The sequence below is a fragment of the Carassius auratus genome, chromosome 21 (genome assembly GCF_003368295.1).
Source record: "Carassius auratus strain Wakin chromosome 21, ASM336829v1, whole genome shotgun sequence".
Lineage (NCBI taxonomy): Eukaryota > Metazoa > Chordata > Actinopteri > Cypriniformes > Cyprinidae > Carassius > Carassius auratus.
In genome coordinates, this window is record NC_039263.1 from 1509056 (window position 1) to 1581144 (window position 72089).

The 72089-nt window shown below is 36.6% G+C and overlaps 4 protein-coding genes across 5 annotated transcripts in view; 3 read left to right on the top strand and 1 right to left on the bottom strand.

The window, feature by feature from the left end:
• The first annotated feature begins 2920 nt into the window (after positions 1-2920).
• On the top strand, positions 2921-38589 carry LOC113038180 (clathrin interactor 1-like). Its single transcript, XM_026195428.1, has 12 exons — positions 2921-3107; positions 21201-21305; positions 21969-22065; positions 24303-24411; positions 25309-25479; positions 28091-28271; positions 28378-28618; positions 29960-30041; positions 32246-32323; positions 34777-35042; positions 36451-36625; positions 36782-38589. The coding sequence occupies exons 1-12, from the start codon at positions 3067-3069 to the stop codon at positions 37114-37116; spliced, it is 1881 nt and encodes a 626-aa protein (XP_026051213.1). The 5' UTR covers positions 2921-3066; the 3' UTR covers positions 37117-38589.
• A 1367-nt stretch (positions 38590-39956) lies between these two features.
• LOC113039161 (uncharacterized) lies at positions 39957-42789 on the top strand. Its single transcript, XM_026197057.1, has 5 exons — positions 39957-40590; positions 40889-41125; positions 41222-41395; positions 42144-42270; positions 42414-42789. Exons 1-5 carry the CDS (start codon positions 40023-40025, stop codon positions 42529-42531), a joined length of 1224 nt encoding a protein of 407 aa, XP_026052842.1. The 5' UTR covers positions 39957-40022; the 3' UTR covers positions 42532-42789.
• A 9069-nt stretch (positions 42790-51858) lies between these two features.
• Positions 51859-70321, top strand: LOC113038181 (transcription elongation regulator 1-like). The gene is made up of 20 exons (XM_026195430.1): positions 51859-51984; positions 57510-57720; positions 57831-57983; positions 60553-60817; positions 60957-61208; positions 61614-61814; positions 61919-62019; positions 62105-62193; positions 62286-62446; positions 62545-62620; positions 63550-63685; positions 65826-65915; positions 65999-66117; positions 66197-66347; positions 66438-66602; positions 66694-66876; positions 66963-67142; positions 67901-67984; positions 69406-69506; positions 69681-70321. The coding sequence occupies exons 1-20, from the start codon at positions 51938-51940 to the stop codon at positions 69880-69882; spliced, it is 2967 nt and encodes a 988-aa protein (XP_026051215.1). The 5' UTR covers positions 51859-51937; the 3' UTR covers positions 69883-70321.
• A 73-nt stretch (positions 70322-70394) lies between these two features.
• Positions 70395-72089, bottom strand: part of LOC113038183 (serine/threonine-protein phosphatase 2A 55 kDa regulatory subunit B beta isoform-like) — a gene marked incomplete in the record, with an annotated part of 66463 nt that continues 64768 nt past the window's right edge. For both annotated transcript variants that reach the window (XM_026195431.1, XM_026195432.1), the window contains 1 exon segment: positions 70395-71770. In XM_026195431.1, the coding sequence (XP_026051216.1) occupies positions 71491-71770 (280 nt within the window).

Genomic DNA, 72089 nt, shown 5'->3' on the forward strand with positions numbered 1-72089 from the left:
GACATCTCTTACTTTCACTGTTCCCTATTATAGTCCAAAGAATGAGTAAATGATGACCAGAATAAATTTGGATTTGGAGTGTGCCAGCAGTTTGCTCACAGTGCACAGAGGTATTTTCTAGAGGATGCCAGTTTAGAGTACATCAGTTATATACTGTAGAGGGCATTAGAAGCAACGCGAGTTACCTAATCAGATTACTTTTTTTAAGTAACTAGTACAGCAACGCATTACTTTTTAATTTAGAAGGAAATAGCCAAGTTATTTTTTCAAATAAGTAACTCCAGTTCCTTTGTTTCCCATGTCTTGACTGATAGCTCTCGTGTTGTGAGTGTGAACATAATGTTAATGTAGTTCTAGACTAAATGTCAACATGCATTTTTCCATCTCATCTGCAAAAAAACAGATTCAGTATTCCTCAAAATTAATAAAAACTCAGGATATGATGTAAACCTGCAATAATTAAATATTTTAAATGTACTTTATGTATTTAAACCCATTTTATTAACCAGTGTCTTTGCGGCTGGCCTTCAATGATCTAATTCAACCATGCTAGTAAGCAAAAATAACTTAAGATAAACAACAACTTTTGTTTTTTTTTAATTGCTGAAGAGTGTCCTGCATTCTGCTGCCTGAGGGCTATTCATTTCACTTTTGGTGTGAAGGGGCTTTTACTTCTGCAAAACAGAACTTTATATATTAAAAACAAGCAAGCAAGCCCTGCCCAGATTAAAAAAGGGGCAAAAGTAACATAACAAATTACTTTCCATAAAAGGTAACTAAGTAATGTAATTAGTTATTTTTATATGGAGTAATACAATATTTTAATGCATTCATTTTAAAAGTAACTTTCCACAACATTGGTTATTTACTCCTTAAAGAGTGCATTTTAAATATTCACCATGGTTTCAGACATCATTACAAATGGCTGCCCCTCAAACAGTGAATTATGTAAGAGCGATTTACATTTAATCATTTAACTGACGCTTTTATCCAAAGCGTCTTACAAATGAAGAGGATGGAAGCAATCGAAACCAACAAAAGAGCAATTATATGCAAGTGCTAAGTGCTTTTATTATATAACGAATAAAAAGAAAACAGATAGAATAGAAAAAGAATAGAGCAAGCTAGTGTTAGAGGCCCTTTTTTGCTTTTTGTTAACTGTATGATAAATAAAAAGAAAACAGATAGAATACAAAAAGTTTAGAGAAGTTGGTGTTAGTTTTTTTTTTTTAAGAAAACAGGCAATAAATGATTAGAGTGCAAGTCTAAAAGTGACATGGTCTTTTTAAAGAATAGAATTAGAATAGAGACTGCTAGAGTTAGAGGTTCAAATAAAGATAGAGGAGATGTGTTTTTAGACGATTCTTGAAGATGGCTAATGACTCTTTGGGATTTTGAGCCTCTTTGGGATGAACAATCAAGCTATGTTCACTCACAGAACGCAAGCTTCTAGAGGGCACACAAGTCTGAAGTTATGAATTTAGGTAAAAGGGTGCAAAGCAAGTAGTGGTTTTATAGGCAAACATTAATGATAGTAAATCACTTGTTTTGTTACTGAATGAATGAATGCATGTTATTTGGAACTATAGTCAAATAAATCATTAATTGACTCATTAAGACGGTCACGTGCTGCCTACCTGCGTAACAATGTAACATGCCGAAAAAGTATGTGAAATTTCTCCACCACTAATACAGATTGAGAGTCTGTTTGGAACATGGAAACACTGACAAGTGGAATGTTTAATAATGTTGATTTAAATAAAAAGAAGCATGCAGCAGTAAAAGAAGTAGTAAAAGAAAAAAAAAAAAAAAAAAAAATGTTCATCTGCTTACCCCCATGCAGGGCATCCAAGATGTAGGTGACTGTTTCACCAGTAGAACACAAACTGCGATTTTTAACTCAAACCATTGCAGTCTGTCAGTCTTATAATGGAAGTGAATGGAAATCACAGCTAAAACATACAATAAAACAAACAAAAGAACCATACACAAACAAAACCAAATTAAACCCTGCGGCTCGTGATGATACATATGTGTTTAAAGACACAAAACAATCGGTCTGTGCAGGAAACTGAACAGTATTTATATCTTCTTTTTATTTTATTTTTTTACCTCTGATTCACGTAATGTCCAAACTATTAGAACTTTCCTGAGCACGCAGGGTTTAATTTGGTTTTGTTTGTGTATGCTATTTATTTATTTTATTTTTTTATATTTTAGCCATGAATCCCATCCACTTCCATTATAAGACTGACAGACTGTGTTAAAAATCTCAGTTTGTGTTCAGCTGAAGATACAAAGTCACCCATCATTCCCTGGGTGTAAGCAGATAAACATCAAATTTTCATTTCTACCATGGCGTTTTGAACATGTTCCATGGTAGACCCATGATAGTTCTTGAATTACCAAGAAGTACAATATAAATACTATGAATATTGCAATCCAAATTCAATACCATGGTAGATTAAATCTTTATAAGGCTGTTTCATACCATATTTGGCCAGCACTATAATAAAAGAATAATGGCAAAGCCTTCTGAGGCTGTTGAAAACAGTGTGCTACAAATGATCTTCATGTTAATCTTCTTTTCTTTCCTGATGCAACTTTTAAACTGGTTCAGTTTGTCAGCAATATATTAGCAAACTGGGATGAGGTAATATTAACTTGTATAGCCAATTATTCATTTTAACTGAAAGCAAGAGGCCTACATTTGTATTTATGTGACAATCTTAAAAGTACAATTAATAACCATATAGCTCAGTCTAAGGTTTTCTAATTCAAATGCAGATGACTAATACACAATTTGTAACATATTTCTGTCAAGTGCTGTAATATATGTCATTTACACTACATTTCCCATGATGCCTGCACACGACGTCATGCCGGCGTCCGCTCCCTCTTGACGCACAATACGCGTCACCGTAGTAACTGACGATTAGCGCTAGAGTGGCGGAAGGGGCTGAGGGATTCTGTTATTATCGGTAACAGACATCCGAGTCCACCTGTGTTTTAGTGCTGACTGGGCGACGCGATATTGAGGCGGAGAGCCCCTGCTAAAGCGCCGAGATGTTGAATATGTGGAAAGTCAGGGAGCTGGTGGATAAAGCGTGAGTATGCCCGGGCTTTTGCTTTCTACAGAGCTTGTGTGTCGATGCAGAGGCCCGTTACTTAAAAAGGTGCGGATCCCGTGACGTCACACGCCCTCAGCTGATCACGAGAGCCACACGATTAATATGACATTATAATCTATTTCATTTCACTATTTTCAATCTCTTTATAAACCCTTCCCGATCATGTGCGTTCTTCTATTAAATTTACGCAATCCCATGCTGTTCTGCACGCGTGTTTTTTTTTCTGGGCTGTGTTTCAAACCCCAGTGAGTTGTCTATCTAGGCAGCATCTTTGAGTAACGTTACAACTGGAGCGTGCAGCAATTTTGGGGCATAATAGGCGCGTTTCCCTTGCCTATAATCATCTCAAAATGTTGGCTAGGCAGACAGCTCACCACGTTTACATATATAATCTTCTTAACCATACCGGTTAATTCTTCTTGTCAATAATGTTATCCTGCTGAAACATCTTAGTCGTCAGCAGCACACGATCTTGAACGGTCTCTGACAGCATTTCTCTTTATCTAATGTACAGTCACGTGTTTTATTTGTGTGTATAATGTTGAAGAATGTGTTGTTAAAATGGTAAACAGTTAACCGGTTACAGGCCCGTTATACATGCTAGCTAATTAGCCTATTAGCTCAGCTGAAGTCACCATTATAAATTCGTATGGGGAATAGATAACGGTATCGCTCAGCCTTAACGTTTACCAACACAGACTTTGACGTCATCCCTAAAATTACGACGCCAAAATGACCTTAGTAGTACCTGTGGGCCTTGTTTTTCTCCTTCACGTTAACGTTAGGTGGTCTTCACCTGAAAAAATGAAATTTTCAGGTAAAGTTTCTGTCAGTTGAATCCATCATCTGTTTACTTTGTGATGCAAATTGATGAGAAACATCAATATTACAATATTTGATTTTAAAACTAAACGTGATCTTATTAGGATGAGAACTGTATTAAAAAAAATAATAATAAAACACTTGGTTTCTTTTTACAGAAAGTTTTCAAAAAAAAGTTAGGGCATGGCTGTGCTTTATTCTTGGTCACAAATGGTTTAAACAGTAGAGAAACTATTTATTTATATATAACGTTTAAGTAGCAGGTTATAAAGGGAAGATGAAAATGGTTAGCAGTGATGCATGCTTTTTTTCATTTGCTTTAGTTCACAAAGTGGATACTTGGAAATATGTGCAATTTCATTATGCAAATCAATCCTTTTTCACAATATTTAAACAGAAATTATCCACCAACAAGCTGTTGATTGACTAACCAGCTATAGAATGGTTCACTAAATCTGCAAAATAGGCACAATTATTGGCCAAAGTGATAATCTCAAAATGGTCAACAACCATTCATTCATTCATTTACTTATTCATTATACACTGTCTCAAAATGAGTCATAGTGACTATTTGTCTGTTTATAGCTTTAATATATCATCCAAAGAACAAAAATCAGCTTTAATTTTTAAAGGTTCATTACTTATCCATTAAAATGGCTAATTGGTGAATTGTTACAGACCTTTCATATCCTTCATAGCAAGTTGGAAAAAAAATCTTTGCTGTTACATTCCCATAAAACAGTGATTTGATTGTGTAAACTTGAGTATAAGTGTAAAACTGAAGTAGTTGGTGAAAACTAACCATACATTTTCCCAGTTGTCAGTTTGCCATTCAGTGGAGCATTTCCATTTCTTATTAACCTTTCACCTTTCACTTTCTGTGGAGAAAAAGCATAAAAGGCCATATGGCTATACATTTTCAAGACAAGAGTTTTGTGTAATAGGCATAGCTGTAAAATACAAAAGTCTATCTATTCAAATAATATATATCTTGAGTGACATTTTTCAATCAGAGCAGAGGAACTATCAACTGGACAGTCATTGTTGCAGTTAGTGTTGTCAAAAGACCCGGTACTTTGGTACCAAGTCGGTACAATTGTTTTTTTAAATGTGACGGTACGTGGTTTCTTTAAGTACCATTTGTACCGAGTACCCCGTCAACCCGGTTCCTGACGCATACAGCACTATGATTTCCGCGAAGCAGAAAACGCAGACGGAATCTCAAAATCCAGTCATGAAAATGAAACTTACATTTTAATATGGACAGTCACGGAATTTGTCAAAGTTAGCATAAATTAATCAAATCAAATCTCCATATGGACCAGTATCTGTAAATGTTAAGCCGCAAAAGTTGGTTGAAATATGAATCCTGCATGTTGCGCGTTGATGATGCAAGTCTCTGTGTGAATGAATGAATGGCAGAGACGTGCGGGTTTGTTTACTACAGAGAGTCTCAATGAGGACATAAATATATAAACTACATCACCAGAAATGTTCTGAGTCACTTCACAAGCATTCTACCGTTTAATTTGAGTAAAACAAGTGTCAATTTAAAGGTATTCATGGTAGCCCGTCAAAATAAAAGTTCATTTTTACATCGAAGGCGATTCATCTGCGATAATGCGTAGCTTGTCAGTGCTCTACAGCTCTATTAAGTGCCGCTCCATTTGAAAGCAGGTGATTTAGCGCTAATCACGGAACCAGATTTACTGACTAGATGCGCATTATCATATCATTAGATATATCGCCCAGCCCTACGTGACAATATTAGTTGCAGTGTTAATTTCAATGGTGTAATGCAATTAAGATACAGTTTTCATAATATAAAAATTAAGTAATTTTAGTAATATGAGTAATAATATTTTTTCCCAAAACATGTAAAAATACACTTTTGAGTTGATGTTCAAGTGATTTATTAAAGTGGACAGTTTTCAGATAGTATGAAATATTATGTTTATATTCATGCTCTCAGTTCGGACTCATTTTTTTTTTTTCTGTGTATCTGTTGCACAAACAAGTCCTGCAGTCAAGTTACTGTAATGGATGCCACAGCTGAAGGCATCTTTTAAGCATGCATGGATTCAGCTGAAAGGAGGTGGATATTGATATAGCTGTCCTTTTCATTGTGCAATGTTGGGTTAGGCTTCTTTGTTTTTCCTTGCAGTGCCACCTACGATAAATAAAAGAATCATCAAGTTTTATCATGCTTGGTGAAGGCTGCATTTGTTCCATTCAGCGTGATTGTTTGTGGTGTAACATATAATGTGGTGCAGCACGGAGATGTTTCTAATGCATTTAGGACTGGATGTAATGTACTGCTAGCTTATCAACGGTTGACTTTAACTCAAAAAGCTTGTGAATGTAATCCCCTGGTCTAGAAAATTATTTTTGAATGTGTTGTGTTACGAATTAAGGATTGACACAAGCATGCATTGAATCTTCACTATTGCCGCAAATATAGTGGCATTTGTGTAATCTGTTTTCTACAGTCATTTTGCTCTTTCTGGTCATTGCTGTAAATGTTTGCCTCTCGTTCTGCACTGCAAAGCCAAAAATTGTTAATCCTTCTCTTAGACTGTATCTTTGCTAAAGAGGAAAAGATATTTTGAAAATGTAATCGGACAAAAGCAAGGAAGTTAATGTTTTTGGTTTTTGTATGGCAGGATGTAGTGTTGTCACAGATCCAAAATTTCAGTATTCGGTGCCGATACCAGTGAAAATCCACGGTTCTCGGTACCAATTTCAGTACCAAAGCAAAACACAAAAATATTCTAATAAAAAAAAAACTAAACTTTTTATCACTAAAAATAAAAAACAATGCCATTCTTTATACTTATTTACAATTGTGTTTACATTTTTTCTACATGTAATATAATTATGAAAAACAGTAAACAAGTTTCACCCTAATTTAATTTGTTTAATGAAATGTAAAAACATTTTATTTTTTGTTAAATAAAAGGGATTTGCTATTAAAATTAAAACATTGAAATATTGAGTGATTTTTATTTTATTTTATTTCTTTAAAAAATAAAGTTTTATAAATTTCTTCAACAGTAGTAGAAGTATCACATACAGTCTTCTAAATAATAGTAATATATCTAGCACAATGCATTTAAGTAAAAATGAACTTTTACTTTTACAGGCTACTTTTATTTTGACACTGGTTTTACTCAAATGAAACGGTAAAACAGTTCTGGTGATGTCGTTTATGTATTGATGCCCTCATTACTGCAAGCATCATGCGCTTCAGTCTATGTAGTAAACAAACCATTCATTCATTCACACAGAGACTCGCGCAACATGCAGGATTCATATTTCAACCAACTTTTGCGGCTTAACATTTAAAGATACTGTTCCATATGGAGATTTGATATGATTAATTTATGCTAACTTTGACAAATTCCGTGACTGTCCATATTAAAATGTAAGTTTAATTTTTATGACTGGATTTTGAGATTCCGTCTGCTTTCTTGCTTAACGGAAATCATAGGGCTGTATGCGTCAAGAACAGAGTTGACGGGGTACTCGGTACCAACGGTACTTAAAGGAACACTCCACCGTTTTTTGAAATAGGGCTTATTCACATTATTTCCTACATTTAGATAGGTGGGCAAATGCATTTTTGTGTCAGTGCATGCATTGTTTTAGTTTGACTGGGTCGGCGTTAGCTTAGCTTAGCACAATGAATGGAATCCTTTGTTGCCAGCTAGCATGGCCTGAGTAAAAGTGATAAAAAAAAAAAAAAAACCCCACCTAATTACTTCTTGTGGCCTGCGTATTCACAGCGAGTACAAATAGCGATCCAGATTAAAACTAGGCGATTTTCTAGGCAGATATTGACTTGGGACTATATTATGGGGAAGCACAGGCGAAGCACTGCTGCTTAGGCGAAGCACTGCTACTTCGGCGCAGAGAATCACGCAACACATGAAATCCCACGACTTCCGTCAACACACCGGCGTGAATAGTAGCTGCCAGGCTATTTTCCTTACAGTACACGAATGGCGATGAACATGGCTGATTTTGAGAGAGATGAAGAGGGTGACTTCTCAGACAGTCAAGAACCAGAACCATACCTATTTGAACCAGAGTTTACAGAAGACGAGCTGCGTGCTTTGGAAATAGAACGACAGGAGGAGGAGGTTGCGTTCGCTCAACAGCCTGAGGACGTGAGGATGAGAGCCAACATGAACTGGTGGTCTGAATGTGGGGGAATATGCCAATCTATAACCGACGGAAATAGTGTCTGTGCTGTAGAGAGTGGGACATGTTTTTGCCATTGATGACCAGGCTCAACACGTCAGATCAAGATGAGCGTGCCCGAAGTTGTGTCACATCTACAGAGGATTTCACGGCGCTGATCCATTCTGCAGTACTCTATTTTTTTCCGGTGTGACAAAGTGAACTGGAAAAAACGCCCCACGCCGAATGGACCAAATGGACAGCTGTCCACAGAGTAAGTGATTATTTTAATCATCACGCATGTATAGATCGACCCATATTATACCTGTATTCACATAGAGTTGATGTTTTCATGTGTTGCGTGATTCTCTGCGCCGAAGTAGCAGTGCTTCACCTGTGCTTCGCCTGTGCTTCCCCATAATATAGTCCCAAGTCAATATCTGCCTAGGAAATCGCCTAGTTTTAATCTGGATCGCTATTTGTACTCGCTGTGAATACGCAGGCCACAAGAAGTAATTAGGTGGGGTTTTTTTTTTTTTTTTATCACTTTTACTCAGGCCATGCTAGCTGGCAACAAAGGATTCCATTCATTGTGCTAAGCTAAGCTAACGCCGACCCAGTCAAACTAAAACAATGCATGCACTGACACAAAAATGCATTTGCCCACCTATCTAAATGTAGGAAATAATGTGAATAAGCCCTATTTCAAAAAACGGTGGAGTGTTCCTTTAAAGAAACTTGGTACTGTGACATTTAAATTTTTTTAGTACCGGGTCTTTTGACAACACTGGCAGGAAGGCGTCCAGGAGGCATCCGGAACAGATGCTCAAGCCACCTCAGCTGGCGGCTCTACTCTGAGCTCCTCCCGAGTGGCGGAGCTCCTTACCCTATCTCTTAGGGAGCGCCCAGCCACCCTGCAGAGAAAGCTCATTTCGGCCACCTGTATCCCGGATCTTGTCCTTTCAGTCATGACCCACAGCTCATGACCATAGGTGAGAGTAGGAACGTAGATTGACCGGTAAATCGAGAGCTTCACCTTGCAGCTGAGCTCCTTCTTCACCATAACAGACAGGTACATCGAGCGCATCACTGCAGAAGCTGCACCTATCCGCCTGTCAATCGAACTGAAAGAAGCATTTATTGTAGCCTCAAACTCAAGAATCTGACGTGTCTGGAGTTCCACATCGTGCTTTATCTCGTCCATTTCAATCCTCTGACATACGCGCTCTCGCGCCACATTAGTTTCTTATGGAGTGAAAAAAATCACAGAGCAGAGAGCATGCGTTATTGTCATGACAGGTGTCACATGCACTCTTGCATCGTCTCAGTTCAAGCGAGGAGTGGATTCTTTAATTGGCATGAAATGAACACTGAATGCACATCCAATTCACGTTAAAAGATACACTACAACTTAATGTACACTGAAATGTTCGTAAAAATACAGCACAATGTACTGTAATAATTATCAGATTTTTAACAGTTGTTTTTCCTTATTTTTTTTTATTAAACTTTGCATTGTGGGAACAAGGAAGCTCAGTCCATTATCGGCGCAAAAACGGTGTTAGAGGAGGCACCATTACTCACGGAGATAGTCAGGATTTCAGGTTTGGGGAATCATTTTTACTCTTCCGTGGTAAATAATTTTTAAATGCAGCACAAACTGTAACTTAGTTGAAGCATGAATCTTTTTTCCATATTTTCAATTGTTTTACAAGAAAATATTTTTGCAGAACCATTTACCTGTAGTTTAACACTACGATAATTTAGCATGAATTAAAGGTTAGTAATCTAACTTAAAGGGTTAGTTCACCCAAAATATTATATGAAAAATCTTGTTTCAATCCTGTGAGACATTTGTTCATTTTTGAAACACTAATGAATATCCTTTTTAATGAAATCTGACAGCTATACCTTATTGAACCTTTAATTAGTAGTAGCATAGGCTGTCAGTGGAGGGACAGAAAGTGCAGAGATTTTATTAAAAATACTCATTTCATTTGTGTTCAAAAGTCTAACGGGTTTGGAATGGTATAAGGGTGAGTAACTGATGACAGAATTCACAATTTTTGGTGAACTGTCCTTTTAAATAATATTGTTTTCTATTATAGGAAAATGGTATCAACACTAGAACATTTCACTTGACTATTGGCTACAATTCTAGCAATTAATGACAGCCCTGTCTTTTGTATATATAAAAAATTCCCATGTATTTAAAAATGCTTTGAATCTGGACTGATTTTTTATTGTATTTTATATATATATATATATTAGGGGTGTAACGATACGCGTATTCGTATTGAACCGTTCGGTACGACGCTTTCGGTTCGGTACGCGGTACGCATTATGTATACCGAACGGTTCGTTGGAGTAATTAATTATATTTGGAAAAAAAAAAAAAAAAAAAAAAGAGAGAGATAGAAATATAATGATATGCGTTCAACAAGGTAGCCCAATAACCCAAACAACGTAACAGGCAACGCCCCTGACACTCCCGAAGAAGAAAAAAACACCATCTTATATGTTTATGTTAGGCTACTCAGCAGGCGCTCGCTCACTCAGTACGCGCTGAAGGCTCGTTGCAAAATAGCCAATGCGTTCAATTTCTCCTCCTTTCCAAAGCGCTCGGGCAGAAGCGCTCATGAGGCGTCTGTCTTTGCTAAGCAACAATGACGTGCTCTCTCCATGAGACGCGGAAATTTCAGCGAAGGATAAATGGATTTGCAGCTCTAAAAATCGCTTGCAGTAGCTCTGCTACTAAATTTATTTCAAAATTGCAATCCATATACAACTATGATCAGCTGTTCCTTCATCTTGGCTGAGCTCTCAACCTTGTTACGGGAAAGGATGAAGCTGATTGGTTGGTTCTTGTCACATGACCCGCGGTGCGCTTGCGGCATTCTGAAAAGTTGAGATGTTTTTACATTTTGCTGTATCTAAAACGTATCGAACCGAACCGAACCGAACCGTGACATCAGTGTATCGTATCGAACCGAACCGTGAATTTTGTGAACCGTTACACCCCTAATATATATATATATATATATATATATATATATATATATATATATATATATATATATAATGTGTGTGTTTTCTTAATCTTTTTGATTGTCCTGAGATTATTTTATTGTATCGGCTGAATATACTACAAAATTTCTGCAAAATAAAGTTTTGTCCCAATTTGCAGTGTGAATGATTTGACCGTAGTTCCCCAAAGTCAGAGCCAGACTGCAGATTTTGGGCAGTCAGAGACTGAGAGCAGACAGAATGACTAAAGTTTTATAGTGTGTGATTATTGGTATTAAGTCATGTAGTGTATTCCAATTCGCATGACACTAAAATGTTGTTTAGTGAGTTCTCCTGTGCTTTTATGGACCTACAGAGATTTATATAGTTTTTGGAAGTTCTAGTTATTGGTTATGATGTTGTGTATTTTGCCAAACCAGAGCCAGTTTTATGTGTTTGGCAAAACTCAGTTGACCAGTTTTTTGGCCGCTGGGAGATAGTAATCACAATGACTTATTTTGGTAATCCACCAACATTTCAACAACCTACAGATGAGAATCATAAATTAAGCTTCAATCCACCCCAAACTAAACTGTCCAGCATATTTCCAACTGGAAACAGTGTCATGCTGTGTTGATGCCAACTTTATGATAACTGTACTTTTATATGATTTGATATTTTAACAGAAAATATCTGATCACTCCAACTTTTGTCTTTGGTAATATTGTGTTCACCTGTGGTGTCTCAAGAAGGTAGGGCTAGTAGTACACTAAACTGCCAGCAAGCTTGTGGTTTGGCACACACAACAGTATAAACCATTCTGCTCATTGAAAAAAGGACTTTGTCCAAACCCTATTTTGAAGTTATTTGCTCAGTTGAATTTCAACAAGATTGGTTACAGAAGTTATCTTACACTTATTTAATGTGTCAGCAACAGAGCTTCCAAGAAAGTTAAAGTTGCTCCCCTGTTTAAGCCAAAGGTGGGAGATTTGGTATTTGGATTAATTTCTTCTTATTTACAGTTGCCCAGTATATTTTATCCTCATGTATGGTTTTGTTTCTTCTTGTAACTTTTAAAAAATACATATAGTCTAATGGTCTATTCTTGAAATATTCGAAATGTGATGTTGTAATAACTTGGTGTAGAAGCGGGTAGATGTCAGGCCATACGACTAAATCTTTTGAGATTGACATGCAAATGTCTCCGTGTGTCTACTTCAAATGTGTTCTGAATACTAAAATACTTTTGTCATCGATGTGTCTATCACTGGAATGTGTTTATCACTGCTGAATGCACATAATCAATGGCAGCTGGACGATTTCACTGAATTATAAGTAAGATTAATCAACAGTTTCTCCCCTTTATCCCAACCATTATACAAATGAGTAAAGTCAATTATTTGAATCATTTTTAGGCTCTTGATGCTGATCTGCATGAGGTGCAACTACAAAACTGTATTGTGATTTGAGTTGGAATGTCTCAGAGGTCAAAGTCTGCTGGTTTGAAAGCATTTTAGATTGTTTTTTTAGAACATTTGGTCAAGTTCTTAAGATACAGTCTTAACATGGTGGCTTACCCCTGTTTCACACCGCAAGCTTGAGTGGTGACAACTACATCGTCACTGTAGCAGCAGACTCTCGCGAGTATTCACACTGGAAGCATAAGTACAGCATCACAGCTGCGGCTGCAAAGCGTGTTCGGCGGACAGTATAACCATCTCAAACAATTGGTATAATTCTTTCAACATTTGTTTTTATAACAATAAACCATACTTTCACCCAAAACGATTTATTAAAAAGTTTAAATGGGTAAATACATATGTTATACTTAATTTTCTTTTCTGCCATAATTGTTTAAACACTAGACATGGTCATTGTTGTTAAAACTCTTGACATGCTTATTCTGTGCATTTTGAGCACGTTTTGTGTTAAATCACATTTATTTTGTCCATCAAAAGTGTGCTTTCACTTTAATTGAGCTCCTAAACTGCTGTTCACGCGACGCTCCTGCTTGATGCTCACGCGCTGCTCCTGGTCCCGGTGTGAATGCACTCATTGATTAACATGGACGCCGAAACGGGTTAGTTAAAGCAACTGGTTTTTCAAGTTTTGTATAGTATTTTCTTTACTCTTTACTTCAAACACTATGTCTAAAAAGGTAATATTTAGTATTTGAGGTCTGAGATGTGGGAAAAGGTGAAGAGAAAGATGGCAAACTTTAGCATTTTAAGTCAGCATTCCTGTCTAATCATCCAATATTGTCTAAAATAGCCTGCATAGTAGGGCTCCACGATATTGGGAAAAAATGACATTGCGATATTTTATTTTTATATTTATATATGAAATCTACAAAAATGGGGTGAGCACACTTACATTCTCATTTAAAATTATTTAAACATCGACACCATCATGTCAATTGATATGTGCGAGGGAGAGAGAGCAAGACGGCGCTCGTATTGTTTGAAGACGGTGAGCGTGCGGCCGTGGCTCGCTCGCTCACTCTCTCTCCCTCTGTCTCTCTCGCGCTCTCCGCGAATCACATTCGTCAAGGGCCGGGAGCAGGCCTGTACAGTTAATGAATAACCGCTCAACTACGACAGCCTACATCGCACTTCCTGCGATGTGACTATCGTGGATTCGTAAATCACGATATCGATGCTTAAAAGACACATCGTGCAGCCCTACTTCATAGCACTTCATCTTTTATAACATGGAATTTTGAACAAATATATTCTTGTCTTGATTTTTGTAAAACTTCGTGTGGACTGGAGCATTCCACCAATCCACGCAATGTTCTCACCTTTTGCATCTTTCTATTTGGTACATACAACTTATGTATGATGATGATGATTATTTTAAGTTATTTGTATTCATCAAAATTGGTATAGTTTTATGAAAAACTTTTTTGCCCTTCTTTGTATTTATAAAAATGTGATTTGTATTCAAATCTGTATTTGTACTCCAATCTATTACTCTTTGAGCTGTAATCAAATTCAGTCATACAAGAAAGGTCAGCAGCTACTAAATATATGCTGTTTTTAAAGATGCCTTTTTTGCCTAAATGTGTATTTATGGCAATCTCACAATGCACTGCATGGGAAATAAAATAAAAAAGGAAAGCAAACTTCTGTATTGTATTGAGAACTGTCAATTTGAAAAAAGTTCCATTATAGATTTAAAATGAAATATTTCATCTATATATATACACACACACACACACACACACGTTTGTTTGTTGTTGAGCCCAAAACCCAGTGGTAGCCCTAACTCAGAATCACCCATCTCCATATTTCACATCTTTTGGGACTTCTTTCCTTAGCAAACTTTCCCTTGTCCAGGTATCACTCCTTTCTTCTCTTAGCTGCTGCTTTCGTTCTCTCTCCGTCATGCTTATTATAATCCGCCACCATCCTCATCTACATCATAAAGTTTTATCCAGACCTTTGCTTCCTTCTGAAGCTCTAGGTAGTCTTTTTAGTCTGAGGTGGCGGAGCAGGAAAGCTGAAACCACTCAGAGAGCTTTCATGTGAGGCGTCTTGAGTTTGTTGTGGGTTTTTCGCAGACCATAGCTCCACAGTGAATGTGTAAGTACACACATTCATTCTAGCGAAGAACAGCGAAGGAGAGAATAAAAGTAGTGGAGAGTAAATCTCGGCAGGCCCATAGAACAAAGAAGCTGCGGATGCAAAGGATGGCAAGACGCCCCTACGCCTGTCTGTGCCCCCTTCTCTTTGTGCAAAAGAAAGCCTGCCTCTTTTGCTTTTGTCTTTCCTGCATATTGAATATTCCAGTGGAATATGTGCAGCATAGTACACAGCAGCATGCGTGTGTCTGGAATGTATTTATTATGTGTGTGTGACTGCTCTGCAGGCCGCTTGCTTGCATAAACCGTCATCATTCATAATTCAGTTCCCTGAGACTTTCCTTGTAATCTTAGGCCAACTATGTAGCACTCTTTCTACGTGCTTGAATCACAGAGATTGCCAATCCCAATCCCAACTCTTGCTTGACACTGAAACCAAAACAATAGACTCCGCTCCGTAATGCTGTGCAAGTTTGTGGTCAAGCCAGTAAAAGTACAACTTTTGTGCCTGATTGATGATTTGAATGTAAAAGTTTGCCTTTATGAAGTTGTATAAGTCTCTTAAATTAAAAGTAACAATAATAATATAATATTAGAATTTATTAGAAGTATTTCTGAAGGATCATGTGAAACCAAAGACTGGAGCAATGGTTATTGAAAATTCAGCCTTGCATTTTGGGAATAAATAAAAAAAACACGTATTTCGCAATTATAGAGAGTACCACATTGCATGGATGTGCGTTTTTTTGTTTTGTTTTCATTGCATGCAAAAAGTATTCTCATAGCTGGACCTAGGAACATTTCAGTTGCATTGCTCTCTATTGAGGGTTAGAGAGCTGCTGGATTTCATCAAAAATATCTTAAGTTGTGTTCCAAAGATGAATGAAGGTCTTACAGGTTTTGGGTAAACCATCCCTTTAATCTGTTTTAAGGCCCGTTCACACCAAGAATGATAACTATAAAGATAACTATAAAGATAACGATATTAGCGTCCACACCAGCGAACGATATTGTTTGTGTATTCTAAGTGGATGCGCGTTTGCTGCTTTAAATTCTCGAGCTCATTACAGCAGGATTGATTTTGATTGGTTGCCAATGTTTTTATCATTCATCAGAAGAAAAAAAATCGTTCTGAAAGTGATTCCCACAATATCGTTTCTCTTTGCCTTTATCGTTATAGTTGTGGTGTGGACTCCGCTATTCTTTAATATTGAGAATGATTTTTAGAACTATTTCTTTATCGTTATCTTTATAGTTATCGTGCTTGGTGTGAACGGGCCTTTTCTCATAAAATACGAGCAGAGTAAGTAAATTGTGCATAACATTGGTATGTAAATTATATAATTCGAATGTGACAATTTACCTGATAATGGATTTTTGATCAGTTTACACATTGATTCTGCTTGCTCAACATACAAATGCATGATGTAATGAAGCTGTTAGATGAATGTCAGTGTGGCTTTTTATGAATAGTGCTGGTTAAGCAACTTAACATCCGTCCTTGCCAGCTGCCACACAATTAGTTCCATCTTTCAGTCATCAAGACCATATGTGCAGCATTGGCCTCCATCTGAATTGCCTGAATTACTTGAGGAATTTTGAGGTTTTGTTTTGGAAAGTGTTTACAGATTGAATTAGCTCTGCCATTAAGTAAAACTGATCCATTGGAAAGACCACGCCACCCCCGAAGCCTGAAAGTGACGCAGATGAATGGGATCAATGTCTTTGTTGCCAGTTTTTGCTAAAGTCATTGATTTGGTTCAGATGTGATTTTGGCTCTCTGACTCTTCTTCAGAGATCAAATGATTGCAAATCAACTGCGTTGTCTTTCCAGACCACCTGATTCCATGTTCCAGCAAGATGCATGTTGCCCACCTGCCAGCATTCCTGTTTTTACTACACATCATCCAGCACCACTAAACTCTCTGTAATAACTTCCAGAAGTTCATTTTCACCCTCCCAACCTCTCTGCCCTTTGGGATTGTGAGAGTGAGGCGGAAAAAGACATATTTTCACATTAGTAATGATTATGGAAAGCGTTTGCAGCTGTTTTGAGAGTTAGCATGATAAACATCCGCCGAGCACCGCCTCTGCAGTGCTGTTGTGCGTGTGGTTCTGGTCATTTTCAGATGATGTTGCACTGATCTATGATTTACAGACTTTGCCTGTGTTGATTGTCTATTAGTAGGATGCACCGTTTAGTCTGCTCTAAAGGCCATGCCAAAATAAGCCATTGTCAGGACATCATTGAACATCTGTTAGCCTGGGTTTTGGATGGTGTTCCACTCTGTTGGCATTAGCTGGACCTTCATGTGCAGGTTTTTGACCAGTCGAGCTTGTTGAATGGCTCAACTGGTCAAAAGAGATCAATCTGATTGGCTGTTTAGCTTGAAAGTAACGAAAGCAAACAAACAAGGAATGCATTTCTTTTTAGACTTGGGCTATGTTATGAGTTGAAAATGGTAAGCAAGCACTACTTTGGTTATGTTTTGTAAATCCACAATCCTAGCTCTACCGATTTCCCATTTGAAATGAAGGCTACTGCCACCTGCTGGTATGGAGAGTTATTTCCTCTCATGCAGAGGCTAGAATATATGTGCTAGTTAGCTGATTACTGATGGTCTTTGCATTGTGTTCAAGTGCAGCTTTTTGGCTCAGATGTAGGCAACATGGTAGTTTCTTGATATTGCTTTGGTGTTTCTGGGCCTTAATAGTGGAGATAAAAGTCGTGCTTACTATAGGCCGTACACAAATTATAAGGTTTGTCTAAAGTTGTGTTGAATGTTGATCTCACAAGATGCTCTGAAAACCGTTTTGATCTGTCACCCAACTCATGGTTTCTTTTTATTGTGGAGCACAGAAGCGGCTATTTTATGTCTATATTATGTCTACACTGCTATTTTTATTTGTAGTAAAAGTTAATTGTATACCGGAAAACTCCAAGATGGAATGCAAGATGTTTGATGTTAGAGCTGTCAAACCTGGTCTGACACATCTTGATAAGATTTACTTTTGATTTAGATTAACTAAGAGAGAGATTTTTGCTTCAGAAGATTCGGAATATATCATATTAGTTGCATGGACCACTTTTATGTCTTTTTTTGAGCTGCCGGGCTGGGCGATAAACAAAATCAAGATTGTGATAAAATGTATTGTTAACAGTGATAAGCGCTTGACACATTTACTCTATAGATCAATCTGACAGCAGAAATAAATGTGACAATAGGCAGTCTGTGCATGTATGTCTAGTAAGTCTACATGTTCTGCGTGTCTCTGAGTGGAAAAACCTTATTTCCAGTTGGCGCAATATTTAATTTTTGTTTTTGGAAAATGACACTTAACTTAAATTAGACACTTAACATTGAATAAAGCACACAATCAGTACGACAAACCACCAAAAAAAAATAGTGTTTAACCCAGACGTTGCGTTAGACTTGAACATTGTCCGTCATTTTGACAGACAGAATCGAGAAAATTCTGTTGTAATCTATTATTACCTGTCATTTAAATTTTGATATTTTAATTATAATAACATTTAATTGCTTGTATTTTTGTTCACATTTTTATTTAGCGCATATGGGCTTATACATTTATTACGTCAATTGTCATGGTCAACACCAAAACAACAAAATATGCTGGGGCTGGGTAAAACAAATACATTTCTCGATTTTAATAGATTCTAATTTTTAGGGATGGATCGGTTCACCGGCCATAAATCGGTTTTTGGTCTTTTTCCGGCCGATTTTTCCGACTACATTGTAATCGTTCGCTATATCATTTGTGTGGAAGTATTTCGAAATCTGTGCGCAGGACACAGGCAGCCGATCAGTACTGGAAGTGCAGAGCTTCATGTCTGAGGCACAGATAGCTGGAAGCGATCAGCCGTTGGTGTACTGGCGCACAAATAAGAGCCTTTCCTGCGCACAGAAGCTGCGCGAGCGTATACTGTACCGGTACCGTTGTTCAGATCAACTTCTCACGTGTTGGATGAGAAACGAAACGGACTAAACTGTGACAAAACTGAAATTTTTTTTTTTTTTTTATTATTAGAACTTGAATACACATTTGAAAAGCCAGAAATAAATGTCAGTTCTGCATTAGGATGATTATTTTTATTTTACCTTAAAATTACATAGACTTTATTTGATTTAAAAATCACCTGCTGTAGCACACTGACAAAGTGTTTCATTCATCCAATTAAAACATTTTAGGTTAATGATTCACATCTATATTTTTTTAGTTGAGACAATAGGTTATTTATTTTTCATTGGCTCAAGTTAAAATATAGATGTGAATTCATTATCCTATTTTTTTTTATTATTGGATGAAAAACACTTTGCATCTTTTTTTTATTCGCACAAACATTATTTGGTTTTTAACATTTTGGAAAATGTATTTATATAGCATACTTTTATTTAGTCTCACTGGTAAAGACCCTTTTTTATTTAAAACCAAATTTAAAAACTAAAATACTGAATGATGATTAAGAAACATGTTATTGAATGTGTGTTGATTGTGTTTGGATTATAGAACTATGCAGTTGTTGCCTTTAATTTCACATGGTTACAGTTAATCTTTTAATTAATGCCAGTTCAATGTAGTTTCAACCCAATTCAAAAACAAAAGCAATTTTGGCCTATTAAATACCAAATATCTTGTTTATGCACACTTTCCTTCTTTCTTGTTTGTTGCTTAAAAGATAAAAAAAAAAGAAATCGGTATCGGAATCGGCCAGTTTGCTTGTAAAAAATAGGTATCGGAATCGGCCATGAAAAATCATGATCGGTGCATCCCTACTAATTTTTATGAACCAATATCAATTTTTAAATCCCAATCGATTCCGTTTTGATGAATGAACCATACATACCTCCTATCCAATAAATCGCAATAGACTAAACATTGTATATAGTTACTTTTGGTATGAAACAAAGTCTCAGATTTCAAATTCTGTCCATTTTTATTAGGAAATTCAAGCAATGAATAGCGTTTAATGTGGCGTGATAGATCGTTGTAGACACATCTTATCAATTGAAGCAGCAGCGCACGTGAACTGATCATCTTTTTCACTTTACTAGAGGGTACTCACTTCTGCATAATCAAGAGCATAGCAAGTTTTATTTTTATTCTGGAGGCGCTCTGCTGCCACACTGGAGTGTATTCTCCACCAACTGGACGGGGTGGGATTTACAGCTATAAATTACAATAGATCACCCTCAGTGTCATCTGTCAAAGTGACCTTCACTGCTGAAACAAAATTCTGTAACTGACTGAATTTTGGTTAACTCTTGTTTAACCTAAAGATATTGTGGTAGAAATTGTTGTTGTTGTTGTTGTTTTTAAACGTACTTCTCAAAGCTGCTCTGTGGAGTTTAACTGTGATCAAATGGGTTGTGTTTACATTCATTAAAGGTTTAGCAAACATGTGGAAAGCATTTCCTTTCCCATTAATGTTAAATTAATATTGTGATAAATATTGATTATTGTATGATTTGGGGAAATATATGTATTGTGATGATATTTTTGGCCAAATTGGACAGGCCTTTTGTTGAATGGAAATAGTTGCTAGGCCATTCTGTTAAATATCTCCATAGTTAACATTGAAATGTTATTGCATTAACCCTCTTCCAACCCTGTTAAACAGTAATTGGTATGTTTTTGTGATACTGTCATCATCTGAAGTGAATTGCCAGTTTGGCCTGGTCAACTGGAGTTAACTAGCTATATGTGCTAGTGTACTATGTGTAAAACTGAAAAGAGTGGTGTGTGTGTTTTAATTACTTACTTTCTTCATTTGACTTTTAAGTAGCATTTATGAGCACCAGGACTTCACTTTTATTTTCAATCCCGAATAAAGGCATATCATTTCATTGTCATGTCCTCCTGCGCTTCCTGACTTCTGAAGTTTTGTGGAAAACAGACAAGTTTGACATGCACTCTCCCAATTTCCTCCTTTTTCATTACCTTTCTGGTAGCAAGTTAAAAACTGAAAAGAGTGGTCTTCAAGTTGAGCCATATCTTGAATCTTTAAGGCTGAGAAATAAAATTATTATTCTCTGATAGGTCACACAAGTGTGGCTAGTTTAGAATCTCTTGTTAGGACTCTGAAAGGCAGATTATATACAATATGTGAATCATACATTTCATTAGTAGAGAAGATATTGTGGCCTCTTAATTCCACCATTCAGAATTGTAATACTACTATTTTTTTTTCTTCCATAGAATGAAGGGTTAATCTATGACAATCTCAACAAATCGGTTAAGTCACATGAATGCTCGGTAGATTTAACACTAAACAGAGCTGTCAGTACAGTTTTTCATCTGAACCCATTTAAACTTTTGGCAGCATGTTTTCTTCTATCAGTCCAAAATACACACCAGTCGACCAAAGCTGACCGGCTCATGTGTAACAATAAATGGACTTGTGTGTGGTTGCCTGGTGTTTATTTGTGGTTCTTTGTTTTTCCTCTGTTTCCCAGCACCAATGTTGTGATGAACTACTCCGAAATAGAGTCCAAGGTTCGAGAAGCCACCAATGATGACCCTTGGGGCCCATCGGGTCAGCTCATGGGTGAGATTGCCAAGTAAGTGCTCAGCCTGCTGGGTGGTAAGAGGACTACGTGCTGCCTTTCTTCAGGCATTCACTGACTCTACGCTCAACAACCGCAGAACATTTGTGCAGGGCAATTACTTCAGAATTATCTCATCATTGATAGCTGATGAGTTCAGTTGCTTTGCATGATGCCTTAGACTTGAGATCATCTGAAAGTTTAGTCATTACATCCTCATGTCGTTTTTTAGAGTTGTTTTTTTGTTTAGTTTTTTTTACATGAATTTAGTGTCCTGTGCTAAATTACTGTATATATATTTAAAAAATCTGGGTTAGGCAGTATTTTAATATGCTGAACCCTTATAGAAACCCTGTGTTAGTACTATCAACACATATTTCATAAGAAGCACAAAATAACCAAAAAAAACAACTACAAATTGTTGGAAAATATACAAATATCTTTAAAGCTGTTAGTTTGTAAGTGATATTAATTCCATTTTTTTTGACCGGATGAAAAACATGCCATATTATACAACTGGTTACAAAACATTATATTCTATTTGAAAGTAGTTTTTGTGTTCTGATTGTGAATGCATTCCTAAAGTGTTAAATCAGTTAGCATAATACAAGGTTGAAAAACATTATCCATTTAGTATCAAGCCATTGTACATAATGTGAGTAATCTACCTTCCTGCAGATCCACATTTATGTACGAGCAGTTCCCTGAAGTTATGAACATGCTTTGGACTAGAATGCTGAAAGACAACAAGAAGAATTGGAGAAGAGTTTACAAGGTACAGTGCACTGTTCATCTTGCATCATATTTTCACCTTCAAATGAGACGATTGCTGAAATTGAGTGTACGCTTCATTTACACACTTTTTTGTCAAAGTTCAAATATTGGCCAATGCATTGGATGTTCTTCTATACAGCAGGTAAAATAAGTAATGTTCATTTTTCTCAGCTCAGTTAATGTCTTTCTAAAGATGCTGTTGACATGAAATGTTCACTAGATGTTGATAACAGCCCAAGTCATCCATGTATACTAATAAAAAAAAACAAATAAGTTCAGAATTCATTTGTGTGTAATAAAATGGAATGACACAGGGGGAAAGTATTGAACTACTGAAATGTATTTAATAGTTTGTACAAAAGCCTTTGTTGGTAATGCCAGCTTCAAGATGCCTCCTGTAGGACAAACTATTCGCATGCATTGCTCAGGTGTGATTTTTGCCCATTCTTCCACACAGCTCTATTTTCTTTTCCTGAAAACCACTTGAATTTCCTTGGGTGTGTTTGGGATCATTGTGTTGCTGAAATGTCCACCCTTGTTACATCTTCATCATCCTGATACTGTAGGTGTTGGGACTGAACCAGCTAATATTAATTTCCACTGACTGGGGCAGGATTGGTTTCCAATTACTGATCTGTTTCAGCTGGTGTCTTGGCTTTCCATGCCTTTTTGCACCTCCCTTTCTTCATGTGTTCAGTTCTTTCCCCCTGTGTCATTCCAGTTTAATACACAAATTAATTTCTGAACCTATTTGTTTTGTTCTCTTTGTATGTATGGATCACATGGGTTGTTATCAACATCTGGTGAAAAATTCATGTCAACAGCACCTTTAGAAATATATTTTCTGAGAAAAATGGTGACGTGTTCAATATTTATTTTCCCCACTGTATCGGACTATTGGTAATGGACTACTTGAACTCATCCTCGTGACGCACTTCCATTTTGAAATAATACTGGTTATTTATGGTTATGTATATTTTTTTATGTTCTGTAATTATCCAGTTGACATAAAGGGGTCATATGATGCTAATTTTAGTTTTTCCTTTCTCTTTGGAGTGTTACAAGCTGTTCGTCAATAGATAAGATCCCTAAAGTTGCAAAGACTAATGTCCCAAATCCAAAGAGATATTCTTTATAAAAGTTAAAACTCGTCCACGCTCTCCTAAAACGCCTCGTTTAAACACACCCCTACATCTCTACATCACTGTGTGAGACGATTTGTGTAACACCGGCCAAATGTTGACGCAAAGAAAGAAGGCGTAACTTTGATTCTCACTCTAGTATTGTTGCTGCCACCATCGTGTTGTGGAGACGTTGCATTTTGTTGTGAAAGCAAAACTACTTTGTTTGACCTTTAAAAGAGGACACAACTAGAAATCAGTGATTAAGTTGTATTAACAACAGTGTTCCAGAACAGTTCAAACCAATTATTTGTATTCAGCGCATTTAACCTTCAACCTAAAATGCTGGATGTTCTGACCCACAACCTGTACGTTTTGAGCAGTGTAGAGTCACTCTTGTTGTTTGTCGTTTCTCCGAAAACAAATGCAGACAAATGGCTATGTTTACACAGCGCGATACGCAACGCATAAAAAGACAGTATAAGTCATTATAATCCATAATTATGTCCCCACTGGATGCAACTAATGCTTTGTAATTTGTTTTATTATTTTTGTATCATCGCGCTGGGACATGGCATCACAGTATGGCAACAGGCATAACATTTCCATCACACGCTTGAGGTATTCTGCCATTCACAACGCACTGGATAGCTGGCCAATCAGAGCACACCGCACTTTTCAGAACGATGAGCTTTGTAAAAATTGGCACTTTTTTTTTTTTAATTAAGCATCGTAATAGTCTGTATTCTTATTAAAATCAGTCTGTATGTTGGTAAGCTAAACACCAACTGAAAACTCCTGAGCTGTAATAAGTAGAACGTGGAAGTAGTTGTCGAAGTAGTCCATTTTCATTCATTTCTTCACACAAAGTTATGTGTGGTTTTAAATGTGCTTCATAATTTTAAATAGTCCAGCTGAGTCCAGTTAGTGTAATAGAATAATTAAGGTTATTATTGATGTGCTGTCCATGTGCTCCATCTGTAGCACATAGACAATAATTTTGACTTGTTCCCTTCAGTGTATTAAAGAGATTACATATTTACCCAGAATCCTGCATTAAACTCTTGTAGCTGTGTTCATTTTGGAAATATCCATAATCCATCTTTTATGTGTGCAGGCCTTATTACTATTAGCGTACCTCATCAGAAATGGTTCAGAGCGGGTGGTCACCAGCACCAGAGAACATATCTACGATCTGCGCTCTTTGGAAAATTATCATTTTTTAGGTAAGTTTATAGAGATAAAAATGTTAAAAGCTTTTAAAAATCATTGTTCAAGCAATGTGCAAAAGGGCAAATATAAGCAAACAAGTATTTTTATTCTGTTGCAGAGTGATGTGAAGAAATTACATTTGAGATTTTTGGCCAAAACATTGATTTATCAAAACTTAAATATACCCAAGTAACACTTTCCCAGGTGTCAAGCATATTAGAAATAGCCTCATGCTCTTGGGTTACTCTCTGGCAGGAAGATCCCTTGAGGGCTTGTTTGCACAAGATAAATGTTAATATTTCATTATGGGGAAACAGTAACTTTTTGTTTCTTAGAATTTGGAGATGTAACAAAAAGTGTTCGTTAACAAACACTGTATTTTTAAGATACATTTGTGTGATAAGTGAAGAATAGAGCAGGAACAATAAGTATAGAACATCATCATCGTCAGTGCAAGAGGTGTTGGTGCGGTTTCCTTTTTGTAGCTATTTAAAGCTCTGTGCCTTGTTCTAAATATGTTTCAAAGAAACTTTGAGTTTTCAAACGAGACATATTTTAAGTCATCTACTGAGACATGAACATTAGCTTTAGCACAATAGTCGCTTTGGTTTCGTTTCGGTATTCAACTCAAAAGATTTGCTGAATTTTTGTTCAATAAATATTTAATTAGGAGAAATAATTTACTACATCCTTGCGGTAAATCTTAATAGCAAAGTTCTGGCATTACAACATAGAAAGTTGACTATGGCATCATCTTATCTGATAAAATTTGACCTACTGAACTTTTTGTGCAGAGTCACATTCCAGCTTTTTATATTTTTCTTTCTGTATCCAATGGTTGTTTGCAGAAACCAGATTAAATGGGCCAAACAGTTCCTTATGACTTGACATTCTCTCTTCTATTTTGCTAGATGAAAATGGTAAGGACCAGGGCATTAATGTACGGCAGAAGGTGAAAGAAATGGTAGAGTTTGTTCAGGATGATGACCGGTTACGTGAGGAGAGGAAGAAAGCAAAGAAGAATAAAGACAAATACATTGGAGTATCTTCTGACAGCATGGGAGGCTTCAAACAGAGTAACTGTAAGTGATCAAATGTAGCAAATTTGAGTGTTTCTAAATTTGAAAGTGGATGATTTCTATAGTGCCTCTAAATGGAACGGCGACTGTTTATCAGACATTTTTCAAACGGGTTTTGCAGACATTTTGCTGTCTGCTGTCGGTAGGGTGACCACCTGCTAATAAGCCCAAGGGGGGACAAGGGGTAAGTTTCTGAGGGACAATGTGGGACACTGCTTTGTGCGGTGGTGCCCCCACCCCATGGGCAGACTCACTGATAGTGGTTTACCCATTTCTAGCACATACTGTACCACCTTACATGGTATATTAATAATGCCCTATTCTCCTAAGCATGTGTAATTGCTGATGTACTGTATGCTTATGACAGAATCGACAAATGCATTTCCACTTACGATTTACTTCAGCTATTTAATTTTATTTATTTTTCATTACAATTTATTAACTTTAAGAATAAATTACTGCTCATATACAGCATTCGCGTTGAAAAAGAGTGAATGATTTGTCCAGGTTTTTTTTTTCTCTCTCTCATGTTTTTGTAATGTCTGGGAAACCAGAATGTGCATGCATCAACAGAAACGTTTTTTTTTTTTTTTTAAGCGAACCGTGCCATCCCTATTACCTCAATAATCAATCAATTACAGGCCTAAAACAATCATCCCCGGGCAGACGGATATTAGTACATCTCATCACACTGGCACCCACGTCTAAATCAGTTGTATGGTCTGGTTTTCAGTCTAAAACAGTTGTGTCAAGTATAAATGTCTCGTCTGTTTCGGGAGGTGCGAGCGCAGTCAGCGGAGGCACGCACCTGTTTTTCTCAGATTTTGAAAAATCTTCGCAATCAACTTAAAATGCTTCCAAGATCGACTTGTCGACCGCGATCAATGGGTTGATGACTCCAGATATAGATGAGCGACCAACTTTTTTTGAGCAAGCATTGATTATGCGTGACACAATCTCAATTTGTGGGACGCATGAATTGGGCTTCAAACGCTGCACGCGCTACGCGGGACAGGTGGTCACCCTAGCTGTCGGTTGGACAAACAAATTGTTGTGCCCCAAACTTGTGCAAACCTAAAAAAAAAACATGATAAATGTTATATGCGGCATTCCTGGAATATGTGCAAAAAGTCTGTCTGTCGGTCAAACTGGTTATGCCTGCATCATTCATGACTTAACAGTCCGACAACTTCTTACACCGGTATACTTTTGTGCAAATGCAAACCAAAATAATCTGCTCTAAATTAATATCCGTAAACTAATATTTCCCAAGCAAACAATTTTGACACTGTAAAGCATGTCATGTAGAGACTGAATGTTAACCAATAAAGAGAGAGAGAGAGAGAGAGAGAGAGAGAGAGAGTTGATGCGCTCAGGAGTTGTTCATATAATAGTCAATTTTTCGTCAGGTGCTTTTTTTGTTTTGTTTTCTAATTTTATTGTGATGTTGTTGTGATTGTTCCAGTGGGTTACTTTGTAATCAAATAAACCAAGAAATTCCCTTTCGTCACAGGTCATTTTGAGGCATAATTTTCATCTCTTGAAACTGTGATTGACCCCAAAAGTGAGCAGCTATGTCTGTATACTGTAGATGTCCCACAGGGATTTGTTTTAGGCCCTTAGAAGTTTTTTCGCATAGTGAGGAAAATTCCCACTGGATTCCCTTCTTCCCACAACTGATCTTTTGATTAGAGCTGTTTTGATTTCAGGGCTATTACTTTTTCCTACTTTGCTCACTGTATCATTTGGTGATGTTTTTGATCAGGTTAGAAGAAATAAGCAGATCTCTGCTTTTTGTTATACATGTTTTCTCTTAGAGCTGTCTAATCAAGTCAAGATGCCACGTTCCTTGTCATGCCATTAGGGATGTTACCTGTGTGGAAAAAGTAAAAAATGTTTGCTTGACTTTAGCTTTGATTTGCTGCTCTGTTATCTCTCTTTATTAGCTGTACTACACTTTCAAATTGCCAATTTATGATGGCATAATGATGGCAAATACTGCAGGGTCAGAGGGGGGGTAGACGGCTTGATTTTAAGTTATACTTTGAGTTTGTCAAGTTTTTAGTCAGGTGTATTTTCCATGCTTTTCAAAGTTTGAAGTGCATTTGTTGAACAAGTTAATCAAGCGGGCAAAAAATGTCTTAAATTCAATTTTATCATGTTTGAGGTAATTTAAAATTGTCTTAAATATACTTAAATATCTTCATGTGCTTTTATGTGCTTCATGTGCAGTAAATGCTTAGTCTTACTTAAAATGACCCATTCACACCAAGAATGATAACTATAAAGATAAATTCATTAGCTCCCACAGACCCTCACCTACACACAAAAACTGTATTCGAAGCATGCTGCAATAATGTCATCTACTGCTTTAAGTGCTCAAGCTTTGTGAAGCAGAATGGATTTTAATTTATTGTCACTGTTTTTATCATTCATCAGCTGGAAGAATCGTTTCGGAAGTGCTGTTGTTATTATAGATGGACCTTGTTATTTTCATTATGATGATTATAGTTATCTTCGCTGGTGCAATCTGGCATTTTGTGAATTTCAATCTGAAGCTTTAAATATCTGAAACCAATTCAGCACCTAACTAATTCTATATCCACGTTTTCAGCCGGAGAGCAGTTTGACCCTGAATCTAAAAGCAAATGGGAGGAGGACTGGGAAAAAAACAAGAGCAGCTTCCCATTCAGTGAAAAACTTGGGGAGATAAGTGACAAAATTGGAAGCACCATAGATGACACCATCAACAAATTCCGCAAGAAGGAGAGGGATGACTCGCCAGATCGTATCAGGTACATGATAAAGTTTGCATTTGCCATAGAATGAAAAGCTATGAAACTGAAGCAGCGGTAGCTACTATATTATTAGTTTTTGTCTCACTGTTGCCTCTTCCTGCAGTGACAATGAAGAGGACAGAGTTTCACAGAACGGTCGTCCTGCAAAGTCGGAGTTTAAGGATGACGAGGAGATCGTAACAACCAAGAGCGTCCAGATCACACAGAACACAGATGCAATCACCTCCACCAACACCAACTCCTCTACACGCAAACGTGGCGGGGTCCCATCCAAAACGGTGGACCTGGGCGCAGCCGCTCATTACACTGGCAGCAAAAGCAGTCCAGGTGCTGAAAACAACAAGGTAAAATATACTGCCTTCATCCAAATTCATCCTGCTGTAAATGGTGCATTATCAAATGGATGGCTGCGGTGCAAAAATAGGCAGGATAATATTTGCCAATAACTGCAGTAATGTCAGTTCCACCATCTAATTGAAGCTTCAACATATTTAACATAAATACATAAATATATCAAATGTTGAAATATTGTGAAATAGGAGTTAATTTATTTTTAATCATTTTAAGCATGTATATATCATTGGCCATCATTTAATCATTTAATATGTTGTGTAACAAATAATAATAACTGTGATAATGAATAATTTTAAATAACTGTGATTTAATTTCAGTAATTTTAAGCATGGATTATTTCCCATCATTCAAATCATGTTTAATATATTGGTGTTATATTTTAGTTATATATAATATAATACAATTTGTGTTTATCATAATAATAATAATAATAATAATAATAATAGTTATAACTAATAAAATCTATAAATCAATCAATTTAAATTTATTTTTAAATCAAAAACTTATACCTTCAACATATTTGTCAAAAACAGGAACAATAATAATATAATCATAATAATAATAATAATAATGATAACAAACAATAAAAAACAATAATCATGTTAAAATATTGTGAAATGTGAGCTTGGAGCACAAAACCAGTCATAAGTAGCACAGGTAAGCCAAAAATACAATTAATGGGTCAAAATTCCAGTTTTTTATTTTTTTTTTATTTTTTTTTTAATGCTATAAATCATTAGGATATTAAGTAAAGATCATGTCCCATATATATATTTTCTAATGTAAATATATCAAAACATACATTTTGGTTAGTAATATGCATCGCTAAGGACTTAATTTGGACAACTTTAAAGCCGATTTTTTTTTTTTGCACCCTCATTCCAGATTTTCTGATATTTTTCAAATATTATCCTATCAAAACAAACCATACTTCAGTGGAAAGCTTATTTATTCGACTTTCAGATGATGTATAAATCTCAATTTCGAAAAATTGACCTTTATGACTGGTTTTGTGGTCCAGAGTCACAAATAAGAATGAATTGTAATAATTTTAAGCATGCATCCTTTCCAATCATTTTGAATGAATTTATTGTATAATAATAAATACGTTATTAAATTAAGCAATTCATATACATTTTTACATAGAACCTGCAAAATGGTTTAAGGCAAAGTGTAAGACCACTGCAATTAAATAAAGAGCAAATTCTAGAGAAAAACACCAGAGTGCACCTCTAGAGTCCTCTCTCTGAAGTGATAAGGGTTGCAAAAGGAAGCCTGTGCTGCCTTCATGTGGTAGAAGTGAAGTGTGACATTCTTCATTCTCTTCTCAGACATCAGTGAGTCAGTCATCCAGCACAGGGATTGCAGATCTGTTGATGGTGGACTCTGGCTCTGGTAAACCAGTGTCTTCAGGTAAGACCCCATCAGCTGCATTTTCCACATTTCAACGAGTACTTTTTTTGCCAAGCATCACCTGTTATTGCTTATACTTAGGTTTAGGGTTTAAACAACACTCACAAACCAGTTCGAACCCCTACACCTCCTGTATGGACACCACAGCTCAATGTGGTTGGACCATAATATACTCACTCCATCTCAATATGGATTTAGGAAAAAGAGCTCTACTTGTTTGGCAATTTTGGATCTCATCAAGAAAATCAATGACGCTATAGATAATGGCGAGACTGGTATTGGTGTATTTTTAGAGTTATCAAAAGCCTTCGACACTATTGATTCAGAAATTTTAATTGGGAAATTGCAACACTATGATGTCAGAGGGAAGGCACTCAGCTGGTTCAAAAGCTACCTAACTGAAAGGGAGCAATTTGTCCAAAGAAACAGTAGTTATTCAGAATGCACAGAAATTGTTTGTGGAGTCCCCCAGGGCTCCATATTAGGTCCACTTGTTTTTATTTTGTATGTAAATGACATCATAAGTTCATCAAATATTTTCCATCATGTTGTCTTTGCAGATGACACTAATCTCTTTTTGTCCCATAAAAAAAGCTTGTTAATGAGGAATTAGTTAAAGTAGATAGTTGGTTTAAATACAACAAATTATCTGTAAATGTATCTAAAACCAAATATATTATATTTCGTTCAAATAGAAGTCGGACAAACATTGAAAGTATACAAATCAAAATACATAATAAAGTAATTGAAAGAGTAGAGAACATCAAATTCTTAGGAATTTATTTGGATGAGTCCTTAAATTTTAAACAACATATAGAGTTTTTAATAAATGAATTGTCAAAATATGTTTTTTTTAAATAAATTAAGATATGGTTTTCCTTTTGATGCTCTTCTAACATTGTACCGATCACTTTTTGAATCACATTTAAATTATTGTAATATTATATGGTGTAACATATCCAAGCCATCTTAAAAAAATTGCAGATTCTACAGAAGAAAGTTATATGTGTTATCATGGGCAAATTATGATGCTCCCTCTGATCCGCTTTTTTATAGGTATAAGCTTTTGAAGCTCGCTGAGTTCAATAGTTTTCCAAATGGTTGTATTATGTATAATGCAGTTCATAAATTGCATCTAACACTTTGCCATCTCATTCCAGTAACCTCGTGTATTCGTGACCATAACACTAGAAGGAGAACTCTATTACGGGGGGAAAAGCGCAAGATGAAGTGTACTAGCTTTAGTATAGCATGTAAGGGTCTTGGGATCTGGAATGAGATTGACAATTCTATAAAGGAACTACCTTCTCTTGATATATTTAAAAAGCATTTTAAACACAAATTGTAACAACATTATGCTTGATAGACACCATAAGGCTGAAGGTTTCATATTTTATTGACTTATCTCATTTTCTTTTGTGTGATGTTTAAATACCCCTATTATTGGCTTTGTTTGAGGGATGGTTGAGATGTGTGATGTATGTTGACTGGTGGGAGGATATTTTGTGGTGAATGGTGTTGTTGTTGGTGTGGATGGGTATTGGGTGGGTGGATTATTATTTGTTGTTATTAGTGCTGATAATGTGTCCTGAAGGACACTATTTATAAGCCGGTATGGCTTCTGGGTAGTCCTTTTTTTTACAGGAGCTTGTTGTGTATTGTGAATTGTGTGAATAAATACACATAACGCTTGCTACTTGGTCATTTGTTAATTTTTGAGCTCAGTTTCCTCCATGCAGGGACTCGGACAGAAACTTTTTCCTGAAAGTTGATGTAGCTTTTAAAGCCATACTCATGGAAGTTGTTTAGAGACATCTAAGTGCCCCAGATGGGTGTGAGTTGTGTGAGAAAGAGAGCGATGGGTGCACAGATGCTGCTGTCCCTCCATATCCTGTCAGCAGCCCAACAGCTGTGCTGCGTCCGCTAGCATCAGTCACGAGGTCAAGAGCTGTTACAGCCTAATTGTGTGTGTGGATGGACACGTGTGTGTCTGTGCATCTGAATTTTAGTCCCACATCCAGATCAACTGGTCCTACTCTGTTGTAGTCACAGTAGAAAAAGAAAAAAAGATAATATTTTGATCCAAAGTGACATTGTAATAGCTCACAATAATGCTTTTTTTTATAATAAATGTGAGCATAAGAGACTTCTTTGAGAAATCAGATTATTGAACTTGTTGCATTCTAAATCTAAATGTTTTGCAGGTGGAAACTCCGATCTGATTGGTGACTTTGCCGACTTCTCCTCTCCTGCTGCCTCTGTCAGTCTCCCGTCCGCTGCTGGTATGTGTGAACCAACTGCACATGGGCCAAAACTATGTTTTTACCTCATCTGACAAATTCTTGCATACTGTAAATGTCTCCCTCTGCATTTCTCATGGTAAAGCAATACCATAAGAACATGTAATATCACCTGTCAGTGAAGCATTGTCCTAATTCAAGGCTTTTAAACTTGTGTGCAGCATGCCTTCAGTTCTCTTGATATCAAGTAAAAAAGAATGTTTTGGGGAAACAAAGTTCTAGAGCAGTGGTTCCCAACCTTTTTCAACTCGCGGCCCACACAACCAAACACATATGTTTGCGCGGCCCACTTCAAAAAAAATTAACTGACCCCGCTATTGTTGGGTTAATAACTTAGTACTCAGAAGCTAGATTTTAAACTATATTTATTGAATAAACTAGGGCTGTGCGATATGGACAAAAAAAAAAAAAACTATCGCGTTTTTTTTTATCAATTTTGCAATTGTGCTCTTACAGTCATAAATGCAGTCTATTATTGTTTTAGTTTTTTTTAATCATTGTTTTGATTCGGTTGATTAGACATGCTTTTGGTTTGTTAAAGTTTGATAAAACAATTAAAATCGAATCCCAAAAAAATATCAGAATGTCAAAAACTGAATTTGGGAAAAGAAAATGAAATTTGGGAAAAATGTAAATATATTTAATTAGGTATTTAGGTATTTTTTTGTTAAACTTCTAATAAATTGATGTTAAATTGTATAAGTTTCATTTTGGTTAGGGTTATGCATGCTTTTTGCATACTAAAGTGAAATTTAAGAAAAAAATAATAATAAACTGGTCTCACAGGGCCCTACAGAAGTGCTGCAGTTATTAAGCTTTTCTTTAGTTGATGTTTTGATGTTTGTGTCCCATTGATATGATATTTTATATCCGCCAATTGTTTTCTCATTTTGTGGTGTGGAGAGTAATTTTATACGTAACATCTGCAGAGTTTGTCCCAACTGAGCATTGAGAAAGTTATTACAGCTTATTCCACTTTACAGAGAGAAATGGGCGTGCTTGTATTGACTTTTCCCATCATCCTCTTCTCTCCCTGGGCCTCGGCTCAGTGTAGAGCGAGTTGCACTCTTCTGGTGGGCAGGAGGATGACAATTCTGTTGGCTTGTCTGAAATATGATTGGAGTAGCAACACACGACACAGTGAAATATTGATGAGTGACTGAGGGGTCCAGATGGAGCTGCTACCTGCTGAGTGTTATGAGCACAGACACACGTCAGCTCCCATCATCCATGCCCCATCTCCCCTGACAGAGACACACTCCTTAAGAGCAGTCAGAAGTCCTCAAGAACAGCCACACAACAGTGAACCAATAACCTTGTCAGTAGGACAATTAATTATAATAAACGTGTATGTAAGCATAAATACAGAGTTCAGATAGGATTTATTGAGGGGAACAATTGAAAAGATGATTCAGCTTAAACTTTTTCACTAGTCAAAGCTTGGAAATATATAAATGTTATGTGATCCCACCAATATGCATAAACATAAAAAAGGTCCGCAGGGATCCCTCACTATGATATCAATTGAAAAATTTTGTTACTTCAGGTTGTAAAATGGTGACTTGTATGCTCAACATGGCTGCATTTATTTGATAAAAAATTCTGTAAAAAATATTGTAAAAATATTACAAATTCAAAGAACTTTTCTTTATATTATACATTTATAATAAAATAAATCCCTGTAATAGCAAGTCTGAATTTTCTGAATCATTACTCAGTATCACATGATCCTTCAGAAAAATATATAATATGCTGATTTGGTGCTCAATTTTTTTTTTTTTTTTTTTTTTAATCATCACAGCTGAAAATTGCTGTGGTACTTAATATTTTGTTTTAATTCTTTGTTGAATTTATATATAAAAATAGTTCTTTACTTTTTTTTCTTAAAATTGTAATAAAATCGAAATTTTGAGTTATAAAGTCAGAAATGCTAAACATAAACTCACAATTCAGATTTTATATATATATATATATATATATATATATATATATAATTTAAAAAAAAAAATTAATTGTGAGTTTATATCTTGCAATTGACCATTTTAATCACAATTCTGATTATGTATTTTTTTTAAATTGTGAGAAACTCAATTGCAAGTTTTAAAAAAAATACAATTTTCTCACTTTATAAATTGCAATTATATACTTATATAAAATATAAGCTCTCAATTGCAAAAAAAAAAAAAAAAGTCACAATTGTTAGAAAAGTCGCAGGGATCTTTTTTTATTCACTGGCAGAAATGGGCTTCCATAGACAGTGATATTTATTTGAAAAATGGGATTGTGACTTTAGATCAATTTAATCCATCCCTACTGAATAAAAGTATTAAATCCCTTGGGAAAAAATCTCACCGGCCAAAATATTTGAACAGTGGTACCAATGTGTTTTTTTTTATTTTTTTATTTAATGGTTCTAATTTATTTCATCTCCTCAGGATCGCTGTCTACTGGTAATGGTGAGTTTGGTGACTGGAACGCCTTCTCCTCCACCAGTCCTCCTGCTGTCCCTCCTCCGTCTGTCGTCCCAGATCTGTTCAGTGAGGTGCCCGCTCCAGCCGCCCCCGTGCCCACATCCACCCAACCGCCTTCCGTTGACCTCTTTGACCTGATGACCCCCAACAACAGCAGCCTCAGTGCATCCCAAAGCATGACCTTCAACATGTGCCAGCAGAACGCAACCACACCTCTGTCCAGATCACAGGTAAACGTCGGTTCAGTTCATCAGAAAGGCTTCCCAGAACCGCAGATTCACCAACCTGTATGCATTTTGCATAACAGTTATTCATTCTGACGTCAAAGTAGGTGTGACTTGTGCACCTTCACTGTCTTCAATAAAAAAAGAAATAATTTTTTGGACCATGTAATGTTCAATTACAATAATGAAGCTGGCTGATGAGGGAAGCAGGACTCCAAGCATTTAAGTGACACACACACCTCAAAGTTTCAGGAGCGACATCTGCATTTAAATCTAGAACAGTGTTCTATGTTTTGGAAGGCTGCTTCAAAGAGTGCGTTCATGAAGTCTTGTCATGTTCACTTGTTTTAAGCGTCTTTGGACTAAAACGATACACAATTAATAAAATAGGCAGGTTGCGCTATTTTGACTTTTCCCAAGACATTTTGAATTAAATTGTATTATATTTTAGTTCTTCCCATATTCTTCGGACTATAAGTCGCACCTGAGTATAAGTCGCATCAGTCCAAAAATATGTCATGATGAGGAAAAAAACATATATAAATCGCACTGGACTATAAGTCGCATTTATTTAGAACCAAGAGAAAACTTTATCGTCTACAGCCGCGAGAGGGCGCTCTGTTTATTAGGGGTAGACTACAGGAGCACTGAGCAGCATAGAGCGCCTTCTTGCGGGTGTAGACGATTTCTCTTGGTTCATGTCAAATTATTTTTGATAAATAAGTTGCACCTGACTATAAGTCGCAGGACCAACCAAACTATGAAATAAGTGTGACTTATAGTCTGGAAAATACAGTATTTGCTTTTTTCTAGCAAGATCTGGCAACAATAATTTAATTAAGACATTCCTTGTTTTTACCCGCTATATCCACATGCTAAAATATATTGTAAATACAGATTTTTAAACTGACATTTCAGCATTATTCTCTTAGGGGTAAGAATACCCCCGTGATGCACCCCTAGAGATCAACTTTGAGACCATTTTCACCCCGATGACTTTGCATCCCTGCCTCAAGAATATATGAATGCATTTTGTCCTCACAGTTGATGTATATGTTGAATAACTTGGTATGGTGAGAAGTGGGAAACGGAAGTAGTGCGCTCCGAATATATTCCCACAGTTTTCAGGTCAGGATCAGAATTTAACACGGTGAAACAGTTTCGTTCATATATGGGTTGAATTAAATGGATGCATGTTGGTAATCCAGCTTTGTCCTATTATGAGTGCTAACCAGCTTTGTTTTATGAAAAGTATGAGTAAAAAGTGCTACAGTACAATGTATTGTTCAGTATTCCATTATTCCAAATCATCATATTAAATTAATGATTAAAAAATGGTGCTGTTATTATAAGTTTAATAGAGTGTATTTTGTTGTAATTATAAGAGAGAATGTAATTTCCTCTTCCTTGTCAGACAATAGGCGGCCCGTTATTGCCCCAGCAGATGGGACTACAAAAGTCAGGCGGGAAGATATCGATGCCTGCGACCTGGTCAGACCCAAGCGTGAACATCAGCCTGGATTTCCTGTCTGCAGGCCTGAACCCTCCCAAACCCTCACAGCCCACACTCAACACCATGATGCAGCAAGGTCAGAAATCATCTGACAGTTATCTTCATGATCCGATCAGATCAGATCGTCTTGCCTTGCGTTGATTAAAGTTTGTTCTTTGAGGTTATCAACAGTCATAAGCAATCACATGTGTTATTTAATTCACATTTGAATTCTAATATATTCCTCATTTAGGTGTCCAGCCACCATTGAACATGGTCGCCCAGAATTTCGCCGGAATGACACTGAATGCCCAGCCCTCGGTGGCCGCTCCCAGACCAGTGAACCCCTTGATGACCGGGCTGCCCATGGCCATGGGAATGCCTCCTACTATGGCGACGGGCACCATGGGAATGGGCTCTGTGAGTATCGGAGGAATGCCTATCAATCAAGGACTCGTGGGCATGAATATGATGCCCACTGGAATAGGCCTGCAAGGTGCCCTGGGCATGCCCAGCATGGGGACTGGCCAGGGCATGGTGCAACCTAAACAAGATGCCTTTGCAAACTTTGGCAACTTTGGGAAATGAAGGGTGAATCACTCCAAGAGGGTTAACGGTCCAAATACACCTTCTCAATAGAAGGAGCTGCATCCAGTAAAATGGACAAAACTGACAAAACTAGCCTGTGTCATGACTATTCAATCATTATTGGTTAACAGATACTGAGAGAAATACACACAAGAATCCGCTTTTCTTTCACGTGGGGTTGATAATCACAGGGTGGATCTTTTGTAAATGGTGCAAAGCAGATAATATACTTTTAAAGGAAAAAAGATGACTGTGTGAAGTTTGGTACATTTTTCCCACTTTTTTTTTTTTTTTTTTTTCTCATCATGACCCTGTTCACTTTTCAAACACGACTGATTTCAGTAATTACCTCATAATTGACATTATTCATGCTGTGATTTAAAGGCTGCAAAGGGTTGATTTGTAAATATCTTGGTGTGCAAGAAATAAATGATTTGACTCACTTCTCAGACGGTATAAGATGAAACCGGTTTACCACAGATCCTTAATATTTACTCATGTTTTTGTTTTCAGTTTGAATTGTTACAATTTGTCAGATATAAAGTCACTCCTTATATTTCGTTATCACTCCAGCACCTGTTATTTACATGAATATGGTCAACTCTTTTATTTTTTTAACAGACTATATCTGTGGATATAGTTTGAGTACTTTTGTGTAGCAAGCTACCTGACCGTAATTTGAAGTGTGCCTGCCTGTGACAGGGCCACCTTTTAAATGATACAAATGTGTGTGAAGGTTATTAACCGTACTTGATGAATCCAAAACTGTCTTAGAGAGGGTGTGTTACACGAAAAGCAGAACCCATTACATTCTTGAATGATACGGATGGGGACAGTGCTACATTTCTCGGGGTCTCTTCCCTTGAATTCGTCATTGTAGCAGGAGTAGTGTTACACATTTCTAGTAACTACTTGAATTGGTGTTTATAATGCCTCGTAATATCAGTCATATCCGTTATATCCTTTTCTTGCATGAGTCGATTTTACAGTTTCAAGCATTGTTTTGCAGGTCAGTGTTAAATTTCTGAAATGTCTGTCACAGGATTATATGATGGCTATGGAATCGATGAAGGCATTGTGAACCCCAAATGATGTTTACTTGTCACTTTTTGTTTTTCTTTTAACATTTGGTTTTGTCCATTTTTTCATATGCTGCTTAACAAGGGGCCCTCCATCAGGCACTGAGGCATTATGTTCAAAATGACCAAATCTTTATTTTATTACTATTTCAATTTATTCCATAGTGTTTTAGTTTCTTAATTGAATTCGTAACATAATACAGAGAGACCCTGTGCATAAATGCATTGCTCTAGACATGGGTGAATCAAGTAAACCCTTCTTAGTTTATGCAAATGTAAAGAGAAACATGAAATTGAGCGCCTCTTTCATTATGGTTTCTTTTCAGATTTCAGTTTTTGATTTTATTGTACTGAGAAACTTTGTTTGACATTAAAACGATTTCATCAAAAGCCATCTTATGTGACTTTAATGGTGTCTTGACTTTTCTCGTTCTCATTAGTGAATAGTTGATATTGTTGCTAAAAGTGTGTTTCTTGGTTCTGTCTGAAAACTTAAGATGCATAGATGGATAATAGCTTACATTTTTTAATAATTAGTAGTGTTACACTTCAAAGAGGTGATTTCAGTAGTGCTTCTCTTTGAAGATTGTTATTTTATATACATTATATATATATATATTTAATGACAACCTATCTGAAATATCTCAATAATCTACTTGATCCACTTTTGAGGATGAGTTGTGCAATCATGGAAATGGGCTGCATTCATGGATGTCCTGTCCTGTGGCTCCCTCTAGTGTCGACACCAGGGAAAGTTAAAACTTAAGAACAATATTTCAAGATCAGATATTTTGAGAGTAATATTTGAAGATTCAATATTTAATAATGAAGCAACTTAGATTTACTTGATTGTCAATTTTTCTGAAAAAATAAATAAATAATGAGGAACATTTATTTGTACATCTCTCAGTCATCACTGTATTTTATTGCATTATATGTTTTGGCTCACAGTTACATTTCATCTCATGACAGTTATTGGGAGATACAGAGTGACAACTCATATGCATATGCATTTTATGTAAGCAGTCTGCTCAACTGTTATAAAATCTTACAAATTTACAGCTATACAGATTTATCAAATTATTTTCTGATTATTATTTCAAATATCAGGCTTTAGAAAGTTAAGAGGGCAAATTTTGGAGGGGGCAAACCTGACTTGACCTTAAATGCATGGCTGAGAAAATTTTATATATATTCTAATTTAGATTTTACTGATATTGTAAATTATTATGTTATTTATGTTTACTCTAATTTGAAAGGCTTTGGTAACATCTGTGAAAAAAAAAATTCAGAGAGAGTGAGATCAAGTTATTTAAATATGCATTAATTACTACTACTACTAATAATAATATAACATCCCTAATATTTTTATTGCTATTTTATATAGAAATATGCAGGTTTATTAAGACATTTTGGCAATGTAATTTCAATGGCAAATAGTGTCCCGATTTAGCTGAATCACCCTATAATTTAGAGGAGAATATTTACAGAGTTACGAAGATACACTGGAATTATATGATACACGTTTGTACCACTAGCTATTTAATTGAGATCAAAACTTTCTAATTTTGTATCAAGTGAAATATTGTTTTAAAATTAATGTCTTTCTTTTATGAATGCACGTTTTAGTTAAAGTATTCTGTCCACTGATCTATATATGAATGTATTCTCTATAATAGATCAGTGTTTCTGTCAATGTTTTCTTTATTTGCGTGGTCACGCGCTTTTCGTCATGTTGTTTGTTTTTGTTTTCTTAAAGGACGCTGGAGCTCGCGGTGTCATTTTTTAACATTCAACGACCATTACAGTTGAGTTACTGACAAGCGAATGGATAAACACCCCAAAATGAGAGCTAAGATGAGGTTCAGAAACGATGAAAAAGGCTCAACAACTGATGAACCGGTACCAAAATCTACCAAAACGGTAGAAAATTGTATTTTGAAGAAACCCGGTCCACCTGTCAAAGCTCAACGAGTCAGTGAACCAACTGATGTTAACCGTTTGACAACACACAGACAAGATCATCCACAAGAAGAAGATTTTAACTCGATCAACAGGCCATTAACAAGAGACTTTGGGAATAATCAGGACAACGCCGACTGGGTTACATTTCCACTTTATCCCTCAGGTCAAACTTCAATGGCGCTAAACGCTGATAACGCAATTCCTCAGGTCTTCTCAGTTAAAGACATGCCGCGGTCATTTAACTGCAATCTGTCCAGTGAGGCGCCTTTCTCAAAAATAAACAATCAGCCTATCAGCGAGACTTATTTTCCGATAGTGACCCATCAGCCAATCAGAGCGGCGTCTGAAATAAACCGTGAGCCAATCAGCGAGGCTTCTGTGCAGATCAACACCCGAGGTCTGAACTTCACTCAGCCGCCTTCGGGAGCAGGTAGAATTCTTTATGTTCTGGAGTAGAACTGTAAAGAAACGCTTCTACTTTACATTAAAAAAATATTTATATTTTAAATATTAATTTTAAAGTATGACTATTAAGATAAATGGTATATATGCATGGTATTAAAAGGTTCAAGGTTCATTAGAACAAAATAGTGAAAATAGCTTCAGAGCAAAGAGTAAAATGATGGATTCAGTGACAATTCCAATTCTTCCTAAGAACTTTAAAAAAAAAAAAACGATATTTATATATACATGAAGACATTCCCTTGTTTCGTTGTCTCTGTGAGCAGAAAGTGAGGTGCCGAGATCTCAGAACAGAAAAGTTTCTATCAAAAGGCCTATGAATGCCTTCTTCTTATGGTCAAAGATCCACCGAGCTGCCGTGTCGAAGGCCAACCCTAATGCCAGCAACTGCGACATCAGTGTCCAGCTGGGGTTAGAATGGCACAAACTGTCTGAAGATCAGAAGAAGCCTTACTACGAAGAAGCCCGCAGAATCATGGCACAACACATGGAGAAGTACCCAGGTAAGCTATGGAGAAAGATTCAAAGACGTTAAAGAGCATATTCAGAATCTCTAAGTTAAAAGGTTTTTATTAAATGTATTATTCTCATCAACACAGATTGGGTCTATAAACCGTGCAGAGTGAAAAATAAGCATTCCGCATCCAGAAGGCCATCGGTCGTCCCTGCGACCCAAATCTGCACCCCCATGATTCTGACATGGACACAGAGACCAAACCCTTACCCAGAGCCCCTAACATCAGCGAGAGAGCAGAACAGTCTCAGTTCTTCAGGTTTGCTACTTATTTATATAGCTTATGCCTCTAATATTTCAGCTTCATTACAAATTAATCTCAATCGAACACATTTGTTGCGTAACGTTAATTACCACAACAACAACAAAAACAATCGACTCATCCTGCATTTTCTTTTAAGAAAGCAAAGTATGAAGTTAGGCGAGACACTTAGGCCCAAAGTATGCTTTGGTTTTTATGTGTACAGTAGAGTACAGTAAATGTCATCATCAACAGTGTATAGGCTACACATTGTATACACAATAAAAGAAGTATTCTTTTTGTTGGTAATTCAATTCAAGTTTATTTGTATAGCATTTTTTATGATACAAATCATTGCAAAGCAACTTTACAGAAAATTAAGTTTCTACAATATTTAGTAGTAGTTCATCAATGTCGACCGTCAGTTTATGTGCATATGACAGAAAGACAGAAAAATTCATATATTTTTATATGATGCAATCACACTTGATAATCAAATGCAGTGATTTTGCAAGATTATATTTTGGACTTTTTCCACTGCACTTTGAAATCGCAAGTAATGATGTAATTCCATTCGCTGTAGAGCATTTTGATTGTGATAAAAAGGTAATTTAGCTAGCTCACAGGTATATTGTTGATATTTAAACCCCCCTGCCAAGAGTTGATTTCACTGGTTAATGTTAGTTAATATTCTGGACTGGGTGGTTAAACATGATGTGAAGCCAAATGACTTCTTATGCTAAAAACATCACAATGCTTTTGTCAGCCAACATTAACCAGGCCATGGAGATGCAACACGGTTTTCTCAACACAGATCAGTGTCCTCTCTCTGCTCCTCAATGTATCTTCTCTGCAGACCTCCACATGACTGGACAGCAGTTCTACCCAGCAGAGTAAGTTCTGAAAACCTCTTCCTAGTATTGCTTTGGGTTTGTAATGTGATCACAAATACACGAATGAACATTTTACAGTAGAAATGATTTGTAATGCAGCCCTTTTCATAGGCTGAAAGCTAAATTCTCTTTTTCTTCCACAGATCCATGCCATGTTCAAGCTCTTCTAGCTATCTCATTGACCTCATGAGCCACTATGAAGATCTGAGGCATGAGGTGCCTGTCCAAAACTGTGAATATTGCCTCTATTATGACAATTAGATGAACAGTCTTTAGTTCTGGACTTCTGGATTCCTGTTTTTATCTTTGACAGGACTGAGTGTGTTTCCATTGTGATATATCTTACTATTGATTTTTTGGTTCTTATAACAGCCACAAAGGTTTTTGAGGTTGTATTACAAAATAAAATGTTTCAAATTACCTGCCTTAAAAGTGTCAGCATTTTTTAATTTCAGAAAAAAGCATAAAAATTCATATTGATTTTGGAAATGGCTGTGACTTTTTAGGACTGTATTAATTGTTCATCACATTGTGACTTTTAATCTTATAATATTAAAATGTGCATTACACAAATATTTATTGCTGCACTCCAAAAAATGATGGGTTGTTTCAACCCAACTTTGGGTCAAATGTTGACTATTCCAGCTTGTGGGTAGTCCATATTTGACCCAAAGTTGGGTTGAAACAGTGAAAATTATTATGGAAATCAAAATAAACACAAGCCATTTTTATATTTATTGTGTACAAATTATTTAAAATGTTAAAAATTCAACCAGCTTTTGCCTTATTTTTTCCATGGCCAACCATTTTGGACCTATTGATGTTTAATATGAAGTTCATTTATTTATTTATTTACCAAGGAGACTGGTGTGAGATGAAATTTCAGATGTGTGTAAAAAAATAAATAAATAAAAAGCTAGCCACTTTTGAACAATATTTGTATATGTGTGTTATTTCCAGTCAAACTGAAATATTTAATTGTGTGCATTTATAAAAATCCCTCAGTGGACATAAAAGTCGGCCATCTTATCAAAACGTGTAAAATGTAATTTACATTACAAAATGTTATCATATTATCTGTGATCACTGCTGAACATTGTTTAGCTGAAAAATAAACTGGTGATGCGTAAAAAAGTACATTTCTGCAAGTCCAAACTGCTCAAACACACAATTAGAAAAATTGCTTCTAATTGAGTGTGTGATTATTAATGATTAAATATATAATAACTTAAATAGCATGATTTTTGTTTTTAATTAAAGAGCCAGTAAGATGAAAATTCTAAGCTTCCTATCACTGTTTATAAGTCCTGTACAATAGGTTTAAATCCATCCAAGGTTAAAAAACATTGTCATTTTGTCAAAATATCATTTTAAAATAACCTCAATTCTCAGAGATCCCCAAACGGTTCACGCGAAGCTGTTCAAAAGATTCAGTTTCCTTAAACCCCACCTTTCGGTAGCATACTGTGTTCTGATTGGTCAACTAACATAGTCAGTTTTGATTGGTTGTTCCGCACACAACTTCATGGTAAACAATGCGTTAGCATCTTTTTGGGGTGAATTATGTCTTATTCCTCTCATCGCGAAGCAAACAGTAAAATAAAAAAAAACTTGAACAGTCTCGCTGCTTTTTCTTCTGTGTGGGTGTATTCAAGCCGCACGCTTCAGTTTGAATCTGAATAGCGCGTTCAGCGCGGGGGCGTTGTCACATTAGATATAACGAAGGGAGACGTGAAAAACAGACATCGCATTGTTTTCATATGGATTACTTTATCACAGAATATCTGTTAGCAGCACTTATTTAGTTTTAAAGAAGACATGTCAAGCTTTCTACAGATATCTCTCTCATGTCTCTTCGTTGAGTATTCACGGAGTTACACTTCATTTTAATGACGTGTTTGTAAATGAAGATCAGCGCAGACAAAGGCTGCAGACAGCACACATACTGATAAGACGCTCGGGAGAAAACAAACACATAACTTCATAATCATACTTCGCGTTGTGATTCAGACATGGGCGTAGGTTTAGGGGGGGACGCTAGGTACTAGTCCATATCAATATTTTGAGATGACTAATTTGTCCCCGCCAATATTTAGCAAGCTCCTTTGAATTGGTATTTTGATATTTGCACTGTTATTTGGATTCTAACGGCCAGTCTACATAAACGTGAGTGTACTGGAGGGTAAATAGTGTTTATAATAGAAAAAGGTTATTATATTTATTTATTTAGATTTGTTACCTTGGGACAGAATATCTTTTGTTAGTGTAAATACTAATGTACATAATAATTTATGTTAATAAAACGTTTGGTTGTTTAGCATTACACAGTCTCAGATTTTTATTTTTTGAGAGTGTATTTTTGAGATTATTTGTTTGTTTGTTTTATTTGGATCCCCATTAGCTTCAGCATAAGCTAAAAGCTATTCTTCCTGGGGTCCTATAATCTACCATGTGACAATACAATATATCACACACCATACGTACAAGACATTACACTACATTGAAAATACATATTCTACATTTAATACCATTGATCTCAAAATAACAATTATTAAAAAAAAAATAAAAAAAAAGAAAGAAATTGAGCCCCTCCGAATAGATCAATATCAAAAATAATGTAACTAAGAACCCTATAACAATTAATTAATTAAATTAATTAATATTAACTATATGTTTCTTTGAAGGTAATATTTCTTAAGTGATTTTTTGAAACCATACAAATTGTTTTGTTGTTTAATAGTATTTGGGAGAGAGTTCCATTCACACATTGCTCTGTACCTTACTGAACGTTGAATTGATTTGGTTTTTACTATTGGTAAAATAAAACTACCTCTTACTGCATGCCTCGTTGGATAATAATGTGTGTCTGTAATAAAGGATATTTTTTCATATAAAGTAAAAGGTGTTTTGTTTGTTATATAACATTATATAAAAATACCATAAGTGAATACTCCAATCTATTTTTTACTTTAAACCATGAGAGGCTTTCATGCATTTTGTCAACATTTGATCTAAACCCACATGAGAGAGCCAGACGTGCAGCTTTATTCTGGATAACTTGTAGTTTTTTTATAATAGTTGATGAAAAAAACAATGCATAAAGTACTTGTTTAACAATTTGTGGTGTAAAAAAATTTGCACATCTTTTAATAACAGCCAATGTGCTGCCCATATTAGTTAACTGTTTCTGAACATGTTTGTCCCAACACAATCTACTATCAATCATCACTCCCAATAGTTTAGCCACTTCTTTTTGTTCAACTGAATTTTGCTCTATGCTAAGTTCAAGCTTTGGTTTGGCAAGTAAAGAAAAAGGAGTTCCAACCACAAAACAGTTAGTTTTAGATACATTGAGAATCAATTTGTTATTCCATATCCAGTTCACCACTAACTGTAGTTCTCTTTGTAGTTTTACATTTAAATCACTAATATCAGTTCCTGCTAAAAATACAGTTGAATCATCAGCAAACATTGAAATGCTTGCTATATCTAAAACAGTTGGAAGATCATTGGTAAAGATTGGTAAAGATCATTGGTATACCCATTTTTCGGTATTGGCACAACTTTACATATTTTCCATGCTTGTAGACATATATTCTTAGTAAAACACAAATTAATTATATGAGCAATAATACAGTTATACTAGCTCTTTAGGGACAGTATACAGGATGGTATATCAGGGTCAGGATACAATATAATGAGATGAAGTAGATTCACTTCTGTATTGTGATATTCTGTATTGCCAACAGTCTGAAATAAAAAAAGGAATTCATCATTAAATCACTGGTATCTTACAACAAAATAATTCCCGGGGTGTATGGGGGTATCCCCACCAAAGCTGAGACCAAACCTACGCCCATGGATTCGGAGATGCTTGTTGGTCTAAATAAAGTTGGTAATGAACCCTCTTTTATGGCCAAATGCTTTGAAAATCCCGCCTTGTACTCACCGAGATTAGAAAAGCAGTCATCAGTGAAATGTTGTGAACACAACAAAAGGGATTTGTTGTACTGCTAAAATACTGTAAAAATGAATTTTAGCCATTGGTTCTTCTGATCTTCATTCTTTGGCAGTGAAAATAAAACAAACTTGCCTTTACAATTAAAAACACACTGTCTCCTCGACATGATGCTATCACACCAACCAGAGCGTCTGTGTGTGGGGGGTGGAGCAGCTCAGAGTTCCGTTTCTCTCAAGACGGTAGGCGGAGATTATTATGCAAAGTGTTCTAGTGACGTACATAGAGATGGGCAAAAGATTTGAAATCTATAACGACTCGTTTCAGCGATTCAGAGTCGACTCCTTACTTTAGAAGCCAATAACTTTATAAATCGTGTACTTTTTGGTTTCATTACTTTGCACATTGTTTACACTGATGGACAGCTACATCATACACTGTAATACAGGTACTTTTTGGTTTCCCATCTGTGTGGCTCTTTAAAGATTTGAATGATCCAGTAAATCCAGTCAATAGAAGGAAAATCTGAGGTAGTGCTTCACCTACCAATAAGCTGGATGCCAGCCTCCGTTAAAAGAAGAAGTGCTTCACCAACAGGAAGTTCAGCTGTTTGCCAGAAGATAGGAGAAGATATAGGGAATATAACTTGAGGAAAAACCCTCAATTACAGGAGGAAAAAGCAGCATCTGGATGTACTTTAGGTTCAGCGTTTACTCTGTATGAGCTGAAGAAAGCACTTGCAGGGGTTAAACAAACTTCATCAGGAAGAGATGATATTTGCTATGAGATGGTAAAACATCTATCAGAGACAGCACTAAATATAATTTTAAGCCTTCTTAACAAGGTTTGGGAATCAGGAAGGTTACCAGCTGATGGGAAGCATGGTGTCATCGTAACAATTGCAAAGCCTGTCAAAGATCATACTCAATACAGGCCCATAGCATTAACATCGAATCTTTGCAAACTGATGGAACGTATGGTAATCAGCAGACTGGTGCATATCATTGAGAAGAAAAACCTTTTCATCCCATACCAAAGTGGTTTCCGAAAAGGGGGAAACACAATGGACTCTGTGCTCTGTTTGGAAGCTGAAATAAGAAAGGCAAGTAAACAATGAAGTGTTAGTATGGGTATTTCTCGATGTTGAAAAAGCATACGACATGATGTGGAAAGAGACACTTTTAATAAAATGAGAAAGAATGGAAATAAAAGAAGAATGTATAATTGGATCAAGAATTTATTTTTTAAACAAACTATAGAGTCTGGGAACATGACGTCAGCAACGCAATGCATTCTGGGACTTTAGGACACGGACGCTGCTGTATGTATTGTATTGGATTGATAATAGACTGTTTTGTTTGCTCTCTACAGCTAAAAAATAATTTACAATGGTAAAACCTTGCTGTGTAATTAACTGCCATACTCTTACTCATGGCCGGCATGGAAAAATAATTTGAATGGAGTGCGATTTTTCAGCTTTCCCGCTGGAAAACTGCACCTTGATCTCAGGTCTCCGAGTTAACAAAGCGGCGTCACATAGCTTGGTTAGCAGCAGTAAGAAGGAAAAGAAGGATTGTCCCTTGGTCTGATATATACACACGTATGTATGTGCATTTATATATATATATATATAAAAATATACAGAAATGTACATTATATAAACAACTTTTTTTTGGATGTGATTAATCGATTTGACAGACTTAACGTTACATTAAATGTTACCTATGCATGAACCACATCTCCTGCATTATCAGTGTTATGCATATTGCATACCACCTGTTACAGTAATAAACGGCAAAATTGATCAATTCTGTATATCTTTATTTGTGCATCATAACACACTGAGGTTAATTTGTACAGTTTACAATAACGCATATTAAAAAGTAAAGGGGCCGTGTAACTCGCTCTTTGATGCGGAAAATGTATAGGTTCTGCCTCCATCCATTTGTAAATTGCAGGTGAGACTCGAGAGATTTATCATTTTTAAACTGATCAGAGGTGTACGCTCTGACACTACAAACAAGGTTAGAAAACACATTGGGGAAGATTACGAGCGGCAGCTCTTTAAGATCATCCGACCACTCTTTGTGTTTGCGCAGATTGAGTTCGTTGATTGTCTTGATTTTTTTCTAAATACTGCATCTTTGCTTCCTTGTTGAGTTTTTCTTTATATGTAATCTTACACTTGATCTGTAGGTCATGTCACTTTCACTTTAACTGATAAGCATGTCCCCAAAAATGGCCGGGACTACCCAGAATGCAATGCACAGTGACGTAGTTTCCCAAGCTCTATACAAGTTAGAGTGGGTTCTTGTAACGCCGTCTAGTCTCTGTTTCCCTGGGTGTCCACTAGTGGGCTCACTTCCCCTTAGGCACTTCACCATAGGCACTAGATTTCCTCTAGTCTTGTCCTGTCATCACAGTAATTGCACTCCTGTTAATTGCACCAGGTTCATGAACTCTATTGTCATTAGCCTCCCTATAAATTCCAGTCTTTTCCTGTTGTTTGTATGGAGTCCTTTCCATTCGTATGTTCAGCCTTCTCGTCTCTCGAGATTCCTCCTTGTCTTCTCGTCCTCCGAGTTCCCGTTCCTTTCCTGTTCCCTCTTTTGTTTATTTGTTCATTTGTCTTTGACTGATTGTTTTGGTTTTGACCTTGGATTGTTTTGGATTATGTTTTGGATTACCCCATTTAATAAAATACCTGCAAATGGATCTCTCGCTTTCCCTGTGTCTCTTTGGGCAACGATCGTCACAGTTCTGCATTTCCTCAGATATATCTAGTAGAGAAAAGAACACCTCAGGGAAGAGTTAGCAGTCCTGTTCTGTATAATCTAATGATTAATGACATTTTTTACACAGATAGGCATGGGGATAGGAAGGTCCTTGTATGCAGATGATGGTGCGCTTTGGTAAAGAGGGCACAATGTGAGGCATGTGGAGAAGTGTATGCAGACTGCTGTTAAAAAAAGTAGAGAATTGGGCTAATGAATGAGGTTTCTGTTTCTCTGTAGCTAAAACTCAGGTGATTTGTTTTACAAAAAGCAAAATCAATTATGAATATGAAAAAAAATTGGAAGAGGTGTCAGTAATTCGATTTCTGGGAATGTGGATGGATACAAAACTTATAAATTTATATTCAGAAAATAGTAAACAAAGGTAAAAAAAACAAACAAACAAAAAAAAAGCAATAAATGTAATGAGGTGCTTGGCGGGAGTTGAATGGGGAGCATGTCATCAATCTCTTAAAAGTATACACTGTGCACTGATAAGAGCAACTATTGATTATGTTAGTATGGTGTACAGTTCGGCATCTAAAACACAACTTCTAAAGATAGAGGCATTTCAATCACAAGCACTGTTAATATCTAATGGGGCAATAAGATCATCTCCAATAGCAGCAGTACAAGTCGAGATGGGTGAAATGATTCAGGAAATTTAAAAATGGCTCAAGTTCAAGATGAGATACTGGATTTGTACAGACTCCCTTTCAGTATTAAATATCTTGCTAAGTGGAATTTCAACAGCAAGGTAAGATATGATTTTTGAAGAAATACAGTCTATTTAGAATAAGACAATTTGGTCTTATGGTAAATTTCCTCCGGGTACCATCACATATGGGTGTGGAAGGAGACGAGGAAGCAGACCATCTGGCTAAACAGGCACTGAAACATGCACGAACTGATATTAAAGTGGCAGTGAGTAAAGCAGAAGTAAAAGGGTTAATTGCAAATGAAGTAGGAAAGAAATGGCAGAAAGTATGTCAAAAAAAGAAGAAAGTTTGGCAACAGGAAAGACGAAGTTTTAATGTCAATAATGCTTGTTCATTAAATCAGTGTTTGTATATAATAGGGAAGCATGAAACTGGAAATTGTGACAAATGTGGTCATGCAGAATCAGTAGAACATGTACTTATAGAGTGTGATGCATATGAAGGAGCTAAATTTCAACTAATTCAAGCTTCAGGATCGTTCGGAATATATAATGTGTCACTTCAGGTTCTGTTAGGAAATGACCCAGAACAATCAAAAGTATTTCATGAAGTAGCCTAATTATTTTCTTATAAGAAACAGGTGTAGGATACTTGTGTATTAAATAAATTGTTATTGTTTGTTTATTTATTATTATATATGTTATTTATTTATTTATTATTTTTATTTTTGGTTATAGTGCTCAAACTTCCAATCGTTATGCGCTCCACAGTCCTATCCAGTAGGCGGCTGTTTAATGCTGATCATGTATTGTATGTGTCCTTACACAAAAACTGCATCATGTAAATAGCCTAGAAATGAAAAACACAGGAACTCATAGTGAGTCCAGCTGCAACATCATGACAAAATCATTGTTTATTATTGCCCTTGATATTGTAATAATGATTATTAATTTTGATTAATAGAACGCTTTTCTTGAGGGGGATCATCTCATATTCTGGTCTATGTTAAACATAACTATGCTTTGACATGTTGTTGTACAACGTAAACCGCACACACTTATGTCCCAAACATTCATATATGTATTAACATATATGGAAAAATTTTGTTTTCTGCATAAGTGTGTGTAATATAAATTGTAGAACAAAATGTCAAGCATTATCAAGTTTTTTTTTACAATACATTATTTACATTTCAAAATTATTTATTGTCCTCTATAAAATACTATTAATTTATTCTTCATTTTTGTCTATTCTGTATTATTCCACCATTGATATTACATATACTTCTTGCTATTATTCATCCATTGTTGTTCATTTATTTATTACGGTATTATACATATTATAAATGTATTATATAATGTATGTTATCATACTGTTGTGCTCTCTTTTTATATGTTTCATTTTACTACAAGTTGTACTACATGTACTTTTTTATTTGTACTTTAATATTATTACATATCACTTTTACTATATTTTTACTGTGCACTGTATCAGTGCATAATATTTCACCACTGTTAAGTTTTAGGCTACTGGATCCATAAAGGTTTATCAGTTGCTTTGTTATTGTTTGTTCTGGAGTTTATGTAGGCTATAGAGTGCTATCAAAACAAAAAGCAGACTACAAAGTGTGTCACTTTTTGATTTGTATTTGCTGGTTGTCTTCAATTTCCTCAGTGATGGTAAATTATTAGTGTTTAAAGATGTATTATTGCGATTTTCTTCCATTATTTTAAAGGGAATGAGCTGTGTTCTGACCTGAAGCACAAGAAAAGCTCAAATGTTGGTGTTGAACACAGAGAAAGCAATGAAACAGTTTACAAATTCAAATTACATTACATTCATATGTCACAGTTATACTTCATTAACATAGAATTGTAAACAGAAAGAAATCAACAAGTGAGACAAATGTGAGCATTCATAATTTCTTACGAAAATTTATAATTTTTTCAAACCTAACTAAATACCTGGAGACATAGTTATTTTTAACTGCACGTAGATCACAAACCTATGAAATCCGTTGATAAATGTGAACGCTATCGTGTTTTTATCCAGAAAAAACGCAGCTCCCCCGTTTACTTCATAGTTTACTTCCATTTATCTTTAAAGCAGTCTTGCCCTCACAAACATGGCAGACGCGTTGACGTATCACAGCAACGGCTCGAAGCGACCAATGAGGCATCTGTATTTATGTCTATGGTGCTGGATGCCAATCGCCGTTAAACTGGGAAGAAGAAGTAGTGCCTCACAGGAAGTTCAGCTGTTTAGTTTCTGAAGCGATGGCGGAGAACATAGAAGGAGAGATTGCTGGACTCGGGGCGAACAGGTCAGATAACGTTAAAAGGACTCAGTATGACAACACTTCTATGTTTTATCTGAGCTATATAGCGAGCCTGTGTTATGGTGGTAAAGCCCGCTGGCGCAGTTAGCTTGTTTGCTAGCTCCATAAATGTTCACTCTATGTTTATTTCTCTGCTTCAGTAGTTTACGCGTGACCAGAAACACATGGGGAACAAAGTTTCACGTGTAACAATGGCATACTAATAAAAATAAATAAAATTTTAGATATTTCCCGTTAGCAACTATTGGTTTGTTAGCTGTGCCTGGCTTTGCTTGCTATCTTAAGCCTATCTAAAGGCTTGTTTACGACATTTAATCTTTTTCATGGACAAGGGATGCTTTTACACGCCGTGTTTATTTATTTATTTTGTCTAGCTTGTGTTTAAAACAGTTTAAATAAGCACTGAAAATAAAAAGAATGTCATATATTGGTCATATCGCTGAAAAATACTTGTAATACTGGAACGTCTAATGTAGCTTAAAAGTTGAGCAATTATTGAATACAAGTGGGAACTAAGCATTCATTGATTTGTTTATTTATTTAAATCTACGATAATTGAATTATATTTTTGAATGATTGTTTTAGCTGCATGTCACGTGATGTCCTATTGTGACACAGTTGTGACGTCATCGGCATTTGGAACGTTCGGAGCCTATAAAAGGGGCAAAGCTGTTCGATGATAACCTTGATCCGACTGAGGTATCTATTTGCAGAGACATAAGTTGTGACTTGTACACAGCATTTGCGAGCTTCATACAGTAATAGCAAAATGCCAGTATCCTTTGAGTGGTCTTCTAGTGAGGATAACATGCAAAGAGACCCCAGCTGGCCGTTGCTTGTAAGCAATTTGCACCCACTTGTGGACAAACGAATGCTGCATGACGTATTCGACCCATTTGGACCCATTTGTTCTCTGCAAGTGTTCAGAAGTAGAAATAACCTCTGTCGTGGGTATGCTTTGGTTACTTTTGAACATCGCAGTGATGCAAAAAATGCTCTAGAGGCTCTGGATTTTTCAAAGATGTTGGACAAACGACCAATGCGTGTCGTTTGGGCCGATCACTTATTGTTTCCCGGGAACTCTGAAATTGCTGATCTGTGTGAAGACATCTTATTCTCTGGGCCATTCCAGGCGTGCAGAGTGCACAAAAACAACAGCTTTGAGGAGAGCAGATCTCAAGACAATTGGGAAGTTCCAGGAGTAAGCCGGCCTAAGCCTGTCAAGCAATCACTGGGAAGAAAGCTTGTGAATACTGCGAAAAATGCATTAACAGCAGTTTTGACCCGCCCAGAAGCCTGGGTTGGCATTGGTCTTTTGGCCACAGCATGGGCGCTGGGAAAAAATTTATTTCCATTCAGTCTACAGCCCTGCTCATGATGGACAAAAATCCATCCCAAACCTATCTATACACGGTGCAAATAAATTGCCTAGTAGTCAGAAGTGGCCTGGCCAGACCTCCTCATGCCTACCTGATCATGACACAGACATTGTATTACTGACATAACCAGAAATAGATCAATTATTAAATTTTGGCACTGACACTGCATTCTAAAGATGGTCATACAACAGAGAAATGCTCGTTAAACCAAAGAAATCAAGAAAAGAAAACCCAACCCACCCAAGGTGCAAACAAAGGCCTAGAAAACAAGCAGTACTGATGGCAACCATGGCCTGCAGTCCTGTGCCCTCTAGAGGACCAAAAACATTAAAAAAATGAAAAAAAAAAAAAAAAACTAATAGTGCACAATCACTTTTTGTGAGCAGCTATTCATTCTGTGCATTCATTTGAATGTAGCCTCGATCTGAAGTTGTCTATGATGTCATTATGAAAAGTAATAATGCTGAAAATAATAATAATAATCAATCACTGCTCTTGATTGTAATGTGTTTCTTTCACAAGGACCTTAAAGAAGGTCCTTGAAGGTGTGTGTGTGTGGTTTGAACACACAAGAAAAAAATGTGCTTTGGAAAAGGTATTACAAATATGTAATGATAAATTCACACAATCAATAGTTCCACATGTAATGTCCCTCATTCACCTAAAAAGTAGGTAATACAGGAGCTATCAAGAGTTTACATTATTCTATTTATATTCTATAAGGATGAAGATGTGGGATGAATGAGGAAATAAAGAATGTGGCAAATAAAGGGTATTGCTTGAAGTCAATAACTAAATATATATTCAGAACATACCAGCAAATCTGGTATGTTTTAGTTACTGACTTCATGCAATTGTTTTCAGTTATTAATAGCTTATATGTTTTTCATTTTAAAAAGTGCTAAGTAAACAGTTTCTGGAAAATTATTTGCATCTGAGTTAAAGCTACACGATTAATCATTAAAAGATTGCGATCTCAATTCAAACACCCATGCAAATCCCATTTTTAAATGACAATGATTCGGCTTGTCTGTTAAATCTGTGAAGGAAATGATACCAGAGCATTCAAACCTGACACAGAGCACATATATTTACCATTTTTGGGTAAGAAACGGCTTCACAAACAGTTTTTTCAACTGTATTATTTCTGTCTAAAGGCCCGTTCACACCAAGCACGATAACTATAAAGATCACAATATAGTTCTAAAAATCGTTCTCAATATTAAAGAATAGCAGAGTCCACAACTATAACTACAACTATAACGATGAACGTGAACGAATCGTTCAATTTAACCGGTTCTTCTTAGTGAACCAGTTGAACCAGTTCACCAAATCGAACTGAATCGTTTGAAATGGTTCACGTCTCCAATAAGCATTAATCCACAAATGACTTAAGCTGTTAATTTTTTTAACGTGACTGACACTCCCTCTGAGTCAGAATAAACCAATATCCCGGAGTAATTCATTTACTCAAACAGTACACTGACTGAACTGAAGACCGAACTGAAGATGAACACCGAGCCGAGCCAGATAATGAACGAACATGCCACTGCTGGAGCAGTTCTCGTTCTCGAGTCAAGCGTGAAGCCAACTGACTCACAGCATGTCTGAACCTGAAGTGATTCTTTTGGTGATTGATTCTGTACTAATGTAATGAGCGCGGGTATTTCGAGGGCTTGGATGAAGGGCAATCTGGCAAACGTAAGTTCATTTAATAACAAATACATCGCAATGCAATGTTTAGTAAGTGGATCATGGTTTCTGCGCTGATGACACCTAATTTATTTACTTTATATCTTCAAGACTTAAATCCTCATATGCACATTATTGCTGTTACTGTATTTGGGTGTTGTTGCAAAATTCAAATGTAAACTTTTCATGATTATGAGGTTTTTAAATGACTAAAGTTATGATTACTGACTTTATATATTTGAATGTTTGATAGACGTGACGCCATTACGTCATCGCCAATGACGTCATTACGTCGCACGTAAAAGAACCGCTGAACCGTTTTTTTCAACTGGTTTATTGAATCGAACCGTCCGAAAGAACCGGTTCGCGGAAAAGAATTGAACTTCCCATCACTAGTGCAGGTGGGGAGGAGCTGCAAACGGAGATATGAAGCCGGACACGTAGTGGCTCCCGTAGTTTGCTGCAATTACGTCAGTCATGGCAGATCACATGGCGTTTGCTTACTTGATCGCGTTTAAGATGTGTGTTTAAGTGGTGTTTTGGAAGGGTGTCTTCCAAAACAAGATAACATATTGAATATATACTTTAGCAGTATGACATGGGTGTTTCTGCTAATACAAAATGATAAAAGTAACCTATAAAAAAAATCAGCAAGGTTTCAGCAACAAGATTTACAGTACCCTCCTGCTGAGCTCTTTTTAACATTTTAAACATAACACCAATGATTTTCATATACAGAAAAGCACAATTCTGTTGGATTTATATTGTGATTTAGACCAACTATTTGAAAGTGAACAGAATGTTGTCAAGTTATTAAGTTGACGTTACAGCAAATTGTTAGCAGCTTGCTAACCACATGCAGGTGAAGTATAAACACAGCAAAATAAACTATACAATATGAAGAAACCAAACAAATGGAGGAACATGGTGTATTATGTATCATTTGTATAGGAGCATACATTTAGATTGTATGTTTTTAAGATTAACATTTTAGTTATTAAAAATTCTCATTTGAATAGGTTATGCTGCTGAATACTGTAAAAGGTCTGTATGAAAAAGAAAGTCATGCAAAATAAACATTATAGAAACTTTATATTAACAATAAAGTAAATACAGTAAAACAATATTTAATAAATATGATTTATAAGATGAAGACGACATAAAAACGTATTGAACTGTTTTAAATGTCCATATGAGAATTTCTGAAACTGAAGTGACTCGCAATTTATTTGAAACGCACGTCATCGTTGTCATCAGTGAATCCAGCCAATCTTGGATCAGTTGTGTCGTCATCAGAACCTGCGCAGCCGCTCTTCAGGAGCTGCGCTGGCTGAGTTATCCAGCTACTCTGGAATCGCTCTCGCTGTACTTTGATGGCACACGTCACAGTCACGTGGCGTCAGTGCTGTATCAAGTCGGACAAAATTTCTAACCGGCATGCACTGCTTCAAGTCACCCGACGATCAGTCTGCGCAAAACTGCATGAAGTCGAACAAGCCTATTGAATCATTAATTCAAACCACTTGTTAAAATAAATGTTCAATACATATTATATCTATAATCTTTAATAATTCAAATTAAACACTTTAAATGAACTGCAGGAAAAATTTTGTCACACTTTATTTTTAGTTCAGAATCGTGGGAGAATAATGATCGCTATTTGAGTCGAAGATCAGATTCTCAGTTTATCCAGAATCAGTCAGCTCTAGTCGGAGTATCAGTTGCCTTGGGTCAAAATTGCATTGTTGAGAGAAAAAAAGAAAATATAAACAGCAACACAGATTGAATCAGTTTATTTGTCACATGATGTTATTATAACTATTAAAAAATATATGAAATATCGGTAAATGAATCATTTTAGTGTTAACATTGTAGTAGCATTCATACAATTTAGTATATAAGCTAAATATAGATTTTCCCCATACATTAACCCTTTGAACCCGGTGTTGAGTGACATAAACAAAAATAATGACTCATACATAACTCAAAGACTGTAGCAAGGGAGTCAAAAGATTGGGATCGTTTGATAGAAAACTTAATTGTACTTTTCAGATTGGTCTTATTTGACATTCAATATCTCAGGACAGAAATAAGGTAGGGGGGAAATTATTTTTTGATGGTGTTCACCAGCATGTTAGCTGGTGAACTTCGCTTTTGTGGTGATAGCATAATGTATCCTAATGTTTGGAACAGATTTTTTAAACATTTTGTTACATGATTTTGATGTACCATTTTCATGGTAATGCAATATTTGATTTTAAAATGGGTTTCAAAGGATGAATTTTGAGATTAAGTTTTCAAGTGATATATTATTTCTGATGATTTCTAAAGTGTGATAACTTTTATCATTTAGCTTTTAGTGTAGAGTGAAAATTTGAATCAAGTAGAGGTTTTGCATAACAAGAATATTGGTAGTTACTAATGTTTTTTATCCCGCAGGATGGTGTTACAGCAGGCTTTACATTTCCGTAGCCCTGCTCCACCACCTACCACAGTGTTACGAGGACCTCCTCCGTTACTACGACCCCCACCTCCACCCTTCAGCATGATGAGAGGACCTCCACCACCCCCTAGACCCCCTTTTGGTAGACCAATGTTTGACACCAATATGCAACCGATACCCCCACCTATTGGATCCCCTCACCTGCAGGTAGGTGCGATTTACAACAAAAAAAAAAACTTTTGCCCCAAAACAATAAGAGACTGATTGAAAGCTACTTTAAAATGTTTAAATATCAAACCCTGTTGTGTTGTTCACAGAGGCCGCCGTTCATGCCTCCACCCATGAGTAACATGCCTCCTCCTCCTGGTATGATCTTTCCACCTGGAATGCCTCCATCACCAGGAACTGGAGCGGTGTCCAGCTTGACTAGTGATGAAATCTGGGTAGAGAACACCACACCAGAAGGAAAGGTACCATCTAAAAGACAAACAGTCTTTTAAAGTAAAATAAATATAACTGAATAATAGTTGTACACTTAATAGTTAAGACTACAATCTTTTTGATTGTAAAATTTGAAAACAATTTGCCTATGTCTCTTAAATCTTTGTCAATTATTTGCACTGTATTTGCAGCTGTCATGAATTGATATGAACAGCTTGTTCTTTCTGCATAAAACAATAAATAAATAAAAAATCAAATGATCACAGATGTCCTGGGATGGAGGTCCTTTTTTAGATATTAATCGAGTGAGTCACATTTTAAAAGTACCTTCAGATAAAGATTGCTTCATAATTGTTGTCGTGCCAGTAGGTGGTGACAAGTACTTCAATACATATATATACAGTTCTCATTCAGTAATTCTTTAAAGAAATTTGTTTCCTTCCATAATGAAACAAGTGAAGTTCCTATGATGTAGTCATTGAATTGTGTAGTCAAATGTTTTTTCTTAATTAAAAAAATCTACTACATTTTGTTATTTACAATATACAATTTAGTTGTATATTCAGAATTGAAGGAAAAATGTGATCTCTATTTTAAACAAAAAAAAAAAAAAATTGTGATGCCCAATTGTGCCATTTAAAGGGTTAGTTCATCGATAACTTACCCTCATGTCATTCCAAACCCGTAAGACCTCCATTCATCTTCGGAACACAGTTTAAGATATTTTAGTCCGAGAGCTCTCAGTCCCTCCATTGAAACTGTGTGAACGGTATACTGTCCATGTCCAGAAAGGTAAGAAAAACATCTTCAAAGTAGTCCATGTGACATCAGAGGGTCAGTTAGAATTTGTTGAAGCATCGAAAATACATTTTGGTCCAAAAATAGAAAAACAAGTTGACTTCATTCAGCATTGTCTTCTCTTCCGTGTCTGTTGTGAGAGAGAGTTCAAAACAAAGCAGTCTGGATATCCGGTTCGCGAACGAATCATTCCATGTAACCAGATCTTTTTGAACCAGTTCACCAAATCGAACTGAACCATTTTAAACTGTTCGCATCTCCAATACGCATTAATCCACAAATGACTTAAACTGTTAACTTTTTTTAATGTGGCTGACACTCTCTCTGAGTTAAAACAAACCAATATCCCGGAGTAATTCATTTACTCAAACAGTACACTGACTGAACTGCTGTGAAGAGAGAACTGAAGATGAACACTGAGCCGAGCCAGATAACAAACAAAAGATTGACTTGTTCATGATTCAAGAACCGGTTGCATTGGCTTTCGGATCACCAGTTGTTCTTTTGGACAGTTAGATTCAGTAAACCGGTTGGAGAAAACGGTTTACTGGTTCTTTTGCGCTCAACGTAATGACGTCATTGGCGATGATTGCCCTTCATTCAAACCTTCGGTTAACCTGGGCTCACAACATTAGCACAGAATCGGTTCAGAATCAATCACCAAAAGAATCAGTTCAGTTCAGATGCTCTGTGTGTCGGTCTGCTTCACACTGAATCACACATGCGCAGTATCATCAGCAGATCAGCTCCTCGTTTCTCGAATCGGACGCGTCCGACAGAAATGGTTCTTTTGTTTATTATCTGGCTCGGCTCGGTGTTCATCTCCAGTTCTCTCTTCACAACAGTTCAGTCAGTGTACTGTTTGAGTAAATGAATTACTCGGGGATATTGGTTTGTTTTAACTCAGAGAGAGTGTCAGTCACATTAAAAAAGTGAACAGCTTAAGTCATTTGTGGATTAATGCTTATTGGAGACACGAACCAGTTAAAACGATTCAGTTTGATTTGGTGAACCGTTTCAAGAAGATCCGGTTACATCGAATGATTCGTTCGTGAACTGGATATCACAAACTGCTTTGTTTTGAACTCTCTCTCACAACAGACACGGAAGAGAAGACAATGCTGGATAAAGTCATAGTTTTTGCTATTTTTGGACCAAAATGTATTTTTGATGCTTCAACAAATTCTAACTGACCCTCTGATGTCACATGGACTACTTTGATGATGTTTTTCTTACCTTTCTAGACATGGACAGTATACCGTACACACAGCTTCAATGGAGGGACTGAGAGCTCTCGGACTAAATCTAAAATATCTTAAACTGTGTTCCAAAGATGAACGGAGGTCTTACGGGTTTGAAACGAGATGAGGGTAAGTTATTAATGACAAAATTGTGATATTTTTTATAAACTAACCCTTAAATAATAACCATGAATTTTCCCACAAAGGTCTATTTTTATACTTTTGTTTGAAAATAAAAACGTTTTACTAAAAGCATTCAAATGCATTCAGTTATTACCAATTTGTGAGAAATGTGCTATACGATTACAAGTGGGCTCACTTACGTCTCCTGTTCAGCATGAATCCAAATGTGTGTGCTTTATGTATGTTTTGCATGCTTGACTTTTTAAGCCACAGCATGTTTAAGATGACAAAAAAACAAGACTCGTATTCTTCATGGTATTATTTTTTTTTTACCACTTTTTATAGCAATTCCTGGTTGATTTGGATAGTGGTTGGACAACCCATCCTAGCATTAGCATACTTGGACTTTTAAAACCTTCCCACCACATTCTTCCAGGTATATTATTACAATGCCCGGACACGTGAGTCGGCCTGGACCAAACCAGAGGGAGTAAAGATCTTCCAGCAGTCGGAGCTCAATCATCCAATGGCAGCTCAGTCTGGAGGAGCTGCAGCGGCTCCTAACAGCACTGCCTCTACTCCAGCTTCCTCCAGCAGCTCTACCACGGTTGTGCTCGAGCCAGTCTCCCCCACCCTCACCCTGAGCACCAGTCCTGACCCCAGCACCAGTCCAGCCCCCGCTGCCTCCCAACCCTCCACCAGTGAGTATTACACAAGGAATTATAGCTGCCTGTAAAATAATAGCTGCATTTATAAAATTGAGAACTCATGGCTAATATGATAAATATACAGTGTTTTCTCTTGATATGATATTTAAACACACATTCATTCTTCCTGTAGCTTCTGTTGTTTCTGAGATGCTTACAGTGGCCTCTACACCTCCGGCTAGTGTAGGCATGAGCCCTGTTACTGTGGTCAGTGTTCCTACAGTAACCACTACAGTCACTGCAGTGCAGACAATGCCGCTGTTGCCTCAAAGTCTCCCTCCTGGCCTGCCCATGGCCCAGCCAGCCACTGCAATCCCAGCATTCCCCCCGCTCATGGTCCCTCCATTCAGAGTGCCCCTACCTGGCATGCACATCCCACTGCCTGGTACGTACATTTTGTTTTATAAATAAATAAATAAAAATCTAAAAGTAAGTTAGTTTAGCTTAACAGGCCAGCAAATGTAGAAGTACTCTATTGACTGTATACTTGAATAACTCAACCAGTAGATGGTGCTCTGATCTTACAAAGTTATGTGAACAAGGTGCATGAACTTATGCTACAAATATCAGGACATTTTAACATTTTGAATTCTAAGCACGGAAAAGTCATCAAGATTAATAATCTTAAATCATGAGAATGTTATAGGTTCTACAGCTTTAAAATAAATGGTCGTACAGAGTTTTCAGTGAAAAATACATATATATGGAGATATCTAGTGTGTGTGTGGAAACTTTATTTAATTTTTTTTAAAACTTTATATCTGTTACTGAATGCAATTTATTTTTAAAGGTGTGCTGCCAGGGATGGGCCCTCCACTAGTACCCATGATGCATCCCCAGCTAGCTTTCACTGCAGCTCCTGCGTCTCTTAGGGGGGCTCTTCCACTTCCAGAATGGTCGGAGTACAAGACAGCTGATGGGAAGATGTATTATTATAACAATCGCACTCTGGAGTGCACCTGGAAAAAACCTGCTGAGCTAAAGGAGAGAGGTAAGCAAGGCCTGGAGCCTCAGGACTGTTGTTGCTGTTGTTAACTGCACTGACCATTAAGATTGACTTGCTCTGCTAAATCCCAGATGTTTTTTTCTGAGCAGATCAGGACAGTGACAAGACTAAAGATGGCCATAATGATGATTTAGTTTTAAAGGATATAGACATGGAAGCCAAAGCTCACAGCTTTGGTGGTTCTCAGTGGGTAAGCCTAAAGTCTGAAGGTCATTTAGATTTGTTTAAAGCAAACTTTGAGAATTTAAAAAATAATATTGATCTTGATGTTGTAGCTGCCCAGGGAAGAAGAGATGACCGAGGAGGCAAAAGCAGTTCAGAAGGGAAAACCTGTAGCCACAAACCCAATTCCTGGTACTCCCTGGTGAGCCTTTTTTCCTACCTTTTCCAAGTTTGTTCAGTAGAATTCAGAAAAAATTGTACATAATATTTTTTATTATTATTTTTTTTTTTTAGGTGTGTAGTCTGGACTGGAGATGACCGTGTGTTTTACTACAACCCCACCACACGCCTGTCCATGTGGGACCGACCTGACGAGCTGGTGGCCCGTGCTGATGTGGACAAATACATTCAAGATCCCTCCCACAAAAGGGGGCTAGATGACAACAAGAAAATAGGTGAAACTCTGTGACCATTTTAGATTGCTTGTGAACTAAGATTTGTTGGTAGTATCATAGAAAAAAAAAACAACACACACCTTTATTGCTCATTGCAGGTTTCACCAAAGTGGACATTGACACAACCATAGAGGACACACTGGACGATGAGCCTTCTAAGGCTAAGAAGTGGAAGTAAGTACCAACGGCCCTCAGCAGGAACCTTAAAGGGCAGAACACTCACCCCTGCAGAACACCTAGCCTCTGTACTATACAGAGGAAATCTGAAGTGACATGAACATTGTATTTCTTGTCATATGAAGAGAAAAGCAAATGAGGCTGTTGCCGTTCAAGCCCTGAGCTAAGACATGTTGATTGGAACATTTTATGTCACATTTAAAGAAATCTTCGGCGGCAAAGATTTTATTTTTTTCCCACCCAATGCTGACTTGTCTTGGCTGTGGTAATCTTTAGTTTGGGTCTTTGAAAAGTGGTGACCAAATCAAATCAGTCACTGTTTCCCATCAGTGCCCTTCACGCCTGCCTCCCCCTGACCCCAAACAGTGGTCCTGTTGCACAGGGGACTATTTTTCAGTGAACACTTCTAAGCTCTGGCGATGCCAACGTGGGCCTCCAAGGTAACCCACCTTGTTTGACCTCTCTTTAGCCTCCATTAGGCAAACCCCAGTGAACCAATCAAAACCTCAGCCCTTCAGTGATGTGTATTCATGTAATTGATGGGATTAAAAAAAAAAAAAAAAAAGGGGGCAAAAATACGAACATAGTAGTACTTGACATCCATATTTTTGGTTTTGAGCGGTTTCTAGAAGTATATTTTCTGTCCTTAAAAGGAACTTAATGCATTGATATAACTACACAAATATTATACGATTTAAATATCTCAATCAATGGATAATTATAGTAAACGCGGTAGATTTCTGTTTGATAGACACGTCAATTCTCTCAACAATATAAGGGGGGCAATCTTCCATTTTCAGAGATCCTCTCCAAATTTTTATTATTATTATTATTTTCTCACAAGCGTAGAAGCAAAAAAAAAATAAAAAAAAAGAGGTGTTCTAAAATGAAGTTCTTCCTTACACTCGTCGTCCTCTGTCTGACAGGAAGGACGATGTGAAGGAGGCTGATGCAGAGAAAGACGCGGCCGTGGAGGCTGAGCTGAAGGCCGCTCGTGATCGGGCCCTCGTGCCCCTGGAGGCCCGCATGAACCAGTTCAGGGACATGCTGCTGGAGAGAGGGGTAAAACACTTCAATCCAACGCAATACTCTAACCAGCTCTGTAATGTAAGACACATAAATCTGAATGGAACCCACCAAGGTACAATCTCAAGTTCATTCTTTTTATTATTCTTTAATATTATATTATATAGAGTCTTAAATCTCTCTGCTCTCTCTGTCACTCCGTTTTTTTATCTGTTCTTTCTGAGTGAGATAATGTTAAATGATTTGTGCTTGACTATAGGGATGGGCGGTATGATCAACATCTTGTATCATAGTGTTGATATCCTGGTAATTGTGTACATCACTATATTTAGTTATTTATCACAAGTGCACAGGTAATTTATGCTAAAAATTAATTGAAAAAAACTTTATTTAACAACCATTGGTTTGTCTGAAATATGGACAGTTTACACATTGGCTTTATTGCATTGTCAATGTAGGAGAAGCTTCAGTATGTTTAATAAAGTGCTTTTGTGAGAAAATATCACTTAACCAGGACAGTCTATAATTGAAACAAAAGAATCCACCAATTAAAAAAAAAAATGTATGCATTTAGCAGACGCTTTTATCCAGCGACTTGCGTGCATTCAGGCAAAAAATTTCGCTAACATGTAAATAAATGAGAGCTTGAGTCCATGATGTGAATGTTATATCAAAATATATAAGAAGCACTGACATATACCTGGATGAGCCTTAAAGGGATAGTTCACCCAAAAATGTAAATTAGGTTGTATTTTACTCACCCCCCAAGGCATCCTAGGTGTATATGACTTTCTACTTTCAGTTGAATCCAGTCGGAGTTATTTTAAAAGTTGTCTCTGATCTTTCAAGCTGTATCATTTCAGTCAGCAGGTGTTGCATTGCTTCAGTCCAAAAGACGTGAAATAAAAACGCACCCTTCCGTAAAAAAAAGAAAAAGTGTCTCACACGGCTCCGGGGGGTGAACAAAGACCTCCTGTAGCAAATTGATGTGTTTTTGTAAGAAAAATATCCATATTCAAAACATAATAATCTAGCTTTACGCTCGTTGTTGTAAATGGAAGCAGTTCCAGGTGAATTACGTATCATGGAAGAATGATTACTCTCAGAAGTGACGCATGCAGAAACGCAGCGGAGAGATCAAAACAAAACAATGGTCACTAATTAGTACAAAATGAGGATTTGTAAAGAAAAATGTTGGAGGATTTCAATATAAGCCAAGAGGAGACTGGTTTTATCATGTAAAAGTAAATCATGTAAAAGTTTCATCATTGCTAAAATAAGGAAACTTTGCTTCTTTTGTTCTTGCAAACAAACGTTGCGCAACGCTGACCTCATACGTCAACTGTTGGCGTAATCTAGATCAAAGTGATTATTACGCTTTGAATATGGATATTTTTCTTACAAAAACAAAGTCGCTACAGGAGTCATTTGTTTTAACCCTGGAGACACTTTTTTTTATTTTTATTTTTATTTTTTATTTTTTTTTCATGGATGTGCACTTTTTATTGCATGTCTTTTGGACTGAAGCAATGCAACACCTGCTGACTGAAATGATACAGCTTGAAGAATCAAAGAAAATTTTTTATATAACTCCGACTGGATTCATCTGAAAGAAGAAAGTCATATAGACCTAGGATCCCTCTGGGTTCAGTAAAACACAGCCTAATTTCTTTTGTGTGTACTAACCATTAAAGATAATAACAATTGTAAATAATGCGCAAAAAATAGTCATACCGCCCAGTCCTACTTGACAGTAGTGTTGGTGGCCTCTCTTGTCACTGTTCATACTAGAATCTCTATCTGTCATCTTTGGTCCTAAATTGTTGCATGAAATTACAAATGATTACTATTATTTACCACAGAAGAATGTACTGTTGCATTCTATAATGGTCAAGTATTTTGCATTGCTTGATTTGATGTAATTGCATACAAATATATGTGGAAGCTAAACACTATTTTTTTTTGTCCATCTCTAGCAGTGTTTTGTAATAGTGGTTATTGTAGGTGTTGACTGATAAAGATTTCAGTTATGTATCATTGGAATTTAATATGGCTTCAAGTTAAGCTCTTTAGGTCACTCCCATATGATGTGTGTTCATTAATTAACTTGAAGTGTTGTTTGACCATTTTTCTGGTACATTGGTAAGCCATCTTTTTGTCCACTTCATACCTGCAGGTTTCAGCTTTTTCCACTTGGGACAAAGAGCTGCACAAGATTGTGTTTGACCCTCGATATTTGCTGCTCAACCCCAAAGAGAGGAAACAGGTAAGAGTGCTCGGCGTATAGAGGGTTGCTGAATGAGCAGAAGTGGGCAGCTTTGTGATTTTTAATCTCCAATGGCTGTGCAGGTGTTTGATCAGTACGTGAAGACTCGTGCTGAAGAGGAGAGGAAGGAGAAGAAGAATAAACTCATGCAGGCTAAAGAGGACTTCAGGAAGATGATGGAAGATGCCAAACTCCACAATAGGTGTGTTGCAGGTTGTGCAGGTATTGTGTGAATGTCTTGAAATCTTGCCACTTGTACCAATTTTCCTTTCACCTGTTAGGACCACGTTCAGTGAGTTTGCGGCAAAACACTCCAAAGATCCTCGTTTCAAGACCATTGAGAAGATGAAGGACAGAGAGGCCATGTTCACCGAGTTCATGACCGCCTTGAGAAAGAAGGACAAGGAAGACTCCAGAAACAAAGTAGAGAAGGTCCGTCACCCGCTTCCCATAACCATCCTGTCATGTTGACAGAGTTAAGGTTGAATTTGACTTTGACACAAGTTGTGTTTGTGGCTGCAGGTGAAACAGGACTTCTTCGATTTACTGTCAGACCACCATGTGGACGTCTCTCAGCGCTGGGGCAAAGTAAAGGACAAGGTGGAGACGGACCCACGCTACAAAGCCGTGGAGAGCTCCGCTGCTAGAGAGGAACTGTACAAACAGTATGTGGAGAAACAGGCGAAGGTTAGAACAGTGTTCCTGGTCTTATTGATTCATCAGGAGGAAACTCCGAGACGAAAAAAATGGGTTTAATATAAGTGTCTGTGTTGTGTAGAATGTGGACGCAGAGAAGGAGAAAGAGCTGGAACGGCAGGCTCGAATCGAGGCCAGTCTGAGGGAGAGAGAGCGGGAGGTGCAGAGAGCTCGATCTGAACAAACCAAAGAGATTGACCGAGAGCGAGAGCAGCATAAACGAGAGGAAGCGGTCCAGCACTTTAGAGCACTCATGTCAGACATGGTCAGTGACACTTGCTGTAGTTGTCATTGTACGTTACATTAATCATACACACTTTTTCATTTTTTCGTTATTCTTTAAATATGTAGGTAAAGTCAACGGATGCTTCCTGGTCAGAAACCAGGCGCAATCTGCGTAAAGATCACCGCTGGAAGTCTGCTTCTCTGCTGGAGCGACACGAGAAGGAGAAATTGTTTGAAGAACATGTGGAGGCTCTTACCAAGAAGAAGAAGGAACATTTCAGGCAGCTGCTGGATGAGACCTCCACGGTGAGATCACACAACAACCATATATAATATTCATGATCATTTTTGTTCTTGTTATTAATAAATACTTTTATAAAGACTTGATCTCTATATAAAGATATAAGAAGAAGAATGGTAAGTACCACTACTGCTAGTGATTATTATTTTAAAATATATTATAAAATAATAATTATTATATTTGTTTTCTAATAACTATTATTGTTTTATAATATATTTAGTAATGATAATAGTAATTGCTATTCCTCTTATTATATTTTTATAAAAATTAAGTCTTTATAAAATCATTTAACAACAAACACTATATAATATTGTTGTTATATGTATATAGTGTAAATGTTATTTTAATATATAAAATATCATAATTTAAGCTCCACAATAATAATAATAACTTGTATAATATTTCTGTAATTATAGTATATTAAATATTTAAATTTTGTATTTATTATTTTGATTGTTGCCTCTATATATTGACAAGAATATTAGTATTAGTTTGTGAAAGGGTGTTAAATGATTTAATGTTTTTAACTTTAACTCCAGTGAGTCAGAGCTTTTCTTTAAAAGATGGTTTTCTGAAGAAAGAAAAACAGTCGGTTTTTGAGCTTGTATAAAGTACCAGTCATAAAATAATTAATTGTCAAATTTAAGATATTAAATATCAAATCTGAACATTTTGATAAAAATGTGTCATTATTTGAACCTTAGGATATGTATCTTTGGGTTGTCGATGTGTTCATGCTGCTTATGTAACTATTCAATCATAGATCACACTAACCACCACATGGAAGGAAGTCAAGAAGATCATCAGAGATGACCCACGCTGCATCAAGTTCTCCAGCAGTGATCGAGTGAGTTGAACAGTTTGAGATGTGAGATCGGGTGAGGGGACGAGTGAAATGAGTGCAGTCAAAGACGGACAGTTCTGACCTCTCGAAGCACAACAGTTACCTGCGAGATCAAAGGCAGATCAGATATCGCATTATTCTCATTCATACACTGTGCTGCTGATAAATACCGTATTTTCCGGACTTTAAGTCGCACCAGTCCAAAAATACTTCATGACGAGGAAAAAAACATAAGTCGCACCGGACTATAAGTCGCACTTATTTAGAACCAAGAGAAAACATTACCGTCTACAGCCGCGAGAGGGCACTATGTCTTCAGTGTAGACTACAGGAGCATAGAGCAGCAGAGCGCCCTCTCACGGCTGGAGAAGGTAATGTTTTCTCTTGGTTCATTTCTCTCAGTTCATGTTAAATTAATTTTGATAAATAAGTCGCACCTGACTATAAGTTGCAGGACCAGCCAAACTATGAAAAAAAGTGCGACTTATAGTCCGGAAAATACGGTATATCACATTTCAGTTCTGGTGCTTTTTATGAAAATATATATGATAAACAAGACACTTAAAGTGTTTACTATTTGATTCCAGACTAAAGATGTATTCGTCATCCATTTTTACTTTAATACTATAGGTATAATAATAAAAAATAATACTTATAGTTATATAGTTATTATATAATAAATAATATAGGGATTTTTAATTTTTATAGAAATATGACCACAATCACTAATCTCACACAGATAGTCATAGTGTTTGGGAATATTCATGCATGATTTAAATTAGGGCTGCCCTTAACTAAGGATATTTCTGGTTGACTACTAGTCATTCAATTTAAGCATTAGTCAAGTAATCACACGTTTATTAATAAACCATTTAAATCACTATAATGAGCCTTTAAATGCCTACAAAGCCTAATAAGCGCTTAAGTACATTAATAAAGCTTGCCACAGTGCAGGAGCTATGATTATGAATGTGTCAGGGAAAAACAGTAAGGAGGCTGCATTAACATTTAACTGATAAACTGTCTTTGTTCTTATTTTAAGATTTTCACGTCTTCTCCACAGTATTGGATGCGTCTATGCATGTGCATATGGCAGAAATATTTCAGATAAGCCATATTTGTGGTGGATGAATGATGAGTTTTAGGATGTCCTGACGGATGTACTTTATTAACCATAGACTATGATCTGTGTGATCTGTGTGACTTCTCCAATGTGGATTTTTTTTTTTTTTTTCTGCGACGAATACAATTTTGGTCAACTAACGATTAGTCTACTATTAGGGGGCAGCCCTAATTTACATACTTAATCACATGAAATCAGATTTAAAAAAAAAGTCATTTCCCATCATGCTTTTGATCAGCACAGTCGGTGAAGAGCAACTGCGCCTGACTGTGCAATCCAATCTTTCCTTTATCTCTTCTAGAAGAAACAACGTGAATTTGAGGATTATATAAAGGACAAATATATCACAGCCAAAGCTGACTTCAGAACTCTCCTGAAAGAAACCAAATTCATTACATATAGGTACGTGTTTTTCTTTCAAAAATTTGTATGTCTTGGTGAGGAAATGACTATATAAATGTATATATAAAATGTAATTCGCCTTATAAGGAACATGCGTATCATCTATGTTTTAACTTATATTTGTTAAAGCTTAACAAAAAAAAGTTAGATTAACCCAGCTCATATTTTCTTTAGATCACGGAGGTCGATCCAGGAGTCAGACCAACATCTAAACGATATTGAGAAAACTCTTCAAAATGATAAACGTTACCTGGTCCTAGAATGTGTCCCAGAGGAACGCCGCAAACTTATCATGTTCTACATTGAGGACCTGGACCGCCGGGGACCCCCACCTCCCCCAACCGCCTCAGAACCCAGCCGCCGCTCCACAAAGTGAAGCCCTAGAGGACCTTAGAGGACTGAGCATGAGCCAGCCCTGCACTCATCATAGCACAGTGTTACAGACATGTATTTTTTTTGAAACGTTGGTGTTATCTAATCAAACTGTGCAAGATGATGCCCTGTATGCCCACTAAGTTGCAGGCTGGCACAAGGCAAATTGTTAATGTCAATCTATTAACTTCATTCGTCAGGCAGCGAATGCATTTGTACTTGTTACTTGCACTTGGTACTGCAGCCTCTTGTTGAGAGTCTTGTGGATTATCATTGTAACAGGCTGTTAATACTGCAAGGCCAATGCAGACTGTGTGAAATGAGTCGTGTACTTTGCAGTACATGTAAAATGTCTCTTAAAGTGGTTTAATTTGGACTTGTTGCTATATTTCTGTATGTGTTGACTGGAAATAAATGCAACCTTTTTTCTTTTTTTTTTACAATTGTGTTGTAATCGTGTAATTTGCACAGGCTGTGAAATCAAAGAATACAAAATGTGTTCCTCTTGATTTTTATTAACCATCCCCCCCCCCCCCCCCCCACACACACACACTTTCCTTTATAAAATTAGAACAAAAAAGCAGAACATTAGTACATTTGCTACATTGTTTACTTCAATTTTACACCATTCCTGTTTGTTGCATCAATCAACCCATAAGCTGGGTTTTGAAATGATGCATGCACCTTCATGAAGTAAAATGGGAAATGAGAATTCAGAAGCTGAAAAGTTGGATACCTCACGGCCACAGCAGCCACAACAACATTTGTAGTTATCCAAGCCATCCACATCCTTTGTCCTGCCAAGAAGCAAGAATCAGATCTAGGCTGAATACTGACTCCATTGAAACATTTCATTTCATTATCTTAGGGCCCTTTCACATGACTCTTTAATGCATGAAACAACAGCATGAAATTCAAATATTTTAGCAAATATTTTTAGCATTCAATGTCAAATTTGACTTGGCTTTTCATTGAGCTTTCAAAACGCATCCAGTGATTACCAAGTTTGCATGAAGTTACATGAGAGATGCCAGCACAAAAATCTAAGCAAAATGGACGAGGCTAAGCCTTTGCTCAACTTCAAAGGCATATCATGAAATTCAAAGAAACACATTCTATTTTTTTGTCTCTCAAAGCAATCAGCGTCCTGCTTTTTTTCTGCTCTAAGCTCAAATACATTTTTCTTTGCTTTATTTTCACTCAGTAAATTTCCCAATTTCTTCCAGCATAGCAATAATCTTCCATGATGGCATGTTCTCATGGAGGTCAAATGGTGCTGGAGAGATGTGCTCAAGCCCTGACATGAGTCGTGTGAAAAGGCCTTTAATGACATTAAAGGTCAAAGGATCCTCTCAATATTGCTGTGCATTACCAATAAACCTATAGTGAGGGAGATTTGAAGAAATTAAAAACAAAAGCAGTCCAACAGCTAGTGTAATTGTCCGTGGTTGCAGTGCAAAATTAGTTAGATCCAAATCTGCTGTAGAAGGCAAAGCTCATCTAGATGTTCCTCTCAAGTTCACTGCTAGTGAGTCCAACCTTTCCACCCCAGTACATCTAGAGAAATAATGCCTCTTGTTGATGTGATAACTGGAGACATCAGAGCTACATGCTAGTTGACCTTGTCCTGAAATATATAGAGGTTGTTGGTGGCGGCCACAGCGATGATGTTCTCGTTTGGGTGCCATGCAGTGTGTAGGATCTTCTTACTGAAGTCCAGACTGTCCACACTGATTTCATCTTTACGACGCTTGCCACCAACACAAACTTTGCGTGGCTTGAGGATGGCTCTGGGTTTGCTGTTTTCCCGCGAGGCCTCCAGAGTCACATCGCGCTTAGTGTTTCGATCGAACATACGGAAGAAATTGTTGTAGGAGCCTGTCATTAGGACACTAATGAGAAAGGAATAAGACAATTAGTTCTTATTTCTTGATATCAGCAACATACAATCCAAGATCAATATGATAAACCTGGTGTGAATGATTGCTTTTGACAAGGGGAGTCCAATCCTTATCCTACAGGTCTATTTTCCTATAGAGCAGGGATAAGCAACTTAGATCCTGGAGGGCCACTGTCCTGTAGAGGTTAGTGTCAACTCTAATTTAACATACCTTGCCTTTTTTTAAGCAATTTTCAAGCAATCCCAAAGACTTAGGTTAGAGCTTTCAGGTGTGTTTGATTAGAGAAAGAGCTAAACTCTGTAGGACAGCG

Bases quoted from the DNA above. Each gene is read 5' to 3' on its own strand.
- LOC113039161 (XM_026197057.1), top strand. From the start codon at position 40,023: ATGGATAAACACCCCAAAATGAGAGCTAAGATGAGGTTCAGAAACGAT. The intron at 41,396-42,143 runs GTTTGCTACTTA...TGCTTTTGTCAG, and splicing joins GAACAGTCTCAGTTCTTCAG to CCAACATTAACCAGGCCATG. The intron at 42,271-42,413 runs GTAAGTTCTGAA...TTTCTTCCACAG, and splicing joins CAGCAGTTCTACCCAGCAGA to ATCCATGCCATGTTCAAGCT.
- LOC113038181 (XM_026195430.1), top strand. From the start codon at position 51,938: ATGGCGGAGAACATAGAAGGAGAGATTGCTGGACTCGGGGCGAACAG. The intron at 61,209-61,613 runs GTACGTACATTT...TTATTTTTAAAG, and splicing joins CATGCACATCCCACTGCCTG to GTGTGCTGCCAGGGATGGGC. The intron at 62,194-62,285 runs GTGAGCCTTTTT...TTTTTTTTTTAG, and splicing joins CCAATTCCTGGTACTCCCTG to GTGTGTAGTCTGGACTGGAG.
- LOC113038180 (XM_026195428.1), top strand. From the start codon at position 3,067: ATGTTGAATATGTGGAAAGTCAGGGAGCTGGTGGATAAAGC. The intron at 22,066-24,302 runs GTACAGTGCACT...TTATGTGTGCAG, and splicing joins ATTGGAGAAGAGTTTACAAG to GCCTTATTACTATTAGCGTA. The intron at 35,043-36,450 runs GTAAACGTCGGT...CTTCCTTGTCAG, and splicing joins CACCTCTGTCCAGATCACAG to ACAATAGGCGGCCCGTTATT.